Genomic DNA, 72,089 nt, shown 5'->3' on the forward strand with positions numbered 1-72,089 from the left:
CAAAATTTTGATAGCTGGTGGGTTAATTGTTAAGGTGTTCTGTGCAGTGCCTCTTTAAAGATCAATCATTTATAGATGTAATAATGACTTTGTAATGGTTCACTGGGCGTGCCACCTTGCCCTGCAGAGAGAGCCTTAATTCACCCATCATGAGCGGCCACAGAATGTTTTCCTGTCCTTTCTGCAAGATGAAGGACACATTAAATTTCCGGAAGGAAATCTGTATGATTAATCAGTATTTAAAATGGCAATTTAACACTGGCTGTGTTGTTACAAATGTGCAATCGCTGAACTCAGACGCTCTTAAACATTGCGTTTTAGACAGCATTATTTTCACATTACTCTGATTTATGTTTCAGGGAGATGGCTTGTAGTGATTATTTTTCCTTGGTGGAAAATGCATGTTGTGATATGAGTGGGATGGGGTGCCGTAAAATGAGTGACTAGTGAGGAATTAACCTTGCGTAGTATCGCACTGATGAAAGGATATCGGCCAGTCATAGAGAACTGATTATACTTACGCAATGCTCTTTTAATGATTTTCCACAGATCCGCACTCTCTGAGGGTGCTGGTTTTTGCCTTTGTAAAAAAGGAATTCAGCCCCTATACGAAAGCTGTTGTGTTATGATGTGCCGCTCCTCTGAGAAGCACACTGCCTCATTAAGCTAATGCTTACTTTAACTCTCGTTTAACTCCCGTTCATATGGAGGCTTTTTGTAAAATAAATAAATAAATAAATCATTTTCTTCCTCACATTCATAACGGTGACATATTATGGAGTAGAAGAAATGTGTTTTAAAAAGCAGGTTAGAGTCAGAACTGTAAAAAAAGAGATGTTCATAAAATTTAAAGATGAACATTGTTAGCAGTGTTTCATGGCCGTATATATAAAGGGGCAACTTTGTAACTTTACACCTAAAATGTTAATACTTTAGAATAGCTATATGTTAAACCTTTTAGGGGCAAATAAGGTACATACAAAGTTGTCCCTTTAAGGCTGACAAGCTGTTCTACCCCTAAAAATGTAAAATTTTCACATACACAAAAGTAGTAGTGTCCTGAGTAGTGTTTTGCAAATTTTTATATCTCAAGTGTCAATTTTTGTTAACAACAAACATTTTAATATCCATTCATCCTTTATTTTTTATACTTTATATTGTGATTTTATTGTTGTACCCTCATCCCAGATACAGACTTTCAATCTTCTGAAATAAATGTAGTCAAACTTGACTAATTCTGCGTCACTGAGAACAAAAATTATGCTTAAAATTATTGATTGACTCTAGTTTTCAAAATATACTATTGGGTCAGCATATGCGACCCTTGACTTGGGAATGGAGGATAAGTGAGTAATAAAGGGAATGGTCCTCAATTTACACCAGAAATGACTTAAATACATCTTTGACTGGATCTATGAAAAAATCTATGACATTGAATGATTCAATCTGAAGCTGCATTATGAGCCATGCACATCACTGCTCATTTTCTTTGTTTATTGCTGGTTGAGCAACTGCATTTAAAATGAATGGGACTTTTGACTCAATGGACTGATTTTCTCAGTTTAGGCTTAGTCAAACACAAAAAAAAGCATAGATCCAACTCCCCTGCTTAAAGCTTTCTTCTTTGTCTTACAAAATCATTATATGTTGTTCTGGAAAATCTGCATTGAGCTGCATGGTACCTGAAAGTTGTCCGCATTATCAATTTTTAGGTCAAAGGCCTCACCAAACATTCCCACTTAAACCCCATAGATGTTCTGTTGTTATTTCCCACAAGCAGAGGCTCATATTTTTTAATCCGGTGAAAGATCTAGACTTTGACAGCAACCTCGGCCGAGTTGTCCAGAGCTCAGATCTGGGCTCCGTCTGTTCCCCCCAGCCACACGGATTCAACAGACTACACAGAGCTTGTGTGCTGACCAGCCCACGGTGTAAAAACTTATTATAAGCCTCTCTGCATGGCTGCATATGTCCAAAAGAGCGGTCGGGGAAATAGATGCTGTGCACCATCAGAGAGAGTGTGCGTGCTTCACATTAAAGTCAGACCTATGAGTTACCCTCCACGCTTCGTAACAGCACTTTTGGGGACTTTGGAGCGAAAGCCGCTCCATGATTGCCATCTCTATAATATCACTTATAGGTTTGGAGCCAGGGGAGGCATACTTTTAAATGGCACTTTCCTCTCCCAAACGAGTGTGCGATTGTTCAAAAGTCTGGCTAAAATGCATAGGAGAGTTCTCAACCTTAGCTGGGAGCAGTTTAAACCCACGCTAAGAGCACATTAAGAGCACACTTTTTTATGTATCTCTTATGTAGAGGCACTGAAAATTCTCCCTCTTGTGTGTCTTTTTACATTTATGATTAATTGCAACACCGTTATTCCTTTGATAACAACGCAACGTATGTGATGTGTGCTTGGGCTGGAAGCCTTTAGTACAGATACGGTTCATGGCTCTGAGGCTTCTGTCCCAGTTGTGACAGTCGCATTGCCCCTGACACGGCCTTGAGGCTCATTCTCCAGGGTTATTACTCATTTCACACTCACACACACACAAATACAAAGAAACACTCACATTCGTACACAGTGACACCATCATGACAACCCCGGATCCATGCTAATTATCCATAAGGAACAGGAGTCCTGCATTCCTAAGTCAGCTGGGGAGAAGTCTACCAAAGTTTGTTTGACACCTCATCATAAATCAGGGAAACTAGGCCAGATTATGTCCCTCGGCCTGCTTCTAAACCAAGTGAGGTTGCATTTTAGTAAAGAGAGAAGTATTGTCTGGTAACACGGGAGCTTTGAATATTAATCTCACTTGGTTTGATCTGTATCCGATCGCGGACATTTCCACCGTGAGACTGAAGTGCAATTTCTGTCTGGCTTTGAGAGAGCTTCTTAAAAAGTTTCATCGGGATATATCTCTCGCGCATTTAATGCTCATCAAATTAATTTGTTATTTTTGTTTGATTTTTGCAGTACGCTTCCTTCTGTCCTTAATCAGATAAGGCTGCTACGTGACTTGCACAAACGGAAATTGAAAAGATGTTGTGTAGACGACGTTTCTTAATGATGTGTCTAGTTTCTGACTCTGTATGAATCGCTCTATTCCCAGATCGGAATATCATAACATTCTGCCATATATAGAGAGAACATGCACAAGCTCATTTGGAGCAATAGGTGCTGAGTGTTTGGTGAGTAATTATGTCCTATGGGGAGCTGTGTTTCAATGAAAGAGAATTTGAAATGAAGACAGAAACATCGGAACCAGTAGGTCTTGTTATTAGACATAAAATTTGGAATAAATAAATAAAAGTATAAGAATAATGCATGTTTTATTTTATTTTATTATTTTAAAAAAAGATCAATGAATTAAAAGCAAGCGTTTTATTGATAGTATGCGATTTCCCTGGAGACACCACAGTAAGTGTACTGTACAGGACAGAAGTGTAGGCGTATTGTGGACCATCTCATGTTTCATTAATTCAGAGCTGCAGTGAGACAGATCACTCACATGGGAGCATTATTAATAATAGATATTCTCAATGTTTCGAAAACAATGAGAGAAAGGCATTCAAACAGCGTATCAATAATTCAAGGTACTTTCTATAAGGAAATTCTTTTCCATGCTGTGAGAAAGAGAAACTGTGTGTATGTGTGCGTTAAGTTTTCCTTGGCAATTAAGGTGAAAAACATTAGCCTGAGGTCAGCCTTTGAGCAGTAACACCTCAGGCATTATGTGTAAATGTTTTATACCTGTGGTAAAGTAAATTAGTAAGTGTTTTCACCTGCAGTAGGGCCATATGTTACTCTATATATTTTGGTGTCTGGTGGTTTACTTCAGCATTTTATTTGATTTCTATTTGTTTGTTAGTTTATGTATCCATGACTGATAACATCTTGGTCATTTATCAATCCAGAGATCCTGATTTTTACATTTTCTGAAGACAAAACCATGCGACTACATATCTTCTGCCAGGCAAAAATTGTAAGTTTGATTGCTTACAAATAATACTATTTCATTGAATTTCAAAAATATTTCTTAAAGTCAGCATGAAACAGAAGCTGTGATAGTCTTTTATTTCCAATTGTGATGTCAGAGTAAAACAGCTTCTTGAGCAGGGAAAAAAAAAATGGTGGGACTTGATTTTGTCCATTGAGAACTGATTGGATTGTGTGGTTTGCCATTGGTCAATCTTACAGTATGTGAGTGACAGGTTGTCCTGCAAATAAACTCATCATCAGAGAAAGAGATGTCATTGCAAGAGGGAGAGGAAGTTATTTTAATTTAAGATTATGAGGGCACATGAATGTAAAAAAAAATAATGATGTGCATAAATCATTTCTAATAAATACTGCAATATTCCATCAAAAAAAATAAGAATTGTTGGTAACAACAAAGTAATTGTCATGGTCAAATCAACTAAAAACTGTACATTTTCCATTTCTTGAGTGTCCCATCAGCACTCAAAGTCCTCTGAAACATTTGACGAGAGTGTAGATTGTGTGTTGTTTGACTGTTGGTGTGAATGACAAAGGAAATAATCCAAAGATGCTCATTATTTCTCCTCTGCTTCCTATCTCCTCTCGTCCTGTCCTCTCTGGTTGTAGCTATTCAACCCTCGTCTTCCTGATTACCTGCTAGAATGGCCCGTCTCCCCCTCCCAGCGTAGCAGCCGGTCTGTCGACGACAGTGAGACATCACTGCTCCTGGAATGGGTGCTGACACCATGCCAGAGAGAGGCTGGAGCATTCCTGACAGTACAATGTCCGCTCCCCAAACCTCACTCGTTCGCCTTAGCCATAAAGCTGTCAATGCATGCCCACAAGTTTTAATGGTCATTTTCTCTTGATGTCAGGGAACATGTTCCCTAGCTGTGCACATATGCATGTATTTGTGTGTATATCTCCACATTCCAGCCATGTCTTGTGGGTGTGCGCTTGTCTGGTGTTTGTGCTCGAGGGTAAAATTGCAAGCCTATTGAACGCTGCTAACACCCACCTGCCTCACTGTGCATATACAGTAACACACAGACACAATCAGCCATTTGTCTTGACTGGTTATCAACCACCACCAGCAGTCTGCCCCACGGCGTTATATTAGTCCCCGCGTGCGCAGTCCAGGGATCCAGTGCGTGACAAGCTCAGTGCGTGAATGCAGAGGCAGAGCCGCCTGATGCAAAGCCGTTGTTCCCAACCAGTGCCTGCGCCACCCTGGAAGATAACGTCACATGCTTGATGGACAACATAGGTCAGTGTCAGAGGCCAGGTCTGTTGTTTTGACATTTACTCTGAGCCTCCCAAAATAGAGCTACATTGCCCACAGAGGATGTTAAGCTTCTTATATGGTTATAAAAAAAATGTAATCCTTTGGGCTGGCTAATATTTAATCCTTTACAGATACATTTAAAAAGTTTAAAAAAAAAACAACATTTTTGATAAATATGATTAAAATGATGTATACTGGGATCATATCAGTCTTCTAGAAAAAAACTTGGAATTGTTCTTATTCACCCTGTTGAGGTCACATGACTAGCCGTTTTACTGATACATTTAATTACTACAAATAGAAACTGCACGCAGTCATTCTGTCAGGGTGTGGTTTAGGTTGAAAAAGACGATGAAGGCAGAAAGCTCCAATGCAAAGTTTTACTTACAAATATAACAGGTTACAAACAGGCAGGTAGGATACACTCACACCAAATACAACATAACTCAGACATTACCAGACGTTAGAACAGACAAAGACTGACTGAACAGAGAGAACTAAATACAGACACTGAACATAAACCAGGTGACACAGATGAACACTAATTAACAGAACACAGGTGATGAAGGGGATTGACAAGACACAGGTGATGAAGATGAACTAATGATAACAGAGAAGACAACTCCAATGAAAAAACAAACTAAACAGAACACAGTGACATTACTCCCCCCTCCCGGTAGGCACGACCTTGCTCCACAGAAGGACCAAGGCGGAGCAGGTGGCCAAGGCGGATCAGGCAGTGCATGCAGCCAGGGCGGAGTCGACGGAGGGAGGAGCCATGGTGGAGGCAGGGCAGACTGACAGAGACGAGGCAGGTGGTTGAGGAGACCAGGGTGGAGCCGTAGAGCCGACGAGACGGGGCGATGCTGAGGGACTGGGAGGACACGGCGACATCGACGGCTCCGGCGACCAAGGCTCAGGCGGGTAACCAGAAGACCACGGTGGAGCCTGAGTGACCGAGGACCAAGGTGAAGACGGAGGGAGTGAGGAGCCCAACAGAGCTAGAGGGATGGATGGACGAGGCGAAGCCAGAGGAGAGGAGTCCCGAGGCGAGGGCAGGGCAAGGAGTGACCAAGGCGGAACCGGGGGGACGAGGGAGCCTGGCGGAGCTGGTGGACAGATGGGCCACAGTGGAGGTGAGGGAGGTAAGAGCCACGGTGGAGGTAATGTACTGAACAGGCTGAAGCAGAGTCCAAGTAGAGGAGGTCAGAGGCGGAGACCGGGGATCCACCGACCCTGGTGGAGTTGGTGGAAGGCAGAACCACGGCGACTCCACCTCCTCAAAGGTGGATAGAGCAGCAGAGGGGCTGACAGGTAGTGATGAAGGAAGGGTTGAAAGAAGGCAGAAGGGAGGAGGTGGGAGAGGGAGGCTGAGTGGGAGTTCAGGCTCTGGGGTGGTGACAGGCTCAGGGCTGGACGGGACCAGCGGCAAAAAAGTCCCTGGGCTGGACGGGACCAGCAGTGAAGGCTCTGGGCTGGACGGGACCAGCGGCAAAAAAGGCTCTGGGCTGGACGGGACCAGCAGTGAAGAAGGCTCTGGGCTGGATGGGACCAGCGGCGAAGAAGGCTCTGGGCTGGATGGGACCAGCGGCGAAGAAAGCTCTGGGCTGGATCGGACCAGCGGCGAAGAAGGCTCTGGGCTGGACGGGACCATCGGCGAAGAAGGCTCTGCGGGTATGCCGTTAACAGTCTCTGGCTCGGCGGGCATGACGTGAACAGTCTCTGGCTCGGCAGGCATGACGTGATGCGCAGGCTCGGCGGCGGCCATCTTGTCTGGAGACACTGGCTGGGCGGCGGCCATCTTGTTCGGAGACACTGGCTTGGTGGCGGCCATCTTGTCCAGAGACACTGGCTCGGCGGCGGCCATCTTGTCCGGAGACACTGGCTCGGCGGCTGCCATCTTGTCCGGAGACACTGGCTTGACGGTGGACATCTTGTCTGGAGACACTGTCTCAGCGCTGGACAGGACCAGCGGTGAAGGCTCTGGTTTTGTTCCGGACCGGGACACAACGTACTCCAGACATCGGACGACTGTATCCCTCCAATTCAGTCCCGTGGTGTCAGGGAGATCCATGGGACGGTCAAAATTGGCCCTAATCCAGAACAGAGTTTTCAGGCTCTCATCATCCAGGGTGCTGGTGAGGGCAATTTTTACAAATTCCCTTGAAAAAAAAAAAAAAAAAAATCTTTGCTCTCCTGAGCAAGGATGATTATCCATCATCCATTTTGGGCGGCCCGTTCTTCTGTCAGGGTGTGGTGTAGGTTGAAAAAGACGATGAAGGCAGAAAGCTCCAATGCAAAGTTTTACTTACAAATATAACAGGTTACAAACAGGCAGGTAGGATACACTCACACCAAATACAACATGACTCAGACATTACCAGACGTTAGAACGGACAAAGACTGACTGAAAAGAGGGAACTAAATACAGACACTGATGAACATAAAACAGGTGACACAGATGAACACTAATTAACAGACCACAGGTGATGAAGGTGATTGACAAGACACAGGTGACGACGATGAACTAATGATAACAGAAGACAAGTCCGATGAAAAAACAAACTAAACAGAACACAACAGTGACACATACAGGGCCAATCCAGCTACTTTCTCGCCTTCTCTGCTTTCTCTGCCTGCCTGCCTCCATCCATTCATCTGTTCAGACGTACAGGTGAGAGTGAACACAGACTTCTAATCGAACAAACTTATTTCTAATCCAAGAGGAAGAAAGATTACAACGCTTACCCGGATAATAAAGGAATTAAAATGACACAACATTACATACAATTTTATAAAGTTGTCCCACACAAGACTAAAACCCACTATCTCTGGGTCAGGTGCCTATCACTCATTGCCTTGTGCCACTGGGTAGATGTGTGTTCACACAGCTGCCGAAGGTCAGTTGTTCATGTGAGAATCAGCTCAAAATGAAAATGCACTGCATGTTATATTTAATAAGTTCAGATAAGATCATTCTCAGAAATACACAATATCTCGAACAGAAGCAACTTTTGCACCACTTCTGGACACAGTATCTCTTGTGGACTGGGAATGTGCCACACAGGATCAAAACCCTCGACCTAAAATGTTCGGGGCTTGTGGCATTACAGATTGTGCCACTCAGTTGACACTGATTCACCAGACTGCTGAGGAGAGCTTTCAGTGTGAGAATGAGCACACAAAAGCATTACTTAATACTGTAAACAGATTAGCATGCTAAGCTAACTTAATGTTAATGTAGTTTATATCTGATAGCCACATTAAAGAATGGCAACTGGTTAGCATGGCTACCAAAACTCAACTCAGGAAAATGGTGCAAACTGAAAAACAAAGTCCAAATGGTGTGTGACTGTGACAGTAAGCCCCCTCCTGGAAAGCAGAACCTCATGCCTGCAGGCGGATAGAGGAGCCTTTGGTGGAGTGCGAAGATCCAGGAGAGGGATGAACAAACAGAAAGTGGGTGGTGCAAGTCTTGAAACTAATCAGGGAATGGCCTTGAACAGGGAAGGGTAGATGGTGACCCAGAGCACATTCAGGACTAACTCCACGGTGGCGTCGCTGGAGGGAGGAGTCATGGAGGGAGACCGGATGACACCATGGAGACAACATTAGAGATGGAGCCCACCACATAGCCGGATAGCCGATGAAGCGGAAAGACGCAGATGACCTAGGTGGCCGTGAAAGGCCTACAGGTCAGTGGTGAAGGCGGTGGGAGCCAGGCGCCACAGGCTCCTCATGCCCAGGAGGAGATGGTTCCAAGCAGTCCCAAGGTGTATCCACACCACTGAGAGGAGGCTGGGGTGGTACTGAGGGGCAGGATTGACTTAGGAGAATAGAGAACAGAACAAAAACCAACAAAAAACAAAGCCTTCATAATGGGAGAGGGAGGCTGGGTGGGGTTAGCAGGACTGAAGACAATGATACACATTCAGGCATGATGAAGGGACACAGGGAATTTCTCTCTCCACACTCAGATAAATTATCCATTGAATCCAGCCGGAACTTACTCTCAGTGGCAGGAGGGTGGGCAGGGCTCGCTTCCATCCCCTCATACTCCACGAAGACTCCCATAGCGATGGATAACTGACAGCTCACATAACTGGTCAGACTCTAATGGGTCCGGCTCTGGGGTGATGTTCTGCTCGGTCACTCCCGTTGGCGGTGGCTCAAATATTGTGGAGGAAGCAGACTCTGTCACAACGCTGTGATGAAGATGAAGATGAAGATGAATCTTTAATAAATCCACAGGTATATCCAGAGGACAGCAATCCAACACAACTTAACCACAGATGAGACCCAACAGCAATGAACAGAAGCAGAGGAACTTAACCCTCTGGGGTCGGCAAACGCGCCCGCGCGTTTTGCTGGATTTTCTTCACATTGTAGCACAATAAACTTAAATTACTCCGTCATTTATGGTCATACAGAAAAAAGAAATATAAAAAAAGAATCTGTGATATTTCTACTTTTGTATGTGTCCACTTACAATCAAATCAAAACATTGTGCTTTTGTAAAATAAAGAAAATAAACAGGGTGTGCTTTCTGCCTCCCCGTCGCGGTGAACTTTTTTTTCTTGAGCACGTCTATAAACTGAAACAAAACTCAGCGAATACTTGTCACACATTTATGAGCCATATACCTTTATAAACATTTAAGTGAGTACTTTTAAATGATCGGATTCAAACTGAAAACAAATATTCTCTGTTTAAGTAATTTGTATAAAACCAACAAGATGTCCAGTATCTCAAACGCTTGCTCATTATTTTTAATTTGACCACGCCCACGCATGCATAATAGATTCACATGCAAATCTCCACATGGAACGCGAACGCGCTCGCTACCTCAAAAACAAAGCACAAAAAAACTTCACAAGTCTCTGCTTTTTGTCGAGTTTGAAAGACGCGCCGTGAGGCGTGAGCTTACATTGGATTTACCTCAGAAGAAGAACGCGATTTGAAGACAAGAAAGATGTAAGGTAAGAAATTCTTACATATTAGTTTGTTATTGTTGCATAAATTTCACATTGCAGTTGAACTGTTGCTAGATATATGGTGAATATTATAATATTTAGACACATGTTTACTGTTACTGTGTTTGTGGATATCTGCTCAAACGTAGATATGTATATGGTAACCATAATGTTTCATATTTTGGTGCGCGATCGCGTTTGAAAAGCAAAACGCACCAAACGGCTTCATGTTTTTACTATTATCTCATTTCATATCATCATAACGAATGGAAACATTTGAAGTAACATATGATAATCAATATATTTTTCTCTAGCGTAGTTGTTACTGAAATCTTTTGGAAGATTTATAGGCTGCTATAGGTTATTGTTTTTATTATTTTATGCAGCACTGCGCATAGCCTATGCCTACAAGGCACAACAAACCTGGTGTTCATTATATTATATATTGTTGGAAACATTTGTGTGTGTGTGTGTGTGTGTGTGTGTATTCTGTGTATTTAACCAGAAAAATCTAAAATTTATTCCCAAAATCGTGCAGGCCTTTCTCTTGATATCAGTATGTTCACTTTTTTTTTTTTTTTCAGGGACCAGATGCCACTGAGTCTGCTGACTTCAACATTCACATGAGTCTCTGTACATGAACATGGTAAAGTGAAAATCAAACAATAAGTGCTTTTTGTCATTTGTTTTGTAACTTTGGATTATGTTGTGTTGTAAATAAATCCAAACAATCAAAAAGCCATTATTTTTTAAATCTCCTCATTCTTTGTGCAAGGTTGCTCAGAATGATAGGGCCTGATAGCTCCTAATAGGGCCGTTAGGGGAGGGTCTTCGTCTTTCTCAGGTGTGAAAAGCTTACATATTAATGATGTGATCACACCTCCCGCATAGAGCTTTCTCACACAAAACACGTCTTACAATTTTTAAATTAATATATTGTCTTATCTGAATGAGCAGTCAGGATGATTTTCACATAGTTTTGGAGCAAATATTCTAGGCTACATTATACAATTTTCAAAAGTCTTGTGAAGAAATAATCAGTATGGGTTTCATGACCTTATTTCAGTGAGAATTTTTTTTGTATTTTCACAAACCACGCATAAATGTCATTATCTCAAAACTACAAACTTTTACATACATGCTGCTGATATATTATTGTAGCAGAGTTTGTGCTGAATACAGTGTAATCAGACTTTAGCCATGAAAATGTCACAAGTAACAGAAATAAGCACAAATGTCAGAGCATGTCAGAACACAGCTCAGACCCCAGAGGGTTAAGTATACATGCAAACAAGGATAATTAATGACACACACCTGAACTGAATGATGAATCAAATTAACAACCATGACAACTGAAAAACAAAGTCCAAATGGTGTGTGACTGTGACAGAAATTCTTTTTATGAATGTCAATGGTAGAGAGGCTTCACTTCGCAGAATAAGCTGTATTTGTGAGGAAATAGCTCATCATTTAATGAATCGACACCCCATCGGCTAATCTTCAGCATGTTTGCTCTTGAACAGTCATTTTGGATTTATCTATTTTTAGAATTTACACTGGAAAAATGCTGTTTTATAATAAATAATTTAAAAACAGACAATTGCGCGACAGGTATTGCCCTTGACGGCACTTCTCATTAATTTCTGTGGTATCCGCAAACAGTGATTGACTTTCACACAACTCTGAACGAAATTCAAGGCTGTAATGACTTCAAGGCTATAATGTGATTGGTTATCAAGGCACACATGATCCAAGTTAGCATTTCCAATAGTAGAGTCACAGACCCTCGTATCTCCCAATAATAAGACAATCTCTGATAACATCCCTCCACATTGCATCACCTGTCAATGGCATTATGTCCGCGTTATCCTCAGTTTCCACTTTTACTGCCGCAGAAACCATGGCCAGAGATGGTTGTAGAACGCTGGCCATTATATGATATGGCTGAGGTGCCACACATGATCCAAGTTAGCGTTACGCTTTTTCCCTCTCATCTCCCAATAAAAAGACAATATCTGACAACAATTGCTATCATCCAACGCTCCTTCACAGCATCATCAATCTACGGCTTTGTTATTGTTTTGAATATGCAACTTCTATCTGCGAAAATTACATAATGTGCCTTTAAATTAATTCAAAGTGACAATAAAGACATTCATAATGTTACAAAAGATTTATATTTCAAATAAGTTTTGTTTTTCTTAAACTTTCTATATATCAAATGCATTATGGTGTCCATAAACAAAGCAGCACAACTGTTTTCAACTCTGATAATATAAGAAATGTTTCTTGAGCAGCAAATCAGCATTTAGAATGATTTCTGAAGGATCATGTGACACTGAAGTAATGACCTGCAGCATAAATGCCAGGACAAGCAAGGATGCCAACATATAGCAAATGTCCTTTGTGTCCATTACAATGTCAGTTTTTGGATGTATGTATGAGCTGAGAAGAATGAAAAAAAACAAATAAATAAATAGATTTGGTGTGAAGTGGACTCAGATAGGTGTCAATATAAAGTCCAAGACTGCATTAAAGAGTGAGACATAAACAAAAACGTTCTTAGTGTGCCTTTAATAGTAAATCTAGCCTTTAATTAGATTACTGCTGAAATGGCTGGATTTAGCACAGTGAAAATAGTGAGTAACATGGGCTTTATATATTAAATTTTTTAGGGAAGTTTAAGCCTATCCATGGGCCTATTAGAGATTAAAACAGCTTTGAATTGTATACAGTATAGCGACATTACCAGATGTTTACAGGATTTTACAGTCTAATATGTGATTTTTGGCTTAGTCATCCATTTTGAGATTGGGTTTTTTCCCAAGCCATTATGCATTTAGCGGTGCCTAACGAAGTGGAATGTTGAATCGTTATGCAGAGGTGTGATTTGATCAGAGGCCTGAATAAAGGATATTTTTGAGGGGGCGTCTGTACTGTAGATCCTTACATCCTCTGGAAAGTAGTATGAAAACAATAAATAACTTATTGATCTTTTTTCATGGTAAAGCAAGAGGATTTTAACCAGCAAGAGACCATGAACATAATTGGACCCGCAAGAAACATTCATCTTGATTACATTCAATTTGAACCAATAAGGATTGGGTAAGTACTGGTCATACATCAAAGTCAGATTGGAGGGACTTAGTAAATGGGAACTAATCTTTTTCTACCTGTGTCATCAGAGAGGTGGGCAGCTGAAATATGTGGACTAGCAAGTACACAGCAACACAACCCAGCAAAACAATGATAAGAAAGAGAAAGAAAGAAAGAAAGAAAGAAAGAAAGAAAGAAAGAAAGAAAGAAAGGTATCTGAAGGTATCTGAAATATTTAGACTAACTGCCAGACAGACTGAGCTTCCCATAAAATAATTGTATTTCCCACATGCTAAGCTTCTTATATTGTTATTAAAATATATATCCTGAGCTGTGTTTGGCTAATATAGTTCCAATGTAATGTTGCCACTGTAGTGATCCTGTATTTGTGTCATATAAATATCACTCTGGTTTAAAAGAATATCTCTGCTTGTTTGAAAAAATAAAATACAATTTTTTGTTGGTTATGGTTCCAACATGTCACTCTATACATTTGAGCAAAGCTATAAATATAAATATGTATTTTTAATTATGTGGTGAAATAAATATACAGTGGGGAAATAAACTTCAAATTCATGGAGTTAATTTCAAACTGAACATAAATTCCAGAAACCGGAGTCAGTTCTGAACTTGTGATTCTTTGACTGAGAAAGTCTTACATTCAAACCACTATAATGAGGGAGTTCGAGGCTGTTTCTTGAAAACTTTTGATGACTAATTAAAAAGAACAGATTCCTAACAGACTTTTGCTTGTGACTAGGCTAATTTCATTAATAATTTCATTATCCCCAGGTTTCACAGAAGGTTTAAGATAGCCCCAGACTAAAATGCATGTTTGAGCGGTTTGAACTGAAAGCAACTTGCACTGACATATCTTAAAATATGTGCCATTGTTTTGTCTCAAGATGCACACCAGTGATGTTTTTTTTTTCTAGGCACATTTATAAAAGCTAAATATCCTAATTGAATTTAGGAATAATCCTGGCTTAATCTAAGCCCTTTCTGTGAAACCAGGCCTATACTTTTTTATTTTTGTAGATTTTTTCGGATAATTAGAGAATAGACATTAAACACATACTATTTATAATACTTATGACAAAGAGGACCTATTATTTATATCTTTATCTTTTAAGTTTTTTTTAAGGTACTTGGAGTACCACTTTGCCCTTAAAAATGATCAGTTGGCTTTGTGGGGACTTTAAAGTGTTTTTTTTTTTTTTCTTATGGATACAAATACATTCTGTCATGTTCAGAAAATGGATTTAAGTCTTAATCTTGTTTACTTTCAGCTATAGAGGCGTGCTCCGGGAAGACTCTGGGAGGGATTTGAGACTTATTGAATAGTGGCATGAATCCCAAATAAACAATTAATAACAACAGATCAAGAGCAGAGCCATGAAGTTGAGCAGAATCTGCCAACTTAACTCCGAGTTAACTCTAGTCAGGAAGCAAAAAATTACATTGTTGTTTGAGAAGAGATTAATGAGCCTTCATTTAGCAAATGCTCATTAGAGAGAAGGCAGTTCTGCCCCAGAAACTCGTGCAACCAAATTTTCAAGACTCCATCAGAAGATATCAGACATTTGGCACGCTCCGCTTTTGCATTCACGCGGTGTTCTGCGCTCGAATCCGCTTAAAGTCTGAACTATGACCAGTGTCAAGCATATTCTATTGTTTCTCACCAGCCAAGTGTATTCGGTCTATCTAAATCCCAGACTAGCTGCTGAGAGGAGACAGGCGATGTGCCCTTTCTATGATGAATTCTCTGCTTCAGTAGCTTTACCCTGAGCACATGTTGTGTCAGACTTCTTTTGAATTGATAAACAGCATTGTGTGCATGGACAACAATTTTTTAACCTGCGAAGACTTTGCCCCTACGGATCTGGAATAAAAGATCCCCATAAACAATAGTTTGACTGTCAGTAAGGCTATGGGCATCTCACAGAACAGTTTGTCTCCATTATTGCCCCTTAATTACATTCAAAGAGCAGTAAGAGCAAGCAAATCATTGCACTGATGAGAACTCTATTTGTCTCTTTTCAAGGCTGACGGCCCAGAAGGCATAATGCATTTATGTGCCTTTTTGTTTGCAAGTCATTTCACCGGCACTAGAGTGCTCACATCCAATGAGAGATAATCCGAAATCCCTTTTGTGAACAGCCATATGTTCGTACATTCTCTGCTGGAGTCTGTAGATATCTCAACCTCTTAAACATACATAACGCAGTACTTTCAAGACAGCCACATCTTAAAACAGTGTTACTCCTGAAGGAGGGAATGCCTGCATGCGGTCTGCTTCTTTTAAGCTTTTGAATCTATATCCACCCTCACACACCCATATGAATCAACATGGAAAGGCACATTAAAAACGGTTTTGGAGCATCATTTAAACTTGTGCCTTGTGGTTTCCTTTGGCGAAAAGAAAATCTTTAAATGGGGCCAAGCTGAAGCTCTCATAACACCCACAATGTTCTTGTATTCTCTCTAATTCGTTTTTTGACATGTTTTTTAAATGCTCTCCATGCTTCTGGCGCAGATGTAATAAGCAAACATTTTATCTGATGAGCCTGTCTGAATAATACTGTTAGCTGAGCTGTTGCTGGTCGGAATTTGGCGTCTTGGATTGTCTCCTCTTTTCATCCTCTTTTGTCTTTCATGAACAAATTTTGGCTTCGACATAAGCAAGCTGATGAGGATTGGAGCATCCAGTATGATCAGAGCCCTTTTGAAGTTACAAACATCTCCATGTTTACTCTAAGTGTTGCATCATTCCCTGTTTACTCTGTGCATTTCAAAGTGCTGTAATTAAAGCGGAAATATCAGAACTACGTCCTCTGATTTTACAGCTTTTTCCTGCCATGGTCAGGATAACCTTGCCTTAAATGGTGCACTATCCCTTTTATCAATGTCAAACAAATGCTCATTGAAAAGGAACGCAGTAATGAGGACATGTCTAAAAACATCTGTGTGCCTGTAAGCTCCAAAGGAGAGATGGAAGGGGGCTCTGAGTTTAATTAAATAATTAAATGTCTCTAGGCGAGACACTTTACCAAGTAATCGCTCTTTTTATTTATTTTTTATATTCTGATTTCTTGATGATTAGCTGCACTTGAAGCCATGCTTCTGGTTAGACTGTCACATCTTGGCTAATCATAACTGCATTTATTCTGTTAGAATGCCACAGTACATTCTTCAAAATCTAAAATAAAAGATTTTGCAGTATGACCCCCTGCAGCCTAAGAAAAAGAACTAAATGTGGTGTCTTCTTCCTCATAATCTGTACAGCCGCTGTGTATATCAGCTCACATAAAGCTGAATGTGCTGATTTTAGATGTATTCTGTGTATAATTTATACAATTGAAGGCATGATATGTGCATTTTATCAACATGGTGATGACTGTGTGTGTGTGTGTGTGTGTGTGTGTGTGTGTGTGTGTGTGTGTGTGTGTGTGTGTGTGTAAGTGCGTGTTTTAATATAACCTATAGTTGTCGCCATGTTGAGAAACCAACATATTTGTTGATCCTGGAGCAACATTTCATAAATCACAAATTGTTATGTTTGTCACATTCTGCTATATTTATTTTACATTTGTCATGTTCTACTATTAGCATGACCCCTGCGAATCTATGCTTTGCCCAGCTTCCCAACATCCTCCTCTGTCAATGTCCCATTGCGTGTACGCGTCTCGTGGGCATTTCCTTCACATGTCACTGTATTTCCGCGCTAACTCATTAGCTATAGCCGGCTAGTGATCTTGCCTTCTCTCCATGCTATGAAAGGCAGGCCACTAATTGAAAGTGTGTTATGTGGGAAATGAGCACTGCGCGCTGTGCCGCAACTCTGTGACAGGGCTAAACAAGAGTGGCTCCCCTATCCCACCCAGAGACAGCACCAATTAAAAGTGAATGAAAGTGGAATGTGAAGAAAGCTTCTATCAGAGAGACAGAGCACTGCTGTGTCATGCTAACGTTGCTGAATGTGTGGGAGGGAAGTATATGCTAGCTGTTTGTTAGCTTGTTGGGGTGCCTGTATATCTTTTTTGCCCTTGGGCAGACTTGAGTATTGCAATGAACATCACATCACAGCAAATGAACAATAGAAAGTATTAATGAACCACTATAGGCCTATCTCTGTGATGACCTTAGTGGGTACTGAGATAAACAGGTTTAGATTGAGTAACAGAGCAACTCCACAGTGCCACCTAGTGTGAAGAGAAAACCCAAAATTCACAGTGCAGGGATTGTTCACCCAAAAATGACAATTCTGTCATCATTTACTCACTCTTATGTTGTTCTAAACCTGTATGAGTTTATTTCTTCTGTTGAACACAAAAGAAGATATTTTAAAGATTGTTGGTAACCAGAAGGTTTATGGCACCCATAGACTTCCATAGTATTTTTTCCCCACTATGTAAGAGTTAGTAAATCGCTGTATTTAGTTACCATCAGTTATTTATTTCACACCATGCAACTAAAATAGTAAAAAAAAATAATAAAAAAAATGTTTAATCAAACAAGCAGGCCACTATGTGTAGATGTGATATAATTTGTTTATACATAAAGAATAACTACAATAGCCATTTCTTTTTTTTTTGTTTTTTTTTTTGAGAAAATTGACAGATTATGATCAAATCAAATAAAACAAAATCACTAATGTGCTTACAATTACAAAAAATAAAGAAAATAGTTTTGGTAGCACTCTTGTATTATTCTCTTACACTCTTGTCACCTTGGATTAATCACTGATAATATTATTATAATTTTATCTATACATATACAGCACTATTTTTGCTCGGTTTATTTATATTCATAAATATCATAGAGAATAAATAAAATCACTAAATCTAATAAAACATTTATTTACTCAAACAAAGGTTGATTATTATTTACTATATTCACTGAGCCTACTAAAATAAAACTATTTTATTTCTAAAAGTAATAGCCTAATATAAAATTCTGAAAGGAAATAAAAAAAATTAAAAAAAAACATTAATATTTAATAAAAAATACAAAATTCTGGGTTGTTTGTGAAAATGCCTTTTTCCTAAGTATTTCAATTCTTGTTTGACTGACAGTTTAAACTATACATTCCAGCTCTATGTTTGAAAGCTGTGCTAAGCAAGAGCCGAACAGATTACACATCATCATCATCAGCCACAGCGGTTCTTAATTAGTGAGAAACCTATTATCCTCCAATGACAGGATCTTTAATTAGATCCACTCTGTTTCGTGGAAACAACTGCCACCTGTATGGGAGAGCACAACACAACAGCCTAGAGTAACAGAGGTTTGCTACAGCAGCTACTCTGAAGCCAATCAGCACTTCACAAACGCCACCAGATGTTTCAATTTCCTGAGGTATAAATATTCAGGAGATTTAGTTCATTGTGCACTTGGCCTGTATGTTACCTAGCAACCCAACAACATGCAGTGTCCACAACATGATCTGTTTTCTTCTTATAGAGTCACATATGCAACACATCAGTGATGTCAAATGAGAACAACCAGTCCAGCAATTAACTTCTGTGTAAGCATGACATTTATTGCCTGCTCAGATAACACCACGTAAAATTTTTTTTTTTTTTTTTTTTTTTGATAACACCACTTATGTGAAGACCAGTCCAGAGAGCCATTGCATAACTCTAGGTCTGCAGATACATACAGGCACTGTGTTTTATCCAGTCACGTGTTACGAGCACGCAGACAGATGTTAGTGGGGGTTCTTGCAACGCCTAATATAATTGGTGTAGGTCTAATTACAAGCAGTGCAACATGACACAAGTCGCGATCTCAGCTTAATACATAAGTGGTATTGTTTCAATACTATTAGAAGTAATTAGTGGCAACCATAGGCCTACACCATAAGAACCTCATTAAAACAGCAGTTCTGATAAACTGTGGCTCGGGCCGCAGATGCATTTTCACTGACTTTGCAATGCTGCCATCTTGTGGTCAAACTCTGTAATCAGTATTCGACATTTTTTAAGGAATTAGACTTATTCAAACATACATTAATAATTAAGACATTAATAACAGGTCAAGTAAAAATATAATTAATTTATAATACATTTATTTAATTTAGCACTATGCTCGTTTCTAAAGTTTTTTTTATTTTTCTAGCTAATAAGCTATGCACTCTCAGTAAATAACGTATGACAGGTGACAAGGTCAAGACCTGCTTTATTGACATCTTTATGTGGTTAAAACTATTACTGGGCAATTACACGAGAGAGTAGGCTACATTTCAGTTAGTTATTTCTTATCTTAACACATAAAGGTATGTATACTTTTTCCGTGCAATAGTCAAGAGGAAGAGATGATCGGTTCACGTGCCTTTGTGGATCAGGTAGGCCAGTGATCTGTCATATCACATTAAATAGTGTCAATAAGACATCTGTTGTTTGAATTTCACGGTAAGAATGACGTAATTTGAAAGCTGATATTATAGCTTTATTAAATTAATTCGTGTAAAACTTAGGGTTTTTCTTTTTGGAACTATACGGTTATCCGGACCACACCTATTTGGGTAGGGTGGGTAGGGTTAGGGTTAGGTTAACCGTATAGTAGCCTACATTTAGCCTACGTGTGGTCACGTGTGGTCCGGATAACCGTATAGTAGCCTACCTTGTTTTTTTTCTCCACAAACGGCTCATTGCGATTTACCGCTCAAGATGATATGTGAGTGAGTTACAAATTGTCACATAGGCACATAGCACAGTATGACAAGAAATTATTGATTCCCTTCATCCCTTGTCATAACCTTTCACCAAAAGACATATAGGCCTAGATATGGGTTATTGACAAATAAAGCTTAAAAAGGGGGGTTTAAAAAAACTTCAAAACTGATGTAATGCATATTTTTGAGTCATGAGCAATGTGTTTAACCCCTTAACTGTCACCCTCCTTTTTGAGAATGGTCATTAAAATGCACTATTCAAACTTAAATGGTTGTAATTCAAGAATGCTTTGGAATATAGACCTAAGTTTTAAGTCTTGTTTTAAAGAAAACACTCAGCAGATTATTGCTGAAGTGAAAGCACTTAAAAAAATGAAATTCTGAAAAAATATGGAAGTTTAAATTTACAGTAAATCAAATATACTATACTTCATATTTTTTTTCTTTTATATAAAATATATAATTTACAAAATATTGTTTCCTCTAAAATTACTATAAAATCAAAAGCCATAAATCTAACAAGTTGTGTTCCAAATTTGAAGTTGATGTCACAAAAATTGAAGTTCCCATGAGATTTTGTTTAGGCGTAATACCAAAAATAGCCACCGGGTGACATACATTCCATTGAATTTAATTGTATATGTGCCGTAACAAATTAATAAATTTCTGTCCAAATATCACTTCTGTCACAAAATATGGAACCGTGAGACTCAGACCTTTCTGACAATTTGTTTTGTCAAGATTAGAAAAGGTTCTGATCATAAATTAAACATGATGACGCCCAAAAGGGGAGGAGACCGATAAAATAATTTAGATTACCGTTTCTATAGTAACGCAACGTCCAATTTCAAAATGGTGTTCACAGGATGAATTCTGAGTTCGTAGGCTTTCAAATGATACCTAATTTATGATAACTACTAAAATATGTGATGTAATAAAAAAGGCGATAAAAAAAGATATTATAATATTTTAGAGTATAATATATATATTATACTTTTTAGAAGATATTATTTTTTTTTTATTGACAAATACTAGATTATACGTTTTAGCATGAAAACCAAAGTTTCAATTATTAAAAGTGTGTGCGTCGACTTTTTGTGACAAAGAACTCCTATTCTGATGTAGATTTTTTGAGTTGGTCTCTTGTCATAAATTCATTTATTACTGTTCCTACATAATTTGTAACAAAAATATCTATTTAGGAGTCTTAGACCTTTCCAACGATATATATTTTGTCATGATTAGATTAAGATTTAATTGTAATATAGTGAAGTAAACTTAGGCGTTTAGAAACAAGTTGTTAAATAACTTTTCAAAGTGTTTAAATCATTTTTTTTTGACTGTTTTTATGTCAGGTGGTACAACCAAATACTGTAGTTGTACCACCTGACATGGAATTTCAGGTGGTATATATAAGCCTATATCTTTCGGTGAGTGGCTATGACAAGTGATTGAATTAAATCTTAGACTGTTTGTATTGCCTGCAGCTGCGGCCATTATTCAGGGAGCGAAAATGCGAGTTAATAACTGTCGGTTGGGTGTAAAGACCATGGATTACTTTTAGTGTACTGAGTGCCTGCTGACAGAGTTTGCTTTAGGGTGTACCTGAACTCAGGGAAACAGACAGATTTGATTATGAATTCATTTGCATGTTTTCTAGGCCGACCCCTTCTCACATTTCAGTGGGGAAAATATGGGGGACCACAAGGGAATCCGGCATTTCTCTGTGTCAGTGGACTATGAAACCCACAGGGCTACTTGTTCCAAAATGGAGATCCCATCTAACATTAGGCTGTGTGTCTGGGCAGTGTCCCATCCAAAATGAAGCATAGCGGCTGATGAATAAAAAAACGGGTCATGTTTATTTTATATATCAAGTATAACTGCAAAAATAAATAAAACACAAAATAGGCCCCTTTTTACATCTGTTTTACATACAATTGAGCCTCAAGACTACAAAGCGAGTAATTCGGTGAAGATTCTTGGCCAACTGTTTTCGTTTCTTGCCACAGAGCTCATGAAGTATCTGATTTCTAATACAGTTTTTTGTATATGTGAGATTTCATACTGAATATATATCACCACCAGCTCTGAAGTCCATTCGCCACACCTCCTCTCTCTATTGTTTATTTAAATATGTTTTTATGAGAGATCAGTCCTTCTGTGTCTCCCAAAGACCGTGACCCTTTGACCTGCATCTGTGCATTGCACTGCCATTTTTAATATCCTGACTGCTGATCAGAGCTGAAGGCCGGCCTGACCGTGTGACGTGTGCTGGTTCATGTCATAATTTATTACACGCTATTTTTCTTACACAGCCAAGTTTACTGCAGCTGCCAGAGTGGTAACTGGCAAAGCTTAAGAGTACTATCTAGAGGATTGTTTTGCATATATTACAGGGTTAAGTGCAAACCAATCTGGTTTATACAAACACAGCAATCCAAACAACGAATACATTGAAGCTGATGAGTACCACACCACTCGGGCTGTCTCCCTCTCTCGCAGATTGTTTGAGGCTGATTAGTTGTATAAAACACAGCGCTGACTTTGATTACATTACATATCGTTATGTGTGGACGATTCGTGCGCTGCAGATAGACGGAAAGAGTCCCGGGAAAATGCTTTGGGACACAAGGTCAGTTCAACAATATGCATTTGATTGCATTTATCCTGGAAAAAAAATAGCCGTGTACACTCTATGCTTTTCCTTTTCGTTAGGTTCCTGTAATGAATATCCCCTGTATGCGCAACCGAGTAGTTAGTGTCCATCCTAACACCGGATAATGCAAGTTCTTCCATGTCACATGTTTGGAATTTGTTATGGGTAAAGTAGTTCAGAAGGGTTCAAAATACAATCTCAAAAGTCGGAATGAAATTGTCTTGGCATTTTAAATGGAACACCTCCGTATGTCACTGAAAATAATCTTCCATGTGCTCCTATATTCTCTTGTGGACAATGAAAGGGGAAGTATTTGTGGTTAAAGGCCCGCTCAAAGTGATAGCCTTTCGATGCAGAGCTCCACGCTCTGCGCTGATTTCCCACAAACCCGTCAGCTAAAGTTACAGATGCAAAAGACAGAATCCACCTTATATCATGTGTGTTTTCACTCAGGTTCCACATTCGGTCGAAGTATCCGTTAATCCCACAAGCAATACACTCTCTTATTACTGACTGTTGCAATGAAACATGTGCACTCTCTCCTTCAACAGGGTACAGCGGGGCTATAAGGCCCCTGGGGTAAAAGGCCCTTTATGGTTTTAAATTCACACACAACTCTGAATAACAACAAACACCAGTGCTGTTCTGGTCTTTGCTATTATATGAAGAAAATGAAATCTTAACCACTTTCGCCTTTTGGTAACTACGCACTGCAAAAATGTTATGACGCATGAGATTATTGAGTCCAGTTAGACAAAAATTATAATTTTGAGGTAAGGTTGTGAAATGTATTAATTTTTCAAATATTGTCAATATGAGAATCTCTGAAATTATCCAACCCAATCTCATGAGAAAATGTAATTATTTACAATTTGGCAAATTGGTGTGAAAATTCGTACAGTTTGATTGTGACAAACAAGTAATTATGAAGGTATTCGCCACGAGTCAAGAAGTTATCGTATCTGTTTTGAGACAACAAACTTATCTATTTTCAGTTTTGTTGAATGTAATTAAATCAACAGTTGTTGATAAAGGCCTGAAAACATTGCACAAAACACTGTTAGGTTGTCAGAGGGAGAAAATGCAGAACTTTATCAATTATTTTCTTCAAGTTTCCATTAGGGGAGATTATTTGTTAAGGATGTGCAAAAATGGGCTCATATAGACAGCTCCAATCACAGTGAAGATTAATATGTGAAATAAACCTGTAATATAACCGTATAGCTCCAATATGTTGACTGTTAATTTACTAAAATCAGAATACAGGTGTTCTTATTTAGTGAAGATGTTATGAGTTTCTCAATTTGATTAAATTATTTTTTGTTTTTTTTACATTTTGAATACTGCTCTGTCATTGTGTTTACAATATGTTAATGTTTTTGGTCCATATGCTGTATATTTTACACCAATTATATTGCTCCATCAATATTCAATAAAAATATACACTGAAAAAAAGTAAAAATGTACTTCATTTTTCTTTCACAAGTTTTTGCAAGCAGATTTATTAAGTAAATTTCACATATGGAATTAAGTCAACTTAACTAAGTTGAGTAAAATTAACAAAGAAAATAAGTCACTTTAACTTGGCCAGTAAAAGTATGTTGAATAATTAAGTTAACTTTCCAATACTTTCACAAACAATGTAACACTGAATTAAACATGCGTTAAGAATGTAGGCCTATATGCTTTACTTGACTACATAACAGAAGTAGCCTAACGCGGTCTCCACCGCAAACACAGAGACCTCAATATTTGGTAGATCCAATGGATCGTTTTTAAGTATGAATGTGACATTTTGAGTAGAAAATGAACTGTAGATGTGCAAAATGGCCAAGTTACTAACCTAACAACAAAAGCAACGATACAACAGTGTAAATGCACCTGGAAAACAGCGAAAAATCAACCTTACTAATTATTCATGCCCCAGTGCATGATGGGAACACCAGTATCAGAAAGTTGAGTAGGTTTTACTTAATTTTATAACGTTGTAATTTTATAATAATGCAACGAAACATTATGCATGTTTACACTTTAATTTCTACAATCTTGAATTGAGTGCTAATATAGAAGTTACTTTTTTTATTATTATTATTCTTGCCTGAACTAACTTTTCCATGTAGCCTAGAAATTACATTTGTTTTTGTTTTTTTCCTGTAGTATTTACATCACCAGATTTTTTTTTTTATCAGTGTAGGCTATTTTTGATTTGACATTTCATTGATTGGCTTTTTTTGGGACCTGAGAAAGTGAGTGCCTTGAGTGAATGTCACATAACAAACCCCACTATTCCTGACTCCACACGTGCTCCACTCAGACAGCAATGAAGACAAACTATTAATTTGTGTCGCGAGAAAAATACTGCGCGCTGACATTGATTCCGTGCCAATGGTCCACACTTTGCCAGGGAACAGAGGGGTCTCTCACGGCCGACATCTGCGCGGCTGGCCGCTTTGTCATGTTGTTGGCGCGGCGCTGTCACTCTGAGAGAAACAGCGTGACCATGTTGATTAGAGTAACCTTTTGGGCAGAGAGTGGAAATATGCTGTCAGCTCATTACAAAAATACATAAGCTCTCACATTCAATTACTCACTTAGCAACGGAAGATTAGTTTGCGGGAGCTGCCAACACCCTTGCCTTCGCGGGGTCAAGAGAGTGAGACCGTAATCAGAGCAGTTTGAGAACCGCTGTTGTATCGCTTTCTCTTTCACTCCCTCTCTCTCTCTTATCCTCGGATTCATCCCCTCAGCCCGCTTCTCCTGACCCTCCCGCTCGAGTCAACCCATAAAGCTGATAAATATTTACTCTAGTGAAGTCCTCCGCCCCCCCCGGGTCTTAAGTGAATTTCATAGTTCATAAAACATCACACGGGTTCTTTAATGAGAGCTTCCCGCTTCTGGCCCTCGCGAGCCTCAGATTATGTGCGTTAAATTCAGCGAAGAGAAGTGTAAAGCCATCCGCACCGAATCCCACCCACAGACTCGGTTAAACACAAAAAGTGAATGCGCGCGCACATTCGGTTCTGCATACTAAGTGGATAACCGCCTGCTTTTTATCTGTAGACTTGATTCTTTTAATGTGTGCGTAATGCATAAATAATGTGTGTATTTACAGCATATAATGTTTATTGATGCTACAGAAAAAGAGAAGGAAATAAAGCGAGCGCACTTGTGGATGTGAGAGTGGAAACCCTCTCCGGGCCATGAATCACGCAGAGGCCCTGGCGTGAGACGCCCGCCACCCACCACTCCTCGGCGGCTCCCAGGCCTCCTTTTTCGAATACGGATCAAATCTGTTAATGCCTGACATTGGCTGTAAACCAGCTGTCCATCAGCGGCCACGGGGCAGATTTGTTATGACTGAAGGGATTCTGGGTAAGGCTGCCAAGAGAGGTCTATCCTTCTCTCGTGGCGCTGGTGCTTTGATTGCATGTTTAACCTAAGATATGTTTTGTGGAAAGTACGGTGCATGGTGGATATCGTCTGTCAGGGAATTAATTGGGGAAAATAGCTGGACTTGGGGGAAGGGAGCGCGGACACTATCTCTGCCTCCTGGTGTTTTGTTTCATTGTAATCGTTCACTGTAATATCACTTTTTGTAATTGGCCTCAGATGATAATCATCACCGGGCTTCTTTAATCATAGGATAATTACGGTGCGCAGAATACCTGGGCAGTTTGTATTTCAAAAAACAAATGATTTTTTTTATTAGATAAAGCTGCTGTTGTGCAGCTAACATATCACAGTTTGATTATATAGGGGACTGAGGGCAGGGGCTTGGGAACCCCCCAGACAGCCGCAAGGAAATGTAAGAGAATTATACAAAATTCATTTTAGGACTGTTGACGTGTTAACTTTATAAGATGTCGATTTAATGCAATACTTTTTAACACATTTAATATGTTTGTACTTTTTATTGTCTAATTCAGGTTTCTATTGACCGGTTGGAAGATTTCATTTATTTACAGCCTTAGTTATTAAATATGCAATCGTTTTGACTTTATTTCACCAATGTACCTGCATCCTTTGCGTCCACTAGAGGGCAGATTGGGACCCCTAGGAATGTTAAATCTGTAAAGTCCGGTTTAAATGTGTTCATAATTACGCTAGGCCTTTGAGATGTGTTGATTGAATGTTTTGAATCTTACCCCACTGAACTTTAAATCAATGCTTTCTTTCATTGAAATGGTGATAGGCTACATGATGGGCAAAATTAGCTATTATTTTCATTACACATTTTATTCGTTTTGCAGATCTTGTGGAACTAATCTTCTGGTTTTAATACCCCATGCATGTAAGATAACAAATTGCTTTTGATAGATAACATATTGCTTTTCTTGGTTTTATTATAGGATAGTGTCTGGGAAAAGCACCGAAAAAGTTAGCAAACGCTTACAGAGCAGTTCATTTGTCACGGTAATGTAAATCTGTCATTGTGATTTATTGATAATTCATTTGTTGTGAAAATGCTTTGCTTTAAATCTTTGTTTGCGCTTCATCTATCAGAGTGTCGTACATCATTGTGCCTTTGGGTTTTCTGCTAAATTCATGTTTCCTCATGTTATTTCAAACAGTTCTTGATATACTTGTTTAAATTCCTTGCGGCTTGAAAACTAAAGTTAGAAAATTACATATCCCTTGTATTCAAGGCACCTATTCTTATGTTTTATTATATACAGGAATTGTCCTCTGAAACTGCAATTCTTTTCAGATGTAAAATGATATGCGCTATGTAATTTTCTGGCCGGAAAGAACAATGCTAGGAAATCATTTCATCAATCAATTGTCTTTCAATATGTTTATACTGTACTAGGACATACCTCTTTAATAATATAATACCGCAAACAGCATTTTATTTTTTTCACATCACTGAAAATGACATTTTAAACCTAAGCTTAGCTTTTCATTTTCAGATATGATCTATCATTCAGAATCCAAGCTGCCTGTGTTGATACAAATAATTCTGATTTATCTCCTAAACGCCTGCGATTTCGCCTGTCACAGACGAGTAAAGCGCTTGAAACATTCCGCCATTAATCCCCACATTGTTTTATTTACTTTCAGCTCTCACCAAGTGGAAGGCAAAGGGCGCATTATGAGGTCACAAAACAACGACTTCCCTGTTGGGTCTCAGCAGCAGCCTGTCATTTGTGGCATGCTTTTGAGGGAGTGAATTGCCCTGAAGGTTGCGGAATAACACGCACGCTAATCTGAGGGTCCTTGCGAGTGCATTAAAGGTCTTAAACTATCTGGAGAGTGTCGTAAGCTGTGTGTTCCCCGGTGTGCCGCATGCGAAGCTGCCCTGTGCCTGTTCCTGCGATTCCCCAGGGGCCGTTCTGAAACCAGGGCCAAACGTTTCGCAGCGGGTCAAAAGTGTGCACTCCTCCTCCCACTAACCCACAGACGGGTGTCCTGCTCACCCCACACTAGAGGCAGACACTTCTGGAGGACTGAGGTTAGCCCATACCGCTAATCAGCACTGAAGCCAGGGCAGTGCCGTATGATGGGCCCTTGATTTCCCAGCACTAAACCTTGTTCCACACCCTTATGAATGTACACACACTCATGCATGCATTCTCCATAGATACAGCTCATTCATATTGCTCGTGTTTGTTTGCTTTGGCAGGACGCGTGAGAGGGAAACGGTTATGCTTTCTCTAAAGAGCTGGACCTGGAGGGCCCCGAGAACATAAAGATGTGATCTGAGCCTTGTAAAACGAAAGAAGAATTGGCTTTAGTATATGATTAGCTGATTTACCTCGGAACGATAAATGTTTGCTGCTAGCTGGCGGTCTTGACCTGGGGTCCCACTTGCTTTTCAGCGGCCGTGTGGTTTCGGTGGGGAGGGACGCTAACAGAAGGCAGTTGGTAGCTAGCGTGCTGGAATGAATGTGGTGACAGGCCTAGTAATTACACACAGAATGAAGGGCCACAGTTGCTAAAACCTATAAAGGTGCTAAGCTCACTATATAAAAAGTGATCAGTTAACCTAACTTAAAAAATTTTAGGAAACCCGTCGCCTTAAAATTATTAAGTAAATAAACTTCATGCTCAATCAATTATCAAGTTCACATAACTTAATTTTTTTAATTAAGCGTTAAGTTTATTTACTTCATAATTTAAGGCAACGGGTTTACTAAAAATTTTAAGTAAGTGAACTGAACACTTTTTACAGTATACTTGTTTCTTGAACTTATAATTTTAAAAACATGATGTCGCATTGTAGGGCATTTTAGGGTTTTGCAGAGTACCAAACCACATGCCATCCCACTGAAATACGGTAATGATATAGGAAAATGTTTATGGTGGTAAAAATATGTATTATTTGTCTTTCTTTCGTTCAGAGTCCTTCCTGCGCCATTTTATATGTTTCTCGAAACACACCACAGAGGATGGCCAACACCCGTTACTATATTTAGATGGGGGAATCCACCCAAAAGCTGTCAATCATGTGGCCACATCTCTCAGAAGAAAAGGTAAATCAGAGCACACAATCTAATTCAATTAATACATTTTAGCAGTACTAGAACTTGAGAACATCTGCCATTTTCTCAATGAAAGCATCGCCATTTATTAGACCAAGAAGCATAATGATTTTAATTATGTAGGAGCGAGATGTAGAGAAAATGAACAGCTTATGCACAACCGAGAATGGATATGGAGCAAAATGCAGCATTTCTTAGAAAACAAGCACACGACTAAAGATTTATCTGCTTCTGGACTTGACTCGCTGCTTAATTTTTCTTGGACTCCACCATGTTTTTCCAAGTGCCGGGAACTATGCATAAAAAGGTCAAAGAAATAATGGTTTGAAAAAAAAAAAGAAAAAAAAAGTGTGTATTAAATTTTTGAAATACTAAATTACAGCCTGAAGGGGGGGGGGGGGGGGGGGGGGCACACGAAAAAACAGAGATTAATGGACTCAGTCCTGTGCTTTGTATATCTCACTGGCACTCAGTGAAGAAACACTTTATAAATCACACTAGACATGTGAAGGATTATTAGTGCAACATGCTTTGTTTCTTGGTTTGTGTTATTGCCAAATCTTTAAGTACCTGAACTACCCTCCTTTAATCTGTTTTTAAAAAGCCACCGAAGATGTTTAAAAGTGTGGTTTTAGAATGGTGTGCTGTTTAAAAAAGAAAAAAAAGGAGACCGAAGGTACACAGAGGAGCAGACTGTGATTTAAAATCACTCAACTAACTATTTACTGTGAAGGAATAACAAATTGTTAAGAAACTATACCAATGTCTTCAATTGCTGGAGTGTTTAGTAAAAAACATCACACTTAATCAGCTTCATGTCTGGAAAAACATGCTGCCCTGAGTCAATACACTTACGGACTGGGTATGGATGTTTATTTTTGATGATAAATAGCCCAAATGCATAAGCACATAAACACAAATAAATATTCGGCCCACACTGTTGCCCTTCAAGACTCAAGATCTGCGTTTCATCAAGAGAAAATTGTCAATATAATCCAAAAAGAGTGCTCTTACAGGCAAGACGTGGCATGTTGCCAGCGTCACAAATCATATTTAAGTAGCTTATATTCCTTCAAAACAGACTAAGCTGTAATTATTCTTTTAAATATGCAGTATACCTGTCCATTCCTTACACACACAGGCAAACACGCACATCTGTATTTGCAGTTTTCATATAATTCCTCTTGCACACCCTCATGTGGATAGATGTTATGGTCCATTAGCAGGAGATAACACAGAAACTGAAATGTTTGTGGGGTTAATATATTTGGACTATTTCATGGAAATCGTTAGCTTGTTTAGGGGCAGGCTAATTCATTTTAAAAGTGGCAAATATAATATAATATAATATAATATAATATAATATAATATAATATAATATAATATAATATAATATAATAGCCTATACTTAATTATTGTTATTATAAAAGTTACCTGGAATTTAAAATGTAAATGGCAAGTGTCATTGGACAGGAGTGAGAGACCTTTAATAAACCGTAATTATGTAGTAAAAATATTGCATGTGCTAAAATGTAAAAAAAAAAAAAAAAAAAAAAAAATCTGTTTAGTCATAAGGCAGACATCTTAAACATTTTAGGAGCTTGTTTAAGAAACAGAATAGCATTATCACACTGCCACAGTTCTTATCCCGGGTTAAAATTAGGTGACTTAAATTGACTTCGATGTGTTCAAGTGACTATAAGAAGAAAATATATTTAGGCCTACTGAGTGCAGTAGTGTGAACATAAAGTGACAACACAACATTGAATAAACGCATGACAGCGTCAAAACACCAGAAGCAATAACGATATAATACGTGGCCAATGAATGTTGTCGGTAGCCAATAGATGTCGCGTTTGAGGTTCTTTTCACCGTTTGATTTTTTTTCGGCAGTTATAAATAGGGATAAACGTAGCTTACATGTGTAGGCCTATATAGCCTACATATAAATACCCAGGGAAATTCGCTTAAAAAAAAAAAAAAAAATCATTAAACTGTAGGCTATGTGGTTCTGTTTGCTTTGCTACGTTTGAATACATTCAGGCAAACTGTTAAAAAAAAATAAGAAGAAGAAAAGAAAAGAAAAAAGAACAGGTGCTTTTTACACCATTCAATACTCCATTATTAGGGGTCATCAGCGTGCTGTAAGATTATATGACAATCCATTCTGGCCGTTTATCGGCTCTGATGATTTGACTTTTGGACTTATCAAAAGAGATACAAATGAGATATCCTGTGACATTTTCATGTCAAGTTCTAATTTCTAATAAGCTTGTTCACAATCAGTGTGCTAAAATATCTTTTCATTACCCCCAGGCATAAAGATAAATTACATTGAATAGTGAGTAAGGTCTCTCGAGCCTACTTTATGAAAATATTATTATAGCATACAGATCTAAATTAGAAAATCCCTCGTTTAACAAATGCTGATAATAAGCAAATCCTAAGAGGACTCGGTGAATTGAAATGCTTGATAATATTTGCAACATTTTAAATAAATACGAAAAATCAAACTTTTTTTTTAGATATTACTTTAATAGTTGCTTATGTTCTTTTTTTTTTCAGGCGGTTAAACGCTGATTTAATCAATTTCAAACTTTATCGTCCTGCCATCGTACATGTCAGTTACAGCCCATTCCAGAACATTTTATTTTGGTATATCTACGACAAGACTTCAAAAACGATTTCAGTATATCAGGTAGGCAATTATATGGCCAGAATCCAAGTTATTTTGTCTGTGTAAATTTAAATTAATATAAATAACAATATCATTGTTAAAGGTAACATTTACTATACATCTGTGCAACAGCATGACAACACATTTTACTCCTACTCACATAGTACTTTACAATATGTACATAAAGTCCGAATCGTATTTTGTGCAAGATTTTCCGGTTTCATATTCTATTTATCAGCTGTCAGAATCCACGTCACTTTTGCCTTCCTCGATTTTCTCTGTGGTTGTTTTCGTGGATTTGTTCCATTTCTGTGAGTTTTCTGATTCCTCTGACGAAGACCTTTTCTGTCTTCTCCATTTTGCTCGTCTGTTTTTGAACCAAACCTAAGCGAAGAAAATGGGTAAAATGTTTAATTTTAAGAATATAAAAAAACAAAGATTATACAGATGTCATCTGAAATCTCGTGTTTGTTTTATAAAGTGTGCGAATTATTCACTGACTTTCAGGGGGTCGAGGAATTTCTATAGCCTAATTTTCATTGAGGTTCGTCTCACACAACCCAAATAGACTTTGGCGCCCCTGGCACCGCGAACTAGAATAATATCTTAAATGCGTTACAAAACACTAAACGATTTTGTGATGTGAATCTGTAATAAAGGGATAAATTACAGTGGTTGATACTGATTTTCACTGATTACTCCTCAAGCGAACACTTCTTCTAAGCGCATTCTCACTAAACTCAAATGTAACTTTTGTGGTTACTAAAAAGTGTTCGAGTGTTATATATATATATTTTATATATATATATATATATATATATATATATATATATATATATATATATATATATATATATAACTTGTCACAATTGCACTGATTTCTACTACGTGTTAGTCTACTTTCTTTTAACAAACACGTTTAAAAAAAAAAGTTTTTTTCTTTTGAAGAAAGAAATGGAATAAAATTTAAATAAAAATTTTAACTGTGCATTTGTCTTCCTAAAACCCCAGTTGTATTAACTATTGTGTGGCCTTTTTTATGGAATGCTGTAGAATGTCCACGCTGTTAGGTCTTGCTTGTGATGGCAATAGCAGTGTGAAATTACAGGCAGCTCCACAAAATAATTCTAAATTAAATAGGTTAAATAGGCTACTGACACGTGTGTCAGTATCATTACTCTGTAAAAAAATAAAAATTGTTGGTTTAACTTAAAATTTTGAGTTCTTTGACATTTAAAATTTGAGTTGATACAATGAAGGATGTTGTTTCAATCAACAGAAACTCAAAATACTACATTATCTGAACCACATAAATTATGTAAGATGGTTTGACTAAAAAAAAAAAAAAAAAAATGTGATAACAAATCATGAAAATTTTGTAACAGTGTGAGAACCTCAGCCATATTATACATTTTGTAAATGGGCTGCAAAACAACGTTAACTTTCATTTTAAGTGTTAACTATTAAAAAAACTGTCACTCACCTCTACTTTCTCTTCACGTAGGTGCACCTTTCGTGCCAGTTGTTCTCGTGTGCCAACATCAGGGTATTTGGTTTCTTGAAAAAGGTTCTCCAGTGCCTCCAGCTGCTCGTCGGTGAATATGGTTCGGTGTCTTCTCTTGCGCCGACAGTGTAACTGGTTGAGTAGCTGTAGCTCGGTTCTGGACAAGGTGCCCACGTTCATGTACGACATCATCTGATGTGGGACTGGAGAAATAAGCACTGAACCGGCGCTATCGTAACCTGAAAATAAGATCAAATGATTTTTTGGAATACACTGCATAAATATAAAATTTCAAAGTTATCGAACTTATGTAAAACGTAAACAAAAATGGCTAAAAAAGTCCTCTTCTTATCAAGAAACATTCTTTATCGCGTTCTTTTTTTTAGACTAAAAATGTTCGATGTAACAATTAGGTTCGTCAGATGATCGTGTTGGTTTAATGCTACCTAACTAACCACACCGGACTATAAAACTTAACTTGGCTGTAATAGCAGCCCTTTATTTAAAATGTGCAGCAAAAATGAAGAGGAGCAAAATCCACCGTGCATTTTATTAAGAGAATTCTGAAACATGCACTGCAATAAATATAGAAAAAAAGACATATATGCTACAAACCGTGCAAAGAAAGCAATAAAAGTAACATACCTGTGGGAATACACGGACACTGTTGCGAGCCGAGGGTTGGTATTGCGCCGCAGCAAGCTGGCCCAGTCGGCCCCTGGACATGAAGTTGTCCATAGTAGTAGTTGTTGTAGCCTATCCTGGTTCCATTTATCGATTGTAAGTTAGGAGCTGGAGGTCCTGTGTGTGAATACAGTCCGTTAAATTCACCAGCAGCTGTGTACAAGGATTCCGTCAAGTTGGAGAACACAACCGGAGCATTCCGATGGAGCAGAACCGAGTCCTTGCAGCTGGGTCTCCCTGCCAAGATGCTGTCGATACTAAACATCCCAGCGGGCATCACAAGCGAAAAGATGTTTGAGACTTGGTGCCAACCGTACTGAAATGTTCTCGTAGTCCTTTCAAAATTCACAGGTTTTCCTCATAGTAGCAAAAAGAGCGAATTCTTCGAGTTTTTTCCCTTTGGAAAGAGTGACCAAGCGCAAGAGATTCAGTGACTCGTTTGTGGCTGAGCTAAACCTCCTGCTCAGTTTTATACCCCGCTGACGTCATTGAAGGATTTGTGAATGACTTCTCCAATAAGAGATTGGCTGGGCTTAAGGTTAGCACACAATGGCGTGAAAACCACCGATCTGTGTATTGAGAATTAATTCGATTAAAGTTATTTGCTGACTTTTGAAACAAATAATTTAGTTCCAGCCAGCATTTTTAAAGAGACAGTCAGATTAATTCTGTCAACACTTATAATTTGGTTGTAAATGGTTGTCTAGTTTTATTTCCTCTTTTTAAATGAAAATACTTAGAAAGTTTTTTTGTTTTTGTTTTTTTTAAATCCAATATAGCTGTAAAGTTGTTTATGCGTAAAATGCATCCGTTTTTTTCCTGTGTGGATGAGAAGAATAGCGACTTCGCTTCAGCAAACACAGATTCTGAGTCCTAACAGGTGAGCATCGTTTTTATTTAGATTTTTAAAAAATGCATATCATCTCGCTCTCACATCAACAGACACTCCTATCAAATCATTTATTTGTCAATTTCTAAAACCGGGAAGTGTTGTAATAGAGGTGACAGGAGAGGTTTTAAGTCGCTATGTAAAAATATAAATGATTTGCAGGACAAACTAATTTTGAGACAAGAGAGTATAATTTCGTGTCTTATTAATTGATTTGCGATTGTTAGGCATCATCTGAATCAGCAGGTTCTGATAACATCCACCCAAGCTTTTCGTCTATGAAAAAAATATAAAAATAAATGATTGAGCAGACGTGGCTTGTAACATTACTTTCTATACTGGACCCAGAAAATGGTATAGGCTATATCTGACAGAACTGTTGAGACTTTCGGTTTTGTGTATTTCTAGTCGTTTACGATTTAATGTTTACTGTTTAAAATTAAAAATGTACAATATGATGGCATAAAATAATTAATTTGTTTAAAAACAACAGAATGCACATTATCATATTAAATGTCTGTTTAGTGCTAACTCTTTATAGGCTACTTGACATCAATTTACAAAGTTTAGGAAAACGGTTTCTAAACTAGCCTATATACATTTATAGCAGATAAATATAGCCTTAGGCTATTATATCAAAGTTTGAGACACAATGCAAAATCACTGAGTTACAGAACTCTCTAATGCTTCGTATACACATCTATTTATTTATTCCTCTTTTTTACCCCTGAACTGATGTCCACAGATTCCGCTGCATTACCAAGGACTATATCTTAAATTGCTTAATAGTGCATGTTATTTGCAGAAGGCTCGGTCTGACACGACTGTCGCGCTCTGTCCGCGGGAGATAATGCTGAGCAGATTAGCGTGTTTACTCCATCACGAGCGGGTTCCCGGTAGGGAGGAAATCGCGCGTGTTAACTTACAACACCTCCAATAAGCACGCGCTCAATGAACATATGACCCTCGCTGTGATAAGATAACGACCATTAGCGGCTCTATTCTCCAGCTCTAAAACATACTTATTGCAATTACATTGCTTGATCAAATGAAATTTGCATGTAGGAAGATGCTGCTTGCTCACATTGGCTATTCAATTTATCACCAACATCGCGCAATTGTAATGTCTGAATGTTTATTGGGAAACCAGAGGAGATCCAGGAAGCGTATCCGTGGCATGGCACGGTTGATTAGCCTAAACTAAATCTAAACTATGAATAACACATTCATATTGTGTTTATACGCTGTCTGTAGCCTATCCATCGTGTAGGCCTATAAAATTGATTTAAATTGACGGAATCACACAAATCTACTAATTATGTACAAGCACAATAACTGCAGAACAAAAAATGTAGATGCGCAAAAACTCTCTCATGAACCTGCCACACGTGGTTCTCAGTCAGGGGGCCTCAGCAAACTTCTATAGGGATACTATCATTATTTAGTATTATATTATTAGCCTAATTTATTATAAAATAGGCCTATATAATTTAAATTTTACTATTAGCCTATTTAATTTTGTAAGCTAAACACCAAAATCGCCAAAGGAAATCAAGATGTGCAACATTCAAACTGATATAGTCTATTTCTCATTTAATTGTCACTTCATTTGGTCCTTTTTAGTTTTACTTTTAAAGGTCCTTTTAAAGGTTTGAAAACAAGCATATTCGTCAGTACAGTAGAAGGACGAGGAGAAATACCTTAGTCCACATGAAGCGGGCTTCGAATATTGTAATGGGGGACCTGGGAGTCAAAAAGGCTGAAAACCACCGCATTGACAGAACGTAGGCTATAAGACACGCAAATGAAACAATGAGGGGCTATTAAAATCTCGGCCTATCAATGGTCACAAGTTATCACAGGAATAAATACTTAAATGCAGGGCCATTTACGCGTGGAAGTTTGCCTTATTACGAGCGGCAATTACTTTTCAATAGGTGCCTTTTGTTGTAATAATTGCATGTTTATCGCATGATTAAAAACGGGAACAATGTGCTTAACTATGCGGAAATTATTTGAACTCTTCATTGGTAGAAATTGACTTTGGTTCTTATATATATATATATATATATATATATATATATATATATATATATATATATATATATATATATATATATATAAGAACCAAAGTCAATAAGAGCTATATATATATAGTACCAAAGTCAATTTGGTGTATATATGTATATATGTGTGTGTGTGTGTGTACAAATACAAATTCACACACATGTGAGCAGTTTTACTTTATTTGTAATACTAAAAAATACATTACACCATTTAACTTCTAGCATAATTTTGACACATTGATTGGCCCTTAGCCCTTATGTAAACACTTTAGCCTATTATGACTGAATGAAAGGATACTTGCATTTTCAGCTCTGCTCTCTAGGCACTCTGTAATTCAAAAAGGCACCTATAGCATTATTATTTCCTCTTTTTGTACATGTATCTCAACTTTCAAGAGGCACTGAAAGGAGGTAGTAAAAAGGATTGAAAAAAAACGAGATGGCCATTTGAAATTAAAAGCCGCGAAAGAGGTGTGAAGCCACCACTTACATGCTGAATAGCTGACATCAATCACAGAGAGTAAATGGTGGCTCTGCAGACAGGCATAGACAGGCCTCTACAATAGAGGGTCCGCACACCGGCATCTTCACGGCACAACATATATTTCAAAGCCTTGATCTCTAAAATCTATCGTAATGCAGCAAATCAAAAGGGACTTTGTAATATAACCACATTTTAACTAGCAAAAACAAACCTCAGAGTGAGACAGGCTGTCAGAGCCTCCCGATCGCATCAAGTGCACAATTCTCCATTTCGTTTTTTTACATGTCATCATGTCTCAGAGAGAAAATATCTGTGTGGATGAATGAATGTCAAGATAGACAGATAGATAGATACATTCCTCCTATGTGGACCTCCACAAAACACCCAAGTGTGTGTGTTGCATTTATAGTGCTAGACAGAGGCAGAGCCATGAACAGTGCCAGACAGCAGTGTTTATTTCCTGTGTATTTCAGCAGGGACAGAAAGGGAACCTGGCACTGGATTTAAAGGGCTTCTTTGCATTTAATCTTTCATTCCATACTGGTGCCTGCGAGAAATCCATATTTATTGTTCATGTCATGGCTGTCATATGGCGGGTGCCTGTTTTACAGTATGTCTTTTGTAGGACCCCCTGAGCTGAATTCTACAGTGCTGAAACACAGGCATTCACTGGTGCAACAGTTCGACAGACGCCTTGAGAGCTTGAGACCAGAGCACATACAGTGACTTACAAAGATTAGAAAATATTCACTCGAAAACTTTTGGAATGTTTACTATACTGCTTATGATATGTTTTTTTAATTAAATGTGAATATTTTGTGAGTGAAAAAAGTGTTTGGTGTTATGTGTGAAGATGTCTGAGACAATAACAGCTCACTATTTCTACTTTTCAACTAGATTTTTGATATTTCCAGTTTGTTCACATAACAGGAACAACAGCAGTGCTTTCAAAAAGGTCTTATGCTTTTACTAGGGCGGTCAAATCGATTAATATTATATATATATATATATATATATATATATATATATATATATATGTATATGTATGTGTATATATATATATATGTATATGTATATATGTATATATATATATATATAATATGTGTGTGTGTATATATACAGTATACACACACAGACATATATAATATATATAAATATAATAATAATATATACACACACATATACTATGTAAACAAAAACTTTTGTTGAATGCGATTAATCAATTTGACAGCACTAGTTTTTACACATTTTTACTTTAAACAAATACTAAATCCTCAAAAGGGACTGAAGCACTTAAGCATCTCAATTGAATCAGTTGTTGTTATTAAAAATGTGTTTATCTTTTTAGGCCTGCATGGAGTTTTTAATTCAATGAAATATAATTTCCACAGTTGTGCATCGGACCAGCGCTGACATAAAAAAAAAAAAATTAAATTTAGAGATTTTTGTTGTTTTAAATTAGTGCTTTTAGTGATTAAATAGGTGGCAAACACAGAAAATAAGTCAAAGCTCTCTTTAAAACTAATTTTAACTAAGTTATTTTTATACAGCATGTAAAATCTCTATACTAACTTTATTATCCAGAGAAAGCCTTTTTTTTCATCAAAGAGAAAGATTTGAATAACCAATAGCATGTGGCAAAGTCAAAATGTTGAATTTTTTTATTCAGTTTTTGAAACATTGTTATTGCCCATTCTGACCGTTTTCTGTTCACTTCTTACATTTTACACAATTTCCAAAAGAATTTACGCAGAGAAGCTGTCATTGTGCATAAAAGAACCTCTCTCTATATGAGGCCTTATTAATCATTATTTCTAGTGTGAAACTATCAGCCAGTCTCAGTAATTACTGATTAAAAGCAGCTGGTCCTCTGGCTGTACCGCTCTGAGACAGGAGCATGCAGTGGCTTGTTATCTAACCGAGCGTTAAGATGAGAATCAGGGACACATTTACACATCTTAGAATCAAACATCCCTCTCTGCACTCTCTCTCCTGTCAGAGAGCCATTGTAAAGAGCTAATTTGCCCATGCAGGAATCACAAGAATTTCAAATGGGTGCTGAAGGACGTGACAGAATCATAATGGAACCTAGAATCAATCCATCAAAACATCAGAACAGCGAATGTCACAAATGAATTGAATGCAGCATATTAGTGCGTTAACTCAGGCTTCTTAATGTCCTGTGACACTCCAATTTCTTTTAATTTTTCCTTCTTTTCTTGACTCAAAGACACGTTAAGGCCTCTAAGTGGTATTTACTTTTGCGCTACAGGTTGGTACTCCCAGTTTGAGTTGGAGTTTGTTGTTTATATAAAGTATGACACTTTTATAATTTCTAATAAGTGTTGTTGACATTAACATGACTCTAAAAGGCTGGACAACACCATGGACAGCAACAATGAGGCGTCTGTGACATGCTTGCCATTAGAGGGCACAGGTGTGCAAAGAACACTGCAACCACAGATGCCTATCTTTATCTTCTGTGAATGTATCATTTTAACTACAACATCATGCTACATTAACAAATTGAGATGATTGACAGCTCATTTTAAAATATTACAAGGGGAAGGCTTTGCAAAATTGCTAAATACATAGTCAATGTAAATGAATTGCATAATTGGCTTTTTAAATAAAAGCAAAAACTGATCATGGTGTTTTGACTTCCGGATGATGTGGGGAAAGAAGAGAGGCAGTAAAACAGAAACATATTGTCTGGATCTGGGAGGTATTACGGGAGAGCACCTGGACCGACGACGGCAACTTAAAGTAGAAACTCAATCTCTGAGCTTTACCTCAGCCTGCTACTGGTGGTGGTCTCCATTAATCCACCACAGGTGCCAAAGACCCTGGCCTGGCTGATACTATAGCAGAGGAGATTTGTTTGTCAGTCCTCTCTTTTGTCCCACTTTAATTTAAATTCTTTTCTGTAAAACACTGTAAATGCTTTGCATACGTTTGCATATCCAAATGACTTCTCCAAATCCTCTTTCCATTCGTCATTAGCCTTTGATTTGAGAATTGTCACAAAATTTTGTCTATAGACGCTTTTCTTTCTTTCAGAAATGTCTTATTGTAAATCTATATCTCAACAGCCTTGTAAAATGTTAAGAGAACGATATCCATTTGTGAGGCTATAGTGAATTACTCTAACACGCTGCATTGCACAAGAGTGGCTCTGTTTCACTTGGCTTTTCAAATTACACAGTGCTGCCGTTGTAATTTACAAATAAGTGAACGTGCCAGCTAATAATCTTTAATATCCACCGATGACAGAATGGAATTAGCCGCATATTTTCTCCCAAACATTCAATTTTCTTCCTCCTCGTTGTGTAAGCTAGGCCCTAATCCCGTCTTTATGCGGTGGGGTATTAACCCTATTGAGGCATCAGTGTATTGGCCTCTGGACCCGGGGGCGCAAAGCGCGCGCTCACCGGGGCTCAACGCGCCTTTTGTTAGCGCGCGAGACTCACCGTGCCAGCGCGCGGGTTATTCAGGAGCCTGAGAATCAAATACAGTATTACATTTAAGCTATGCAATAATTACCCTCATTAGCCGTAACTGGAGCGCGCAGCGAACGGATTTACCAATAAAGCTTCACTAATGCTATGTAGGCTCAGGAAACATATCATAAACATAATTCAATAATCATTGGAAATACATATTAATGCGGCCCTCCGACCCTCAAACTGTAAGCGTTTTGCCCTGGAGGAGCGTTGTTAAATTTATTTCCCCCTTCCTTGCTGCGGTCATTTCCCACATTTCCATTTAATGAATTGAATGTTTATCCTCTGTGCAGCTTCAGGGTAAGTTGCAATGCCTCAGTAACAACAAATAAAAAGTTTTGTTGCTCTGTCCGTTTGTTCAAAAGGTCGTATAGGATTCCCCCAGTCACTGACATGGAGATTTAAACCAGTCATTGTTCAGCTGCACCGTGCGGGTTAAAAACACAGGCTATAGTGTCGGGAACCTTTAGACAACCCCGATGCAACATATTACATTATGGGTTGCTTCAGAATGTTGTTATTGGCTCTGCGATTATTTTGATTGTATCGAGAGCTGATTCAATCAGAACAATGTGTATTTGAGTTTATTGTGGTAGACAGCAATGCTTAAAGCGCTGTTTGAGCCGATGCGGTCTGGGCATCTTGTAGCTTTCCTTTACAGAGCATAACATAGGAGAAAATGATAGTTTGAAAGTTGAATCTGACAATTGTGTTGTGTAGTGGTTATCTAAATATTTAATCTACAAAAATATGAAATGTCATCAACTATTAAGAAAAAGTATTTGCATTTAATCTTTATTCAGAGAATTTGGATGATAGGGATATTTAGCAATGCTTTTGTAATGTTTACCTGAACCCTCGACCCTTCCATAAGCCCCGCCTTAAAAATGTTATTGACCAATCAGCAACTGTTGCAGTCCGCGATGTTCACTTTTGGTTTTGCACTGTTTCTTTGGATAGTTATTATAAAAGCCATTTTATGGCAATTAAAAAAACAACCAAAAAAACGGTAAAACCTTGTTGTCTGTAATAGTGACATGCATGATAAAAGCTGTTCTTTTTTAATTCTTTTTTTCCAGAATTAAATCTAGAGAAGTGCACGCAGTGGATTAACCCTCATTCACAAATGAACATGTTTTTTAATGACATCTACATTTGCGCCAAGGTTAATTGACACTAGTGCTGGGCAACGATTAATCGCGATTAAATCGCACCCAAAATAAAAGTTTGTGTACTGTGTATAATTATTTTGTATATATAAATACACACATGCATGCATATATTTAATAAATATTTGCATGTAGCCTATATACTGTATATATTTATACAATTTATATTACCGTATATATAAATATATTTTTTTTTATTAAATATATACATGCATGTGTGTGTATTTATCTATACAAAATAATTATAAACAGTACACAAACTTTTATTTTGGGTGTGATTAATCATTGCCCAGCACTAAATTTACATTTTAATTTATGATTAAGGTAGTCAAAGTGTTAACAGTAACAAAAGTTTTCACATATATATTGAATGCGTTTTAGAAACTGCAGATAAAAATGCTTCAATGTCACAACTCTTTGCAGTCCATTTCCCATCATGCTTTTTACAGAAATATCTAAGTCATATGGAATATTCTGCAAAGCTAATTGCCGGGCTATTTTTGAGCTATTTGTATCAGTGTATTACTGCTAACACAGTGTTACAGTTTTACACCTGCACATATGCTGGGTTCAGAAACCTCACCCAGTGCAGTGAAATGGGGATCAGGAAGGAATTTGTGTAGCGAATTGAGACTTACCTTGCCAAAGGGAGAATGGACATTGGCAGCCTTGAGCACAATGGTGGAGTTGAGATTTGAACTCCATTTGGTTTAATTTCCTCTCAAGTGAAAGGCAAGGAAGATTAATGAAATATCCCCAAATCCATCCTGTTTTATTTCTATTAAATCAACAGTGAAATGCAACCACTAGGCCTGTTTGTGGATGGAGAATTTGGATAGTGTTTCTCCATCTAGCTAAATAGACCTCGTGTACTTTCAAGGCAATGAATGATGCTAGTTAAAAAAATTCAGTTGTTCCTTAAGTCAGCCTCTCCGATTGCACGCCATCCTTCAGAGAAGAAATGACCTGCAGTTATTAAATTTAGTATGAGTTACTGTCATGATACGAAATAATCAGTTATTTCACTTTTCCATGGATAACCTCAGGCTTTACCTGCTATTCATTTTCCCTATTATATCTTTTTTTTCTGTGCAAAGTTTTATCAGTGATGTTTCGTTCTCCAACATCGAGTGGACAGCACTTAAACAAGTAAAACTAAAAACACCCCAGAAGCACAATCACAAATCTCTTGCAGTGGGTGGGCGGTTGGAAAGAACAATACTATTATGGTGATCTCCAGACTCACTGTCCTTTCAGAAATGTTGCTTTACACAATAGGCTGCTGTTCTGAATGAAACCCATCTGACCCCACTAATCCGCAGCTTTTCTAGTCATCCTTACAATGGAGCAATTGGGAAGACAAACATGTTAAACTGTTAAGCTAATTCGGACTCTTTTATTATTTTTTCCCTCTCCATTCTGCAGGATTACAAAGGCAGAGCTCAGTTGTTAGCATGCAGACGTACTCACTCTGTCAGCATCGGTTTAAGTGCTTGCATAGGTGAGTCAACAGCGAGCCCTCACCTGTAGTCACACTTGCATACGCAGACCGTGGCCCGCACAAGCACAGCCTGTTTCACAAAAGTGTTTTCAATCCATAAACCGAGACCATTGCTTTTTAAAGCGTGTCTTTTAAGACACCATAAATCTTTCCTTCTCGCCGGCCGTTCCAAAAGCCTTTCTCTAGAGTGACAGTCAGCATACTCGAGTTTGACGATGATTGTTTTCAGTGCCCCCCTCCCCCCTCCTCATCGCCCCCCCCCACCCCCCCCACCAGCTCTGCACTCTATCATTTGGAACAATAATAAACAACCACCGACGCGGGCAAAAAAGCCTCCTGAAATCTATTACTGAGAATAGTGTGGTTATGCGGAGAGCGGAGGGGAATGTTTTCCCCCCCATGCAAACATCACTGTAATTTCCAATGCCAAACTGATTCGGGCCAGGCTTACCATGCTCTTATCTGATCCTTACGGGTGGTCTCCCCGACCCCTCCTTTTATTCCACTTGCACAGATCTGGAAATCTTCTTCACACCAAACTTGGGTTGTGGGTCTCCCCTGCCAAAGAGCGACTGGAATCATTTCAAGGGAAAAAAGGGAATACAAGTGGTTAGATTGGGGGATTAAGATCACTTACAATATGGGCTGGTTTATAACGTGCTCTCTGTAGTAACATTCTCCTTTTCATTTGGCTGTCGAGACGCTTGCTGAGGCAAATTTCTTGGTTTTAGAGTAGCAATCAGGCGTTCTTCAAGTCCTGGACCACTGAAGGCCCACCATGTAGATGCTATCCTCAATTACAAAGGGGTGAACTTGGTCTTGGAGTTCGACAATAGCTTTCCTTTGCAGAGAAAATAGTCAATTTCATTTGGCACAGAAATTACCCGATTACAGACCTAAGTGTGTTCATTAATTATTAGTTGTTAATAGGGGTTTATCATTTGCCAATTTACACATTCAAACGATTTTAAACCCGAAAGAGGAGGCGAAAATCGGGACTTGCGTGCTGTTATCTGTGCGCACAGCCGCACGCAGAGAGAGGCGCGTTTCAGACAGCGCTGGAACAGCGTTTACTTGAGTTTGAACGAACGCACAAAATTATGTCAAAATACCCATCTCGGCAAGTATTCTCTCGGTTATGTCATAAGTGAACAGTTGAAAAAGAAACCGTATGTGTCTCAGTATATTCGGCCCGTGCATTCAGTCTTAAAGTGACAGCAGCCTAATATTCCTGTCATTAATGTTAAAATAAAATAAAAAATACAGTTTGAACCTATATTTAATTTCTACAGTGAACAAATAGTGTTATAGTGAGGAGAGCAGTCAGTCAGGAAGAAAGTGATGATGACTGCTTGTAGGATAAGTGTGCCGCAAAAAGTGTGAGTACCAAGCAGCATCTCCAGGTGCTCCCTTGAGATCCAGACCAAAAAGGTTATGCACCCATGTATATATACATATATAATTGTATTAAATAAATGTATATATTATATAATCTATACATAGTAATAATACTAATTTAAAATATAAATCATTTATTTATATTATTATATATTATAAATAATCAAAATTATATTCTATAAAATTATAAATTATAATGATCTATAAAATTTATAATGAATATATAATTTTATATACAGTATAATATATATTATACACACTCTATGTAAAGTATATACAACTACAGTATATAAAAACATTTATAAACAAATCATAACATTAAATTATCACATAATTAGACAAAAAAAAGAGAGAGAGAGAGAGAGAGAGAGAGAGAGAGAGAGAGAGAGAGAGAGAGAGAGAGAGAGAGATTTTAGTATACAATCTAACATATTTCTGGATTACAAACAGAACACAAAATGGAGAGTTTAATATAAAATTAATACAATCTGTCCCAGTCTGAAAAAGTACTACACACACTATTCCCTTAATAAATAGGTGTCAATTAAAACCTTATTAATGAAGATGACACAGTATCCATCAACAGTGACGGGCCATGCATTCGACGCTGAAACTGATTTGAACGTCTGCACTCTGCAGCAATGCCACATATGTAATGGCACCATAAATACATTTTTACTCAGACACAAAAATGTCTGACAAGGAAATAGTCCTACAATATCACAACATTTTAGCACGTCCATATGTCAAAACTGGCAATAGAAAAGTTTTAAACACTACCCGATGTTTGCCGAACAATTTTTTCCCTCCATGAAAATAAAAGCTAGGCTGAACGTCAGACACACATCATTTTTTAGAGTGCTCAGTGTAATGTTTTCTGCAGTATAGACTCACAAATGCATTTGAGCTCCGAGCTTCTGGCTGCATCACAGAACAAACACACACACACACAAGCACACACACAACCTCCTTTTTCCACTTTCTTTTGGCTGAGTCACATTACAAACATAATAATTTAATAGCTACTCTTCACTGATGAAGAAACCTTTCTTTTTTTTTATTCACTGTACCTCGTAAACACAAATCTGTCCAAATATGCAATTTCTTGTCTTTGTGAATATTGTTCTTGGCTGGGCGCACCCCAGATTAGATTATATTGATATGGGGAAGATGTATTTAGAGATAGAAATTAAATGGAGTTCCTCATGCCATAACCCTTAATTTGTTTTAGGTTTTCATTACATATGTTCCTGATTACTTTATTTGCTGATTTGCTATGTCTGTTATTTCTCATTACTACAGATTCAAGTACATCTGAAACTAAACCTGAGCAGATTTTCACTTGGAAGTCTTCAGCACGACATCAGTGCATGTATTTGTTTATATATATATATAAATAAAAAAAAAACATTAATCATAAAATAATAATGTGTTCCGAGAAATAAAAATGGACACTTTGGCTTTTCAGACAAATTGGATAAAAAAAAAAAAAAAAACAGGAAGGCGGCAATAAAAATCCTAACATCATAATATAAGATGAAATAAAATGTGTCCTAGTCTCAGACATTGACTGCACCAAAATGTATTTATTTACGCTTTTTTTTTTTTTTTTACCAAAGACATTCTTTTTGTCAGGAAACATTTTGAATTACTAAATGCCTTGGGAAATTTGAGTAGCCAAAATGTTCATGCATAATACATGTGAAAGCAAAACAGGGTGTATCAAATATTACGTGGTCTGGACATGTACCTTTCAAAAAACATGAAGATTGGTTACACTAAAATTGCAGCAGCTTTGTAATTTCCTAGAAAGCACATACACATTTGTTTCATCAGTAGGTAACAAGAGGCCCCTTGACAGAATTCGATAAAGCCATACAGTGATATAATGATTTCATATGAGTTACTGTCTTCACGCACTCTGAAAGAGCATGTCAGACATTACAGTAAACCAAGCCTGAAATTTGGACCTGATTGCGTGGCTCTGCGCCCACAGTGCAAGTTGATGGTAGAATGAGAAATGCCCCTCTCCCCACTTTAGACGCTAAAGACATCACCCATGCTCTCAGTGGATTCTCCCTGCATGTAAACTCAAGAAGTAGGCTGAATAAGAAGCACCAGATGTATGTTAGTTCTCGATCCTCCACCTCTGCCCTTTGGAAATGTCTTAAATTTCCTGGGATGTTTCTGTCGAAGAGGACTCTTTCAGGGCAGACAGCTTTAGAATAAAGTTTCCATCCCACCTACCATGTGGTGCCCCGTCTTTACGCAAGTGCCTCTACGTCTGCATTTATCCTATTACCGAAATCTACCAGGATCCAATTCATCTCGGCAAACAGTTGGAAAATATGTGATTTGATGAGACCTAAAAAAGCTCAGCTTGTGGTGCCCATCTTGTCCCTGAATCTAATTCTCCATGATTTGAGCTGCCAAACATCCCAGCCGGGCTTAATACCTTATATCAAATCCCTCTAAAAGCGTATAATTTCCAGTGATTGCTCACACTTGCGGCCTACTTACAAACACATCGGCAACTGGGTGGTGGAAAGCCACCAGAGTACACATTCTCTGTCTCGTTGTGTTTTTGACCGCTGCCAACCTATTTATTTTGCAAGTGATGGCTGAGAAGAGAGTCGAGGAACAAAGAGTCATTCTGCAAGCTTGTGCAACACTAATACGGTTCTATTTTCCACATTGCTGTTGAGTGGAGAAAAGTTGCATTTTTTCCTTTTCAACATGCTCATATTCTGCTCCGATATAATAGCTATGTGGTACAACCGGCAACAATTTCACTAGACAGAGAGCTATTACAGAAAGCAGGCTTTTCTTATCCAAAGAAACATCTTAAATATCATTTTTATAATTGTGGGATTTTTCAACATGGTGCGTACAGTGTATAGAACCGAAATGGTTGCAAAAAATCATCTCGGGCCAGATCATTCACTGGAAATAGATAATTGTGACTGAGCTAAAACCATAACCATAGCTCTCACCAAGGTATTACAGGCATAAGAAACCAAATAGTCAACCAAAGTTGTTTCATGTCTGAATTTCCAGGACAATATCCAATGACCCTCTTTAGAGGAATATCATAACTGAGTGATGGCCAAGCACAATCCAGCCCATGAATCTGTCACCCTAATACAGTTTGCACTACCATTAAATTATTGTTAGTGCTGCAGTTAGTGTGCGGTTCGTACCGGCAGTGATATTCTTGTTTTATTTCACATCTTTTGTTGTTACATAATAAATTGGACCAACTGTGTTCATCCAAAAGGAGCAAATAATTACAGATCATGGCTTTAAATGTTATTTCACAGTCCACATTTTGGTTTGTCTACGATGTCTAATAGTTTACCCAAGTACTGCTAAAGAAAAGGAATGTGTTTTTTCCCCTACATTTTTCCTCCCCAGTGAACCACAAAAAGGCTAACACATGGTCACCTCAGGACTTTATATTTAGATATCTTGTGGAATATTTTCAAACACATCAGAGAAATGATTCCCGTCCCGAAGCCTAGCTGCGTTTTTAAAAAAGACCTTTGAGTTACTGCTTTTACCAACTGGAAAATGCCTCGTCAAACCAAGCAAAGCGGGTCTCCATTTGGATGTCACATAATAAGTGAAAACCCAAGGAAAAACGGGTCATCAGAATTCCATAACCACACACAAGTCCCGCCTCTCAGGGGAGCCACCATGGAAAGGAAAGCGCTGCCGAGAGTCACTCCTGTTTTGGCTCTGAGGAACAATGGTACATATATGATATATTCTGAGAAAACTCAGCTTTTATCCAACAATAGATGTAAAAGGTGTTGATCAATAACAGTAATATTATAAAATATTATCATAATTCTAAATAATTATTTTCTATCTAAATATATTTTAAAATGTAATTTATTCCTGTGATGGCTTTACTCCAGCCTTCAGTGTCACACAATCCTTCAGAAATCATTAATATGCTGATTTGGTGAATAAAAAAACAAAACATTTCTTATTAGTATCAATGTTGAAAACTGTTGTGCTGCTTAACGCTTTTGTGGAAACCGTGATACATTTTTTTCCCCCAGGATTTTTTGATTGAAAGAAATTAGATAAATGCAACCTTGCTTAATAAAAGAAACTTTATATGATTTTTTTTTTTTCACATTTCACAAAAAAGAAATTATATTGAAAATAATATCCAAACAGTTTATTTATTTATTTTTTAAGACAAAAGTGTTCATAAAGTTCAGTCTAAACCAGGTCATTGATGTTTAGAAGTTGTAGCGAGACTCTGCTTCACTCTGTAATTACATCATTGCTTTGCATTACTGGTTGAGGTCAATGATGTCATTAAGTCTGAGCAGCTTCCAAAATTTCTGCAATGGGTTTATTGTATGAGTAAATCTACTGTTTGTTTCACTAATTCCTAATATCATTAACCAGCTGTTTTACATGCCCCTGAAATTCAATCAAGCCAAAGGGCTCTCTTTCTTTCTTTCTCTCTCTTTTTTCTCTTGCGCTCTCTCAGCCACAGCTTAACGTGCACTACTTTCTTTGCTGAGCGCTTTTTAGAGCTGCAATTAAAGGCACTGTTTTATTCTGTTTGCTCTGCAGGCCTTAATTAACAATGCAGAGCCATTTATTACATTACTGCTTGTAAAATTTAAGTACCTCCCCATATTGGATGGAGGATTTCACTAGAAGAGCCCGGGGGAGAATTTGACACTTCGCCGAAGCCAACGCAAAGCTCCTTTTTTATTTCATCGACTCTAGAGATACATTGCGATGTCAGAAATATAGACGTTTGCTTTAAATTATTAGTACTTTTTTAAGTAAACACAAGAATTTGGATACTCCGGGCAGCCTGGGGAGCTGTCCGTTAACAGACGAATTGGGTTTAAAGACCGCGACATTGGATGCGCGACTGATAAGACGCAGCGACTGTACGTGTTTATGGGATACACAGCAATAACGCAGGGGCCGGAAAAGCCCCTGATCCCTTCTCATAATAGCATTTTCCTAACTGCCTCTTTATCATAGGCAATTTCGAAAACTCTTCAGGGAATCCTTTTTTTCAGCCGTGGAATCACCATCTCGCAATAAATTCCACCTTTAAAAAAGTGTGGACCATGTGTTTTATGAAGTCCAAGTTCAGTCAGAGTGCAGGCTGAACCAGGGCCCCGTAGTCTCTGGGTTTCATCTGATTTGCGGTGGCAATAAAGGTGCAGGGGAGGGGGGGAAGAAATCCCTCCACATGCTGCCCGTTTCAGATGTGTTTTGGATTGAAAATAGGATTAATGTGCTAAAGTGTGATTAGAATGGTTAAACACGATTAATTGGAACGGACTCGTATCGCCAGGGGAGCGGGGCGGGCGGAGGGGGGAGGGGGGTGTTCCTGGACGGCCTCCAGTTCACCAAGTGAACAAAGCACACCAACTGTCCAGGATTTTCCATGTCTCCACTGGTGCGCCTTTTCCTTTGCATTTTCTCATAGCCAGCTTGTCTGAAGGCAGATTAAATGCAGCTGAGAATGTTGGTGTAGGCCTGCAGCGTGGGACCCTCTGGGAATAGGCAGGAACCACGAGCTTGGACTTGGCCTGAGCTGCGCTGCTTGAAAACAGCCATGCACCCAGGGCAGAGGTCCAGGTGGATCGGCAAGGGAGAGGGGAGTAATTTGGGGTTATTTAAAATGATCTATTAAACCCCTGAACTTTAATCAGGGTTGCTACTATACTGACAGGCATGATTTACTTACAAATCAAGATGATGGGGATGGGAGGGGATGGATAAGGTCAGAATTTGCGTACTTGATTTTCGGCAGACGATCAGGCGGAGTCCCGGCGCTCTAACTATTCCCGGGCCGAGCGAGCTGACTCATTAGCACCTCGGAGACGGATCTGAGTAGCTGATGGAGCGGCGAGCTGCACTCGGGGGTGGGGTGGAGGGGGTGAGATCACGCAAGGAGCTGACACACTTGTTTGAGTTCTGTCTAAACACAGCAGGGCTCTGACAGACACCTAAAGTCAAACTGTTTTACCCCAGACTCACTAACTCACAGAGCAGAGCCCGCATTTCAAATGTGATTAGCCCTCATCATCGGAGGGTTGAAGAAGTTAACGCTCGCGTAAACACTGAGCCAGCGACGGCGCAGCCACGGGGCAAAAGTCGCAGAGGACATGAAGAGTGACATCTGAAGATCAAGGGGTCTCGTTCTAAAACAAAAACAGTTTAAGCGCAAGGTTAGCAAACGTGATTTAACACAGTCACGTTTTCAAGAAAACCTTTGAAGTAATACAAAAAGAAATCAAATTTTGTAATTAAACTTCAGGACACTGAAACCTTACATAAAAAAAGCGCATTTGAAAACATTAATAAAACGTTAAGCTTGCTCTTTACAAATAAATGTGTCTAGCATTCCTGTTCTGCCCTTTGGTGTTTCTGTATATATTCATAAAAGATTACTAAAAACATTTTTTTATATATTTGGAATTTAATAATTAAATTAAAGTTTAAATAAAAAAATGTCAAATTGATTATTGTCACTGACAATCACTCTGCAAACCAACCACTCAAAATTGTAAGATATTAAGCCTGTTAATTTTGTTTTGTGGTAATTAATTATGTAATATGCTAATTAAACAATAAATTGTAATTATTCACTTGTATCGATAGTAGCAGATCAAATAAATAAAGATAATTCAAAGACACAATTGATATTAATTAAATAACCAGACGTAGAAAAAAAAAAAAAAAAGTGTGTCACGCAAGATGGCAGCAATTAATAAATACTTTCTAATCTCTCTATGTTCTTGTTGAACCGTAACGATTGACAGAGTGTTGACAGGTAAGCCCCGCCCCCTCTGTGTTTCACCACATTCACTGCTCTTCTGCTCAGACCGCTATGCATTGGAAGATTCTGACAACTCATAAAAGTATACGGGTTCTGGCAGCTGCTGCCCATAAACAGCTGCTGAACCCTATAAAACCATTATGAGGTCCTGCTCGGGTTCAGCAGGAAACAGACATATCAATGTGTAAAACGAGTGGATAGATAAAGCAACTGATTTAAATGATGTGCAGCAGCATTTAGCATCTTAAACCAAATGGAAGAGGTTTTTTTTATTATTCCTTTATTAAGTCTCGTGAACATCCGGACTGCCTTATCACGTGCAAGTATGGATTAACAAAATTCAGATGTCTCTTATTTTAAGGAAAATAAGATAAGTGATTACAGAAAAAGAAATGGGGCAAAAGAAGTACAATATGCCACGCAGCGGATCCGCTGTGCATGAACATGCTGTATTCATTTGTTTAGCAAATAGACAAGCCAACAAAAACTTGCAGTCATAGCTGGTTTGAGTTCCAAATTCATCACCTTTCTTGCTTAAGCCTGAGAAATATACACAGGGTTTTTTTTGTATGTGAGGTCCGCAACATCACAGAACGCAGTGTTTCTCCAAATATGATCAAATGTCAAGACTTAGCTAGTTATAGGCTTTTGTGTTAAACCCTCTGGTTGGGTCGACCTGGCAGAACGTTAATATGCATTGTCAGAGGATTTGAGGTAGAGCTGACTTGGAGAGAGGCTTTCTGATGCCTATGTATAATTGCCGGGGTCAAGGCCGTAGCTTTGGCGCTGGCGACTATAGCAGGCATTATATATTATTATATGATGAGGGACTTCAGACTCTCGTAAAGTAAAGTATCAAGGGCATTTCCCTTTACTTTTAGCTTTGGGGCCTGGATTTTGTAAGAATCAGGCCCTGGTTCCTCAGTTAAATGTGTTTTGTTTGGCAGATTAGTTTCTAAAAATCTTATTTTAAATTAAAAGAAAACATAATAAAACAAAACAGGCACAAAAAATAATAAAAACTCCAGGCCAGCATTTCCTCTTCAAATGCAAACATTATATCTTCACTGCATCATTTACACTGTCAATGTCACACGGTAAATACAGTTTTCTGTAAGTAATGATAGAACTATTATATTATATGACATCGACTATGTTCAGAATAGCACACTTTTACCACTATATATATATATATATATATGCATGTATGTATGTATACTCAGCAGTTCGCAAATGTTGACCAACTACAAGTTCCAAAAGGCATGTGGAATACTGTATCCCATAATGCAATGCACTTGATCATTAATTTACAGTGTGATGGATGGATTTTATTATTATTATTCATACAAAAGTTATTGTAAAATCAAATTTAAAATAAGATATAAAGTCACAATTCTGAGACAAAGTTGCAAAGAAGAGAAAAAGTCAAAATTGAGATGTAAAGTCTCATTTATGAGAAATAAATCTTCAATTATAATAAATAGTCATAATATAAATATACAAGTATAAATATAAAGTCAAGGTTTTTTTATAGAAATAAAGTAAAAAATATTCCATATGATTAGATCTAGTGGCCAATAGTTACAACATTTTAAATTTAATCGACAAAATTAGATTCAAAATGCAAAATAACCACAATTATTTCCAAGATGAGACATCGACGCCGCTGAATTAAACATACAAACAATACAATGAGGTCCTGTAACAATAATTTAGCATTCAAATTAAAACTAATTACATGTTAGAATGGAATGGATCCATTTTACTTACTATTATTTACACAACTGTAAGCAGTGTACATTAGTACATTATTCACTGCACTGTATTCAGCAAGTATGACCACAGACACTCAAAACAGTATTAAGGCAGATATCTCTGTGCTTTGGTGATCATTTAGTGATGTTAGAGATAGTGATGATAGATTTAGTGACAGCGACACAATTTCCTGCAGTTCCTTCTATTCAAACTAGTAAAAGTTTGATGTGTGCTAGTTAGAACTGGCAGAGAACCATCAAGGCAGTGCTTCTTTCTGATCGTGAGCGCTCATGCTGAGATGAATAGTAATGCACATGGGGGAAGTATTTCATTCACATATGCCAAACATCAGCAGGAGTCGTAGGATGCACAGTGGACGTGTCCTTTCTAAGTGTCACTTTTATTACAGGCCCGGCTGGCTAAGAAAAACCGCCCGCACTCAGCCCACTGCAAGTCATTTCTCTTCCATTTTCCACTACACACTGACATCTGATGGCCTGATGCTAGAGAGGTCTGAAAAACCAATTTACCTCCATCTTTTTTTTTTTTTATGGACTATTTTTCTTTCTCATCTGCCGCTTTCCACATTGAAGCTTATGAGTTGCATGTAAGAACAAAAAAGAGCTATGTTTCACATCCTACCATGATTTAGAAAATATACTTGTGAATGTTAACATCCATAGGTCACGGCATGTACTATAAACGTCATGTTCTATAATGAAGACGCCTCTAAAAATCATTGATAGCAGATGGGTATCAGTCCCAGGGTGAATAAATATCCCACTCTCTTTTTCACGTGGTCGAGAGAAACATATCCAGCAAGATGTTCTCAATGTGCTTGCCAGTACGCTGAAATGATGTATTAGAGAGCAAAGAGACAACATAGCTAATCTTGAAATAACTTTCTCATGTTGTCTTGCGCAATTTCACTGTTTCTATATATCAGATAACACGTGTTGTCAGGCCTCGGAGTGCACTACATCATCTGTGATTCAGATGTTCATGAAGACTCTCTGAACACACCGACTGTTTTGCTATTTGCACAACGGCTATTTGTCTGCTACACTACGGGTTTTCTCTCAAATCCCCTGGAGGTAATTTTCCAGTGAATTTGTGATGTTTGTTCAAAATAGATCTTTGAAAACAAATCGAAGAAGTGTTTACCGAAAAGTAATTCACTTTGGCCCGGTTCATTTTTCATTGAATTAGCTATACACACATAAAATGTTTTGACTGTTCCTACAAGACCATAAATGCACTAAATTCATAATCATTGCTGACAGACATAACACGTTTGTGCTGCAAAAGTGCAGCGAGGGAATAAAAATGACAATTTATCAGACAACAGAAATGTGTTCTCACATCCTTGAGGGTATCAAATATATTATTAGGCTTCTCTAACAACACTGTTCCTTTGGATAATATATAAGGGATTATATACATATGGGAATCATCATGAAGAATTAATGTAATTAGTGTTAATAATGTTTTGAATTCCTCAACAGCTCCTGTAATATTTTTTTTTTTACTTTTACAAAGTACATATTTAGAAAAAAAAAGTTTCAGAATGAAGAGAAACATCTTAGAGGAATGTCTTTTTAGAGGCAGCACAAAATGCACTGCAGCTTAATCTTAAATTAAAACGTCACTTTAAAGAAAAATACTAAACAAACAACATATTTCATTCATATTATATGAAGAGTTCTGAAATTCTCTTCTAGAATGATCATTTCTATCAAGCTTGTATATTTAAGTTCAGTAATTTCACTTAAATGACAATTTATAGGTCATTTTCATTGCCATTTAAGTGAAATTACTGAACTTAAATATACAAGCTTCATAAAAATGACCATTCCAGAAGAAAATTTCATATGGCACTTACAGGCTTTTGCATCTGAACTCTTCATATAAATATATATATATATATTTTTTTTTTATAAAAATATGAATGACAAAAATGCAGTCTTTAACTACATCATTTTTTTTTTTACTAAGTTGCCATATGAACAAAGTTTCAGTCATAAGAGTCATTTGTTCATGAATCAAACTTCACTTGTCGCACTGCATGTTTGTGATTCACTAAAAAGAACCGGCTCATTAGAGTCATTTGTTTGGGAGTCCAACTACACTGGCTGTGCTGTATGTTTCTGAATCACTAAACAGAAATGGCTGATTCAGGAATCGAACTGTATGGTTTTGATTACCAAAAATAAAAAAGCTCATTAAAGTCAATTTTTTTGGGAAATGTACAACAGTGGTGGCTGTCAGACTATTTTAGCGCTGTTTTCAGTTTTTCTCTGCAGAAGAATGAATGTGCGAAAACTGTTAATGGCAGTTGGTGGTTCTCATATATGTTTTTTGGAAACATAACATTCACACACACACACACACACTCAAATCTACTAGCATATATCTGCGTTTGCTCAGACGATGTTGCCCCTTCAGACAGCCGTTTGAATAGACCTGCAGCTCTTCAAGAACACTGCCCTTGACTTGACTCTCAATCCAATAATTAGGCAGAGGGCTCACTGGAAGGGACGTCTCCAGGCCCCACACCCCCCTGTGGTTCCTCTAGAAGACATTCCATAACCCAAGATTGAGAGATTAATTTAGATTATCAGCAGCATGAGCCAAACCCAATCTGATTACTCCACCTTTAGGCTTAATAGGTAAAACAAACAGTGATATCTCTGGATCTTATCTACGGACAATTGTTTCTGATGAGAGCGGTTGATAAGGAAGGTACCACTCAGAGGAAACGGTACACCCAGGTCTTTTCCGTGGACCCGGCAGGAGGCTCCTGGGTAAAGCCTGAATAACAAATGAGTTTGCTGCGGATTTGGCTAATCATCCCAGGCCTCGAAGCCCCCCGGACAATTCTCAACTTATCGCAAGAGTCAGAGCACTTGAACTGGAGACCCCTACCCCTAATTAACAACCCACCACAAATGAAAACCAGCTGCTAATAATTACATAATTAAAGTGCCTATGGGGGGAAAAAAAGCATAATTTCTGCAGCCATCGCCATAAATCTTCTGCTGTCCGAGCCCATACTTTCAACGTGAACTTTTTCCCGAGCAGGTTAATGCATTACTCATACAAAAAACAGTATCCCTTTGTATTTTTATTGGACCTGCTTTATAACAAAGAGAAGTCTGAGTGGTCTATGTGAATGTCTATGGCTTGCCGAGGGCACAGGCGCATTGACGCTTCGGCATGTCACCATCTGCGAAGGCTTTTTTGCTCTCGAGTCCGATCACAGAGGGGGGTCATTACAGACATAAACAAGCTGCCGCTTTACACCTACTTCTGTGACTAAACACACCCACATAAATAGAAAGAAAGTAAATGAAACATCTTAGCTTTATTATTGCAAAAAATAATTGTTGGGTGGGGCGGAAGAATGAAAATAGTAATTGATTTTGCTAACAAACTCCAGGAACAGCATTTGGTTTTACTTTTGGATAATTCAAAGCCACACTTCCCTGGAACCAGCAGCATTGGGCAATTAGGCAATTAAAACTATTTCACAGAATAAGCCATAAACACCTCTAAGTGTATTGTAGCCGGGGTCACATGCTCAGACGGCCATAATGCGTGATCTTTCACCAACGTCTTTCCAGGATGATTAATAGTTTAATTTCTACGAATTATTCAGACACACAAAATATTTGATAGAACGACAGCTATTACCAAATCTAGTAATTGACATGTTGTCAGGATGAAAGGTGTAATTTGTTTTCAGAGCACTAAACAGGGTTAGAAAAGCCACCGGTCTTAGCATCATCAATCATCCGTCATTGAGCGGCGGGGGCAATAGCGTGCGCGCGGGTGAAATGTGCTGAGCTGAATGAATACTGTCAGACAGCTCCCTTCCTCTCTTTGAATGTGCACACACTGTTTTAACTGTAAAGATCATTACAAGAAGTAATGATACATTATTTGTCCTATTGAAATGAGTGATCGCTCTGGCAGAGCTGGTGTTTTTTTCCCCCTCCTGTTGAGGTTATTGAGTCCCAAACATGTTCCAAAAAGAAAATTTGGTATTGCGCTACATACCTCTTGTTTAAGCATCACACTCAACATGACAAAGCAACACTGACTCGACGAATAGCGTACATTTGGGGCGGGGCCATGCGTTCAACAACCAATGGAAGGTGAGTGGAGGGTTTGGGAAACCTGTTTGAAAGCAGTAGGCTAGTTATTTTTGCATGACTTCACCTTAAAGGCCCCCTGAAATCTGAAAATTTAAGGTTTTTAGCTTTTAGTATGAATATGTTAGCCTTAAGGTTATGAATAAGCGGTTGTGTTCCAAAACAATGATAAAATTCGCATTTACAGTCTCTCATTTCTGCTAAAATGGATCACGGATTTTTATGACATCACTGCGGACTTTAGCTTTTCATCACATCTTCTGTCTAATCAAATGCTCTCTAGAATCTAAAGCGTCCCGCCCCCTATGCTATAAATACCACCTGGCCAAAGCCAATATGGGTTGGAGGTGAGTGTTCGGTTGCTCAAACGCTTTCCAGCTGTACATTGGTTAAGAATGAAATGGCTAGAATTATTCACACCTCTACTATTGAATCCAACATATCATCAGCGCTCGGACTCGCTTCCATGGTGCTGTCAAGTATGACTTGCAGTCTGTGAGGTAAACTAAACGCTATTGACTATTTGAAAAGGGGGAGGAGCCATTCAATATGTCCCCCCTTAGCTTCCTGTTTCATTATAAATTACATCAATGCATCATACAAAGCTGCGCGTTCCAAGGCACTTCAGTGGGCCTTTAATATTCCTGTTTTTCAATCTGATAATTTGTGCTTTATTCCAAATCCAAATGGCATGTTAATATTTAATATATTACAATATCATGCGTCATATGCTGTTCAATGTGTTCGTCATCTAAATTTTAAATGCAATAATCTTCACTTTCTTCTTCGTCTTAGTCCTTTTGGCAAAGCTAAGCTCATTCCCGCTGACACTCTTATGAGTTTACTTCAAAAGAGTGCGGCAGCAAGTACAGAACGTACGGCATGTGGCGATGAGACTTTAAACCCAATCACACTGAGAATGGGAAAATCTGAAGCAGATTTCTTGTATTTACATTATTCCGTTTTTGTGACTTTAAACAGCGTCAGCCAATTACGAGCTCAATTCGCACAAACCCGGCCATGACTATCTGAGGCCTTTGTTTTCCTTCATGTGTACTGTAAGGGAGTTTTCTGTGCTCAAGGGAAGCTGTTTTTCTAAGCATGCATGTTGACACATCATTGTACCGCTACACAAGGCCATGATTGGGGCCGTGGGTTTTCCAGCACATTTCAACTTCTGACAGACTGAAGGTTAAGATGTTCTGAATTAGATTTGAATTACAACCACTAAATGCCCCTGTCAGAGTTAATTATGCCTGACACTGGCCATATACATCCAGCTGACTGGCTCTTATAGGAAGGCTCATAGCTTAAACAAAGACAGACTCTAAAGGTATATCTCCTAAAATTGTCAAAAGATAATTAGCTAACAGAGGCACATTTCTGGTAAAAGAATGCTAATCCATCTTTTAGCCACGACTATCGCTCCACAAAAATGCCAGCAGGATATTCTCGCACAGCTGTGAAAGGGAAGAAATGGACGAATCAAGAGCCAAGGGCTGGCTTTAAGGTTTTGATTATAAGGATCACACAAAACGCATAAACACACAGCAATTTTCTAATGCATTTCACATCCAAGCATACCCTTAAACAGCCTGTTTTGAGTTCGCTAATATTTGCAGATGACTTTCTTGCACGTTTGAGGGGTTGGGATTCAAAAGTGTCTTGTTTGATATTATCACAACGTCTAGCAGTGATGAAAATACATCAGGATTTTATTTCAGGGATTATAACAATTTGAAGGGCTTCGGGGAGGTGGATTCACACAAGCTGCAGTGAGAAGCGACACATACAATCAGAATGTAAAGCTCCCTTTTACTCCGCTGCAGTTGTTTAAGTCTTTTGACACAGTAATTGCTCAGGGCTGTGCACAGGGGAACGAGGTATCCTTAAACAACGGTCAAAGTCTTTGAAAAAGAATGAAAGAATGAAGAAATAAATTAAAATTCCTGTGTGAGATGCTGAAAATAAACAGTGTGCCGGGGTTGGCATCAACAATTTGCAGGACGGCCTCTGCTCTTTCTCACGCCGAGAGCCTCCCAACATGACTGCAGCTCGGAACGCACTTCCCACCCGGCCAGGTGTGAAAGGCTCACCTCGTGGAAAAACTTATAATCGTAAGTGATTTTTAAGAGTCCAAAGACACAAATTTATAGGCAGTGACCTGGGCACACAAAATAAGAAGTTAATTTGTCTACCACCCATCCTTAATTTTAGAGATCCAACAAGATATGCACATGCTCAAATTCAGACATGATAATGAAAAACTACTTTTCAGTAGTAAAATATGTAAGCCTGTTTCCACCGCTGAGTAAAAAATAAAACAAGTAATTGTGAGATAAAGATTAAATTGAAGTAATGAAGTGATTATGCACTGTAAAAAATTATCATGATTTTAACGGTAAAATAAAAATGCTACGGTTAAAAAAAAACTTAATTGGTTAACAAAGTTTCCATACCATTTAATTTACAGTGAAAAAACGTAAATTGACATTCCCACAATTCCCTGCGTGACACTTCACATTTGATGTATTTTTGTTGAAATAACTATGATTCATTTTTTCTTCACAGTTTTTCTTATTTTTAATCAGATATGTACATTAGGGTTTTATGTTACATTTAATGTTGTTAAATTAATGTTTATTTTATTTTTAAAATGATTATTATTATTAATTTTTTTTTTTTTTTACCATGCTGCTTCTATATATTAGCATTGACTTTCTCATATTGTGGAAAAGCTGCTTTTGATGAGCTTTGATTCATCATGTGACTCTCATCACCACTGTGATTGGTGGTTATCAGTGTGTCACAATGGTACAAAACAGATATTAGTACTTCAATAGGTCGATAAATTAACATTTATACCAGAAAATGAAATATGTTTTTTTACAGTAAATGTAAGTCTATAAAACCTAAAACGTTGCTACTATATTTTTTACGGTAAATTTCTGGCAACAACAGCTGCCATTTTTTTTTACCTTAATTTTAACAAAACATTTTTTACAGTGTGAGAGAAAAAGATACATTGCAAAATATAAAATCACAATTCTGAGACATAGATGCAATTCTGAGATATAAAGTCACAACTGCGAGATATAAAGTTGCAATTATGAGCATAGTCACAATTGTGACAAATAACTGCAATTTTGAGTCACAACTGTCAGATTTAAAGTCCAGTAGAGATATAGCCACAATAACGAGTAATAAAGTTGCAATTGTGAAATCTAAAATCGTAATTGTGAGTTGTCATCTAAATTGTGAGAGACTTTATTTCAATTACAAAAAACAAAATCAGCTTACTTTTACATTTAAGACAATCACCTTTATTCATTTCTAGTTTTCATACTAATAATACACTTTTGCGTTGGCATACCTCACATCTTAGCGGTGTAATTTAAACTGAGAACCTGGTCCAGAAACACTCAAGTACTCACAAGTACCTCAGGTGTGCCTAAATGGATGCCCACTTCATGACGCAAAAAAAAAAAAGTTACTCACCGAGCTATACACATCACTGGGGAACCTCAGAGTTGACCCAGAGAATCAGCTCCCCTGCTATTTATAGGTATACATTACACTCCAAGTGAAAATTAGGTTACCCAGTAGTGTACACAAAGCAGTGGCCCACGGGTCCAAGCCGACCCTATGAAGCATGTTTAACAAAACAGTCACTGAGCTTAATATACTCCGCTTATTATCAAGGGTAGGATTAGGGTAGGATTTGGCAAGCCATAAATATATCATAGCTTCATTAAATCTGGACACTGCGGTAACATACACCAGAAAATAGATGATTCAACCTCACAACACTCAGCAAACCTTAAATGCTCTTGTGCAGCGCTATGGGAAAAAGAGGCCTAGTCTAAAAGGGCCTTACATATGAAACCACTTAATTAGGGCTCCCAAAACTATGCCCCACTGTTCCAACAGGCATTAAGCAGTTGACATGGTGAGTTTGTTGTGGTGGGGCCTAACAGGGTTGTTTGTGTATCATCACCAGCTGTTGCGGTCTTAACTCAAATGTTATCTGAGAGGCAAGACCCGTTTAAATCAGCTTTGATGGCTTTTAGGATAATTGTATAAACAACCAATTGCTAGTTTAGAGGGATTACTTTGTCTGAATCAGCCCTCCAGTTTATTCTGAAAAGCGCCAGTTAGTAAATTACTCCTGATGGCCAAGTAGATCTTAAGAAATATTCCAGGTTCAGTACAAGTTAAGTTCAATCTCAGCATTTATAGCATAATGTTGATTAACACAAAAATAATTTTGACTTTTTTTTTAAACAAAAAGGGAGGTTACAGTTGGGCACTTGCAATGAAAGTGAATGGGGACCATTTTTGGACGACTGCAAGCAGACAAGTTAAGCTTAAATTTTATAAAAGCATTTATATGAATTGCTCTGTTAAAATATGAATTTTATTTGAGCAGTAAAGTTGTTTGTGGTCATTTCAGTGTTTACATCTTATGGCTATACTATTGAAACAGTGAGTATTTTAACATTAACGGATTGACCCAATTCCCTTCCATTGTAAGTGCCTCACAGTAACCCAGATTTTTTTTTTTTTTAAAGGAAACGAAGGACAAGTGGTAATTCATTTTTGCTGTAATCAGCATTATGCCTTAAGTGCTGTTCACTGAGCTTAAAGGCCCAGTGAAGTGCCTTGGAACGTGCAGCTTTGAATGATGCATTGACGTCATTTCCACTGAAACTGGAAGCTAAGGCGGGACCAGAGCCATATCTCTATATGGCTCTGGGTGGGACATACTGAATGGCTCCTCCCCCATTTCAAATAGCCAATAGCGTTTAGTTTACCTCACAGACTGCAAGTCGTACTTGACAGCACCATGGAAGCGAATCCGGGCGCTGATGATACGTTGGATTCAATAGTAGAGGTGTGAATAAATTCTAGACATTTCATTCTTAACCAACGTACAGTTGGAAAACGTAATAAAAATTTGAGCAACTGAACTAAATTTTATTATGAGTTTGAGCAACCGATATTGCTCCGTGACGTGTCAACGGTCGCTTTGGCCAGGTGGTATTTATAGCATAGGGGGCGGGACGCTTTAGATTCTAGAGAGCATTTGATTGGACAGAAGATGTGATGAGAAGCTGAAAATCTCCTAAATGTGAATTGCGTCATTGTTTTTGAACACACCAGCTTATTCATAACCGTAAGTCTAACATATACATACTAAAAGCTAAAAAAAAACACGTAAATTTCGATTTCAGGGGGCCTTTAACTTGTAGGCCTACGGAATCCAGAATATTGCTTTAAAACCATTTTGACGTTTATGCACAGTGACAGACGTTACATTTAGCAAAACACATTTAAGCATAAAAATCGGTTTTAACTGTAGCATGGGCAAGCCAAAATGGTTTTTTTTTGTCTTGTCCATATTTCTGACATACATGTCACAGTTCTTCTGATTCCATGATCCGCAAAACACATCAATTATATTCGCCCCATGACAGATTTGGCTAATTGTCGGCCTGTTGGTTTATTTAAGCTACATACCAGCCTAACATTCTCATGCGTTGCGAGCATATAAAATCAATTCAAGCCCTCCTCAGACATGCCTGCGTGGAGCACTTTACATACAGTAAGAGAATATGTGCTCTAATAATACTGTAATTTTATATATTGGCTTATTTTTCTTTTCCTAAATAATACATGTGTTGTGTTAAGTTCACCCAGCAGGAATTTCACTGCGTATGTGTGCCTAGACAGAAAATAGACAGTCCAAATCAATCCCAGGTTACCTCTTGGTGAAAATCTGGCCTTCTTAAAAGGAAAAATATATAGATGAAGGGCTTGGATATCAGATTATCATCAAGTAGCACAAGTTCCCCCTTATTTTGTAGCAGATTTTAGTATCAAGTCTCTACTTCAAAGTAGCTCATTACACTAAGTCCTGATTTCATGGTCACAGCTGCATTGTATTAGCAATCACAGCATCTATACATACTGAGCTGTGGTTTCTTTTTAGGGAATGGGCGGAATATTGCGGCTTATCTTACATATATCAATGTCACTTCAGGCGTGCATGATTGAGACACTCCTTTTGAGGCTCCATCAATGATGAATTGGCATGTGCAAAATCAAGTGCGGCAATGAAAACAAGCCTAAATGGGTTTTTGTCCATTAATAATTTGATTGCTGATGGTACTAGAAAAAGAGAGGAGTTTTTACCTTCTCTGTTGGAGTGCAGATAATATGGGCACTCATGAGTTTCCAATAGAAGTAATTTTCCCAGTATTTCCCGCCTGGCAAGCCAGTCATCGGCCTCCTCACGCTCTTGTCAGTCTTGCGGCCAGTCACAATTTGTGGCGTAAACATGATACGCCAAACAAAATATGTGACGTTATCAATTCCTAATTCAAATGGACACATAAATTGCAGTGGTTTAATTTTTGAAGCATACAACAATTATTTGAATTCATCCCATTTAATAATACATGCCTGATGGCTGTGTGTTCACAGGGCTCTCGGCACAATCAAGATCCCGGATTTGTATCGAATTACTCATGGCTAAGAGAAAAAAGAGAACTGAATAACCAGTGTTTGAAGACTAGACTGTCTAATCACACTATGTGGGCTCACATGAAATCCTGGGCAGGACTGAGATTTGTACATCAGTTCTTAACATATTTCTAACACATTTTAGTTTTTTATGCACTGTACAACAGAAACCATTTCACGATATCTTTGAAAAATTTGGTGATGCACATGCAAAAAAAGAATCATAGTATGGGGACAGAATCAGATAATGTTTATATATATATATATATATATTTCATTATTACAATACTAATTTCTCACTAGAAATTGAATCAGAAAATTGTTCAAAGTTGTTCAAAATCATTTATTTTATAAACCTTTTTTTTCCGGACGCAGCTTCTCCTGTGCCTTTTTGGGTCGCATTTTGGACGGATGTAAAGGACGTTACGTCATTTGAATCTCTGAACTTTCAGTTTGCAGTCAGTCAGCCTTGTCTGTCAATAATAATAATATTAAATAAAAACGAACCTGGGCTACCATGTTATGAAAAGTAGAAGTACAAAACTACGTATATTTTTTTTAAAAGCCAGTTCACTCAACGGACATATTTGCAACGCCTCCGGCCAGCAAGTCCTACCAATTTGAATGGGCAATCCTAAAATCTCAAAAATCGCTTGATGAACTCAAAATTAAATAACCAATTTCAAATCAGCAATGAAATATGACATGAACTGTCCCGTAAATGTTGTTTCTTATGCTCAAATAACGCTAAAAAGCTTATTTTTGAAAGAGATGCGTCTTTAGATTCTTGAAGATGGCTAAAGACTCAACAGCTCGGGTTGAGATAGGCAGGTCATTCCACCAGCTTGTAACAGTCAAGGTAAAGGTCAGTGAAAGTGATTTTGTGCTTCTTTGGGATGGTACCACAAGGCACCGTTCACTTGCAGAACGCAAGGTTCTAGGTCTGAAGTAACGAGTTAAGATATAGGGGTGCAGAGCCAGTGGTTGTTCTTTAGGCAAACATCAGTGTCTTGAATTTGATGCAAGGGGCAATTGGCTACCAGTGCAATTTTATGATCAGCAGCATTCTGGATCAGTTGCAGTGGTTTGACAGTTAGGGTTGACAGTTGATGCTGGAAGGCCTGCCAAGAGAGCATTACAATAGTCCAGTTTGGAAAGAACAAGAGCTTGGACAAGGAGTTGTGTAGCATACTCTGATAGGAAGGGCCTGATCCTCCTAATGTTGTATATAAGGCAAATCTGCAGGACTGGGCAGTTCTAGCAATGTGGTCTGTGAAGTTTAACTGATCATCGATCACAACTCTAAGATTCCTGGCTGTCCTGAGTTATGGTTGATGAACCCAGCTGAATGGAGAAGTTATGATGAAGTGCTAGGTTGGTCGAGACCCCAAGCAGCTCTGTCTCTGAAGGTGCTGGTCCTTCATCCAGAAAGAAATGTCTGTCAGGCAAGCCGAGATGCAAGCATCTACCGTCAGATCGTCTGGTTGGAATGAGAGATAGAAATGCGAGTCATCAGCATAGCAGTGATAGGAAAAACAATGTTTTTGAATGTAAGATCCTAGTGATGACATGTAGATGGAGAAGAGAATTGGACCAAGCACCGAGCCTTGAGGCACCCCAGTAGCTAGACATAGCGAAGTAGACACCTCACCCCTCCGTGGATTCGATTTGTGCCACTTCCTTTCTGCAGCCCTGAGTTTAGAGTGATGCTCGCGGAGAACATCAGAGAGCCAGGGGGCAGAGGGGGTGGCGCAGGCTGGCCTGGATGCAAGGGGGCAGAAGTTGTCTAAACAAGAGAAAAAAGCATCAGTTGCACTGTTAGTATCTAGTGATGAGAGCTGATTAGGAGGAGGAAGTGTGGATGGGACCAAAGAGGATAGGCGGGAGGGTGAGAGTGAGCATTGGTTACGCCGAAAGGTGACTTGTGGAGGAGTGTGTATTGCATCCTGAGCCATGTTGAGGTTAAGAGTGAGGAGTAAGTGATCCGAGGTGTGCAGTGGAGTGACCAGCGTATGGTCAATGGAGCAGTTTTTATCACTGCAGTTTAAAGGAGTATTTGTACTTAGAAAATATTGAACAAAATGTGCAGTCACTCACAGTATCTATAATTTTTGCCAATATTGTATTGATTTGTTGCTTTATTGTAAAAAAAACACACAAAATTTTTTTTTTTTTTAAAAAGCAAGATATTTAATATATATAGAAAAACCCTATTAAGTTGTGTCCTTCAGTCTGAACTCCACCCCATCACGCCAACCATTCTCCCCATAATAATTTAGACATCATTTACCAAAAATTACTTCATTCAGGTCTCTTTAACAGTGGTGCAGAAGATGGGAAGTAGTATCCTACTTTTTATGCATATGTTTGAGGCAACAACTCAACCCCATCACATAAAATTAAGATGGAAAATGATTATTCTTCAAAATTTTATTTTAATCCCTAAGTATAATACAATGTACTTATTTCACTGCTGCCATATGGTCTACTCTCCTACACCACGAGGATCAGTGGCCATTTTGAGCAAAAAAACTCAACCCCATCAACCCTGTGATACTGTATATATGTATTTCTCGTTGTTTCAGGATTGTAAACTTGTGACAGGGTTAGTTTTTTTAAAACTTAATTTATGAATACATTTAATAAAACAAAATGTATAAAATAGTCATGGTTTCAGTAAATATATTCATACCAAAATCATGACAACTCATAATTCTGTTATAAATAGAATATTTGTAATGTGTCCACTTAAACACTGACAAGCATCCTATGTCAGAAATGGCAGCCACATCAGCAGCAGAAAGACTGTGTTGTAGATGCAGATGTGCTGAACCAGAGAATATGAGAAAGAGACTATATTAAAAAATATAAAATTGAAGGCAATGTCTCCCTTCAAACCTGTTACAGTCTTCAACCCCATCCCACTATTCTCAACCTTGTCACAGTTTTTATTTTTTGGGGGGAAAAATAAGGCATCTCTTGCTGATTACGTGTTAAGGACCAACACAAACATTTTTTGGGTTTTATGCTAAACATCTAAATCGAAAACATTTTTGCAAAAATAAAGAGACACAGACACACAATTTGTCTATTTTTAACTTCAGTCCCATAAAAATGATCATAAATGTTACATTTGTAATTATTAAATTGTTTGAGGGACACGAGCAGGTAGATGTTTGTTTTATAACAAGTTTTGTGTAAAATCCTTTTTAAACCAATTCTATTTTGTCCATTAAGGGGTTGAGAATAAAAGGTGTTTAAATCTGAAAGAAAAGAAAAACCTCCTGAAAATAATAAAAGGTATTTAATGCCTGAGGTGAGAAAATATGATTTGTTGTTGATTTGATGAGTGCCAATGCCAATTGGCAAATTTTGATTTTTGGGTGAACTGTTCCTATAATATCTAATGGTAATACATCAAGAGTGAAAAACAAGGTATATAATGTATATTTCTGTACAGAAAAAACACATATCCATGACATCAGTTGCTCTCTCGGACAGGAAGGATCAAACAGTCTTATGTTCAACGAAAACAAATCTTCCACTCTGGTCTTCTCACCTCTCAGCATCTGGAATAAATAACCAGCTCTCCCTAGAACAATAACTACACTGAGCATAGTTGTTCCTTGCTGATTTTTACAGCAATCTTAAATGTGTCAGAGCCACTACTCTCCGTTATCTTATCAACACATATATAAAAAAAGGGCTATATTATTTAATTAGAACCCTCCACTTTGTAGTGAGACAATCTGCAAGCATTTACACAGAAATAATGTGGGTGGGAGAAACTCCGAAAAGGGCGAGTCCAAAGCACTCCTGGGAGAAAAGCGAAAGGTGTTGTTCGACTGGGTGGACTTGTCCATCTATTCAGGGCCTCGTGTGAGGACAAGGCTGGAACACACGACTGCTTAGTATCACATCTCAACAAACACTGCATTTGTGGAGGTTCAGCTTATAGGGGTAATTACCTTCAGATGAAAGGGAACACGGCTGACCACAAACCCACGGAAAAGTTAGGCATTAAAGGCTGAACCACTTCACTGAACACAACCGCGTGCGCCGTGAAAAAAAAAGAGGAAAATAGCTACTATAATCTGTGTCCATAACAACAGATATGAAGCGGGTAAAAACTCAGATGGTTCAAGTCGAGAATAACAGGTGTCGATCACAGACACCAGGCAAAGAATTTTTTTTTTTTTTTTGAAAAACAACCACATAACCTTAGCTTATCATTTATTATGTTTTTATTTAATATTTTGAGGATATTTTATGGAATGATGTAATATCCATGCATTAATATATATAAATATAAATATTATATATGATGCCATATATATTTATATATATATATATATATATGATTCCATATATATATATATATAATGCCATGTATATGCCATTTGTTTCCAGTTTTTACAATCCAATCCATACAATTTTTACCTATTTTTTTATTTTTCATATAACCCCTTCATTGCTGAGTGCTTATATATATATATATATATATATATATATATATATATATATATATATATACATATATATATATATATACATATATATACATACATATATATACATACATATATATACATACATATATATACATACATATATATACATACATACATACATATATATATATATACATATATACATATATATATTAAAAATTGTATTAATTTCTTTTTCATACATTTTTGTGTGTGTGTTTCCATATAAGTGCCACAAAAGTCACTAAGTGTCATACCAGTTCTGAGGTAAAATACAAATCAAAACATAAAATTATGACCGCAGTGACACCAGAGGGATAAAACGTTGACGCTTATTGTCACGCAAATGAATAGCTAATAATTTGTTGTTGTTTTTTTACGATAATGCAATTTAGCCAGGGTAAAATGTGTCAGGAAAGTCAATTCCACACTTTCCTGTATTGCTTCAATCATTGCTTTTTGGACTGGCACATGCCATTCTGACGGACCCCTTATTGCTTTTCAGACGGATGACATTTCTCATTCGAGCTAAACAAGGGGAACATGACCGTTAGACTAAACTCTCATTACTCTCCTCTGCAAACAGTGGGGGCAATTTACAGACACCACTCAAGACTAAAACACTGTTATTGCAAATGGAAATAGGCCCTGGGACCCAAATGATTCGGTTAATTATTTCTGCATCTCGCCAGCCCGAGATGTCATGCTGTTTCCAAAGCCCCCTGCTCAGACTTCATTTCAATATTCCCCAGATTGCTTTTGTGGTTCATGAGAGGAGAAAATGGGTGCGTGGCCAGGAGTGAGAAGAGAAGGGAGGCAGGCTTGTCTGAGCTGACGACAGGTGATGATGACAAATCAAACATACCTAGTGGCTCATCAGAGGAGCTGTGTCAAGTAATTACCATCTGATCATGGCTTTCATCCTGCTCTCATTACTGCTAACTGTGGACATTATAACCTGGGCTCTTTGGGGATTTGCTTTCAGAAATATTCATATTCCATTTCTGTTCAGCATTTAAGAATCATAAAATGAGAGATTACATGTATGCCTGCCTGCATTGTTGTTCTAATGTGTTTGCAGAATACGTCCTTGGTGCAGATTAATGGGGAATTCTATGATGGCTAAATTATGTTCAAGCTGATGAAGAAATATAGCTGTGTCAAAGCATTTTCCCTCCTTGTGCATTTTCCTTATTTTGGCTGTATGTACACGTACACTGTGGGGTCCAAAAGTCTGAGACCATATTGAAAATCTGGAATTTAAAATGGAATTTTCACCTGGAAATAGAGAAAGTTTTAGAAAAAAGAAACATTATTTTTATGATTATTGAACAATCTCCAACATTTCTAATTGAATAAGCAAATTGATTATGTAACACTTAGCATCCACCTTATTTTTTAACATAAGCATTATCGCAATTTGTAATTCGAATGTGGTTTGCTTCCGGATTCATCCACTTCCAGTTAGTACAAAAACAGTCATTAATGCTAACTGGTATTTGTTATATTATTTTTACCATATTATCAACTTATTTTTTAGGTGATGTAGTTAGTTACACGTTACTACATATACTTACTATAGTAATAACAGTAAATTATGCATAATTACAAGTAACTAACCCTAAACCAAACCCTAACTCTATAGTAAGTACTTGTAGTTAATTAATATTACTCAGTACGCAAGTACAATGTAACTACATTACCTTAAAATAAAGAGTAACCTTTTAAATTATTTTTTGTAATCAAACACACTGGTTTGTAGCACAACTAGTTTTAGTTTACTGCACTTTGTTATCCTTCTTGTTTACCTATAGCAGCTAATAAATCGGAAGTCTCGCACATTCACAGAAAATAACTTAATTATTTGTTGCAAAATAAGGTGGATAGATGGCCAGATGTTTTGCTTCCGTCTTAAATCATGTTGGAGAGCATGATCATCCGTTTTATTTGATTGTTTTAGACAATCTTGTAGTTGATCCAGCTGTTAATAAAGCTAAAGAGGGGCAAACTAAACATAAAAGCAATTAATAGCCGTGTGAATGCATTTCTTCTTGTTTTACATCCGTGATGTTCCCAAACCAAATATACAGTGTTAACAGAGTGCTGGGGACAGTCCCATTCTAAACTGCAGTTACAAAGCTCTCCATGCATAATGAGATGAAGCAATTAGCATGAGTCAATTCATCCTAAATAGGGAGACAATGGTTCTGGCGTATTAGCCAGCTAACAACTGACTTCCTAATTGTAATTGTTCCTAAGTGAAAAGATAGTGGGGATTAAGAGCGTGTTTATTCTGACACTCCATTAACACCTGAGCCCCCGAGAGTAAATCCCCCCATGAGACACACCTTTCAAATGCACCACACACACATACATATGCTGGTAAAGGGGCCCAGGACCCTCGCTGTTTACTCCGCTAATGAGCTACATTAAGAGGGAGGAGACTGCATTAGAGCAATGATTTTGTATGCATCAAAACAATTTGCATTCCCGGTCAAAATATTGGAGAAAGTGAATTAGTTTCTTATGATCTAAAAAAAAAAAGGGAAAAAAAAAAGAAATAAAATAATAATATTAAGGCATATGCTTTAATGCCTCATATTAGTATTGTCGCAAAAAAAGTTTGACTAGGAAGGAAAGAAGAGTTGAGATGAGGAACTTCATATGCATTTTGAACGTTCATTTACATGACAACGGCATTTTGGGGACCTGAAAATACAAACTTTGAAAACAGGTTTTAAAGTGCAAGTTTCTGAATACGATACTATTATCGTATCCGTGTAAACTACAAAAACGCGATTTTGTGAAAACGGTGACGTCATGCACATGTCGACTTCATGCATAATGCACCATTTTAGTCGTTTTCACGCAACGTTTTGACAACATTGTCGCCTGTGTGTAAAAAATACAAAGGAAAAAATTTTCTTTTTAGTACATCAATGTGTAATAAATTTACCCTAAGTGAAGATAAAAAAAACACTCAGGAACACAAGGAAAAACACTGGAGAACAAAACCAAACTATGCGTGACGAGAACACACAAAGAACTGAACCAAACTAGTGGTATAAATACACAGGGCAAGTGAGGGAGAAAACAGGGAACAGGTGGGACTAATCAATCAACAATTAAGTAACTATGGCAACTAAACAGCATGTCAAATAGATGATATGTAAAATATATTCAGACAAGTGTCCAGCATATCAAAATCAGCATACATGCCTAATATAAATTAATATATATTATCAGTAGACATTTTATATTTACACACATCCAACACTTTTGAAAGTATTGTATGCTCACCA

The 72,089-nt window shown here is 37.9% G+C and overlaps 1 protein-coding gene and 1 long non-coding RNA gene across 3 annotated transcripts; one reads left to right on the plus strand and one right to left on the minus strand.

The window, feature by feature from the left end:
- The first annotated feature begins 19,533 nt into the window (after positions 1–19,533).
- Positions 19,534–38,165, plus strand: LOC307148240. Of its 2 annotated transcripts, none has more exons than XR_013819424.1 (3): positions 19,534–19,685; positions 29,016–29,147; positions 38,086–38,165. It is a non-coding gene; the product is annotated as an uncharacterized lncRNA (long non-coding RNA). The 2 variants fall into 2 exon arrangements; XR_013819425.1 differs by lacking the exon at positions 19,534–19,685 and adding an exon at positions 27,749–28,126.
- On the minus strand, positions 31,680–34,465 carry gsc (goosecoid). The gene is made up of 3 exons (XM_079853624.1): positions 33,983–34,465; positions 33,317–33,576; positions 31,680–32,217 (listed from the first exon to the last, which is right to left on the minus strand). Exons 1-3 carry the CDS (start codon positions 34,296–34,298, stop codon positions 32,068–32,070), a joined length of 726 nt encoding a protein of 241 aa, XP_079709750.1. The 5' UTR covers positions 34,299–34,465; the 3' UTR covers positions 31,680–32,067.
- Positions 38,166–72,089: the final 33,924 nt, after the last annotated feature.

Source organism: Squalius cephalus (genome assembly GCF_949319135.1).
Source record: "Squalius cephalus genome assembly, chromosome: 20".
Taxonomy (NCBI): domain Eukaryota; kingdom Metazoa; phylum Chordata; class Actinopteri; order Cypriniformes; family Leuciscidae; genus Squalius; species Squalius cephalus.

Coding starts and splice junctions, on each gene's coding strand:
- gsc (XM_079853624.1), bottom strand. CDS start 34,298: ATGCCCGCTGGGATGTTTAGTATCGACAGCATCTTGGCAGGGAGACCC. Junction 33,577..33,982: donor GTGTCCGTGTATTCCCACAG/GTATGTTACTTT, acceptor TCTTATTTTCAG/GTTACGATAGCGCCGGTTCA. Junction 32,218..33,316: donor TACGTGAAGAGAAAGTAGAG/GTGAGTGACAGT, acceptor TTCTTCGCTTAG/GTTTGGTTCAAAAACAGACG.